Here is a 72,089-nt window from a genome sequence, read left to right as displayed (position 1 = left end):
ACTAGTAAAAGAAACATAAAATAAGAAGGGCTAAAGCTAGTAAAATAAACATAAAATAAGAAGGGCTAAAACTAGTAAAAGAGTAAAATAAACATAAAATAAGAAGGGCTAAAACTAGTAAAAGAAACATAAAATAAGAAGGGCTAAAACTAGTAAAAGAGTAAAAGAAACATAAAATAAGAAGGGCTAAAACTAGTGAAAGAGTTAAAGAAACATAAAATAAGAAGGGCTAAAACTAGTAAAAGAGTTAAAGAAACATAAAATAAGAAGGGCTACAACTAGTAAAAGAGTTAAAGAAACATAAAATAAGAAGGGCTACAACTAGTAAAAGAGTTAAAGAAACAAAAAATAAGAAGGGCTACGGCGGCTACGTGGCGTAGTGGGCAAGGCGCTCGCCACGAATGCAGAGACGCTGGGATCGCCTGTTCGATCCCAGCGCTCCACATTGCTTTCAGTTTAGCTGGTCGTCCGTACTAATACACATTGGCCGAATTAGGGGGTGGGAAACTGATGGGTGGGGATCAGGCGTTGTGGACAGCGACTCCTACAGGTCGGTTGGTGCGCCTGCGCAGTAGAATCAGGAAGTGTCGGGGTCAGCGTGAGCCTCCCACGCGTTACTCCTCGCCACTGAGAGATCGAGCTGCGCAGGTGAAAAGATGCGACTGCTGTTACCTCAAGTACCGGAGGGGACTTGTGCTATGGATGACTTAGTCCACATTGCAGCCGGCTTATGGGAGGCAAGAAACAGCGTCCGTGAGGGGAGGGTTGAATTGGATGATACGAAATTGGGATGGGAGAAAATATAGAAAATGGGAGAAAAAGTGGATAAAAAAATAAAAAAATAAGAAGAGCTACAACTAGTAAAAGAGTAAAAGAAACATAAAATAAGAAGGGCTAGAACTAGTAAAAGAGTAAAGAACATAAAATAAGAAGGGCTACAACTAGTAAAAGAGTAAAGAAACATAAAATAAGAAGGGCTACAACTAGTAAAAGAGTAAAGAAACATAAAATAAGAAGGGCTACAACTAGTAGAAGAGTAAAGAAACATAAAATAAGAAGGGCTAAAACTAGTGAAAGAGTTAAAGAAACATAAAATAAGAAGGGCTAAAACTAGTTAAAGAAACATAAAATAAGAAGGGCTAAAACTAGTTAAAGACACATAAAATAAGAAGGGCTACAACTAGTAAAAGAAACATAAAATATGAAGGGCTAAAACTAGTAAAAGAAACATAAAATATGAAGGGCTAAAACTATGTATTTTTTACTTTCACTGTCTGCGTGTGTTTGTCTGTCACGTACAATGTTCTGAAAAAGGTCAAATAAAATATATATAAAAATAATAATAATAATAATAATAATGTCCACCCTGTACGCCGCGGTGCCCAGCTGGATGCCCGGCATGGAGGAGGACAAGCAGAAGACGGACGTCCACTACAGGTCGCTGGACGGAGACGGAAACTTCAACTGGAGGTTCATCTTTGGGTTCGACTACCTGCCTGCTGAGCAGCTCTGTCTCGTCTCCCGCAAGGTGATGTGATTTGATTTGATTTGATTTGATTTGATTTGATTTGATTTGATTTGATTTGATTTGATTTGATTTGATTACGGATCCCCATTAGCTGGTGCCATAGCAACCAGCTATATTGTCTTCCTTGGGTCCACACAAAAAGAAAAATACAAAAACAATTATTATTGCAAAACTAAATGATTAAAAGTCAGTACTCAACACACAATGCATAATGAAACTAACAATTAAGATGGCTAAAATTACATGCAATTAAAAAAAACATTATTTTTAAAAGTGAATCTACTGTAAATGCAGCAGAGGTTTTGAGGCAGGTTATTCCAAAGAGTTAATGCTCTAAAAATAAAAGATCTCCTTAAAGTGAGTGTGACGCAGACCAGATGCAGAGCTCCAGTCGAGTCTCGAGTCCCCAGTGTTCGAGTCCAAGTCCGAGTCACCAAAGAAGAGCCAGAGTCGAGTCCCCGTTACCCGAGTCCGAGTCCAAGTCATCGAGGTTGAGTCCACTCCACTCTGGCATCAAAGGTCCACGTTAAACATAAATGACACAGCGGTCACCGTTTCAAAGGGAGTTTATTTACTTTGTGACACACGAGCCAAACAAAATGCACTAGCCATCAATATCTTATGTAGCCTAATGATTAGGGCCTATTACAAAAAAAAAGATATAAAATAAATAACTGTATATTTATCAATTAAACAAGTCCGAGTCCTCGTCTGCACCTTCCGAGTCCGAATGCAGTCAGTTCTCGTGTCCAAGTCTGGGTCATCAGTGCTCAAGTCCAAGTCGAGTCACGAGTCCTGAAGAAAATCAGTCCTGGACTCGAGTCCTCCAACATGTAAAGTCAAACTCCAGTCATAGTTCCAAGTTTCAAGTTTTGTTTTATTTGCCACATATAAGGTACATACAGTGGTAGGTCTGCCCAGTCACTTGCCACTTTTTATTTTTGAAAGATTTTTTTTTTAGCATTTTATTGCTTTATTGGACCGACCCGGCAGAGAGGAAGGATGGGAGACAGGGGAGGAGACATTCGGCAAAGGTCACCGGGTCCGGGAGGCGTATAGTTTTTTACCAACCCAGTTCCGCGTTCGCGTTCTGCGATCTGATTGGCCACTGACGTTTCTGGTCGTGTGACATGTGCGGCCAATCGTGTGACGCCTGTTTCTTTCGCCGGTTATGCTTAGGCGACTCTTTCGAAGTTGGTTAAGGTTAGAGTTTGTCTTTAGAGCAGGGCGATAGAACGCCAGTCCTGATTCCAAACTCTAACCTTAACCAACTTCGAAAGAGTCGCCTATAAGCTTAACCGGTGATAAACTAGGCGTTAGGTCGTTTGCAGGCTGTGCGACGCGGAAATGGGCAAAGACACAGCTCGTCACGCGATTGGGCGCACATGTCACATGACCAGAAACGTCAGTGGCCAATCAGATTCGCAAAACGCAACAACACGGTTGGTATTCCAATAGTCGAACCCGGGACGGACGCGTTGCACTGCAGTGCGTTGCGTGGTGCGCCACCCTGGCACCCCTACTTGCCACTTTTAAATCGCTGCTTAAAACCCATGTATTCAGCCTGGCCTTCTAAACCCCTCGTGTAGAGCATCCGCTTAGTTTCAATGTGATTTTAATGTATATTATGTTTTAATTGTTTGATATGGTTTGAGTATTGAGTATCTTGAATTTTGTGTAAATTGTTCAGCACGTTTGTCAACTGCTGTTGTTTAAAATGTGCCGTAAAAATAAAATGGACTTGACTTGACAGTGAAATGCTTGGTTCTGTATGAGCCCCCTGGGAATGTGCTTCATGCAGTAACAAATAAAGTCCAAACACTATACAAAATATACAATATAAAACAACCTAAAGTACAATGAAGTACAAAATGTAAACAATGAGTTAATTTTTTTATACAAAATGTTAGGTATGGATGTAGTGCAAATATTTTTGTAATAAATAGATCAAATATGGTGTAGTGTCAAAAGTGTCTAAAGTGTCTAAAGTGAATGTTAACGGTGAGGGTGTGGTGTAGCCTAATAATAATAATAGAATGTATAATGGTGTTTCTTATTTTTATTTATTTTTTTACAGGAACACTTTTGGAATCTGGACAGGACGGAGTTCAGGACACCCCCGAAGTTTATCGTCCAGATTTGGGACAATGACAAATTCTCGCTGGACGACTATTTAGGTGAGAAGGCCGTATTTAAGCTTTAGTTAATCCCAACGTATACCATAGAGCAAAGAGGGCGTTCCTGAAGGAGCGACATATAACCAACCCATAGGCAGTGGTGGAAAGTAACTAAGTATTTTTACTCAAGTACTGTACTCAAGTAACTTTTCGAGCTACTTGTACTTTATGTGAGTATTTTAAATTTTAGGGAACTTTACACTTTTATACTCCACTACGTTTCAAGGAAAATATTGTACTTTTTACTCCACTACATTCATCTGAACCCATCAGTTACTAGTTACTTTGAATACATGGATTTTGCATAGCAAACATAATATACGAGATATGAAGAATATATACTTTCACATTTGAAGCCTGTCAACTTCAAGAGGATGTAATCAGAGCAGCATAACTGGACCACGTACCACTTTAACACAACCTTTAATCAGAGCAGCATAACTGGACCACATACCACTTTAACATTACCTTTAATCAGAGCAGCATAACTGGACCACATACCACTTTAACACAACCTTTAATCAGAGCAGCATAACTGGACCACATACCACTTTAACACAACCTTTAATCAGAGCAGCATAACTGGACCACATACCACTTTAACACAACCTTTAATCAGAGCAGCATAACTGGACCACATACCACTTTAACATAACCTTTAATCAGAGCAGCATAACTGGACCGCATACCACTTTAACATAACCTGTAATCAGAGCAGCATAACTGCACCACATACCACTTTAATATAACCTTTAACCAGAGCAGCATAACTGGACCACATACCACTTTAACACAACCTTTAATCAGAGCAGCATAACTGCACCACATACCACTTTAACACAACCTTTAATCAGAGCAGCATAACTGGACCACATACCACTTTAACACAACCTTTAATCAGAGCAGCATAACTGGACCACATACCACTTTAACACAACCTTTAATCAGAGCAGCATAACTGGACCACATACCACTTTAACACAACCTTTAATCAGAGCATCATAACTGGACCACATACCACTTTAACACAACCTATAATCAGAGCAGTATAACTGGACCACATACCACTTTAACACAACCTTTAATCAGAGCAGCATAACTGGACCACATACCACTTTAACATAACCTTTAATCAGAGCAGCATAACTGGACCACGTACCACTTTAACACAACCTTTAATGAGAGCAGCATAACTGGACCACATACCACTTTAACATAACCTTTAATCAGAGCAGCATAACTGGACCACATACCACTTTAACACAACCTTTAATCAGAGCAGCATAACTGGACCACGTACCACTTTAACATGGCCTTTAATCAGAGCAGCATAACTGGACCACGTACCACTTTAACACAACCTATAGTGGTCAATGGATACACAAACGTTGTGTAGAATGTGTACTTTTACTTTAGATACTTAAGTACATTCAATAGAAATTCTTCTCTACTAATGGAGGACTTTTACTTTGACCAGATTACTAATTTATCTGAGTATTTCTACTTTTACTTAAGTAAAGGAACTGTGTACTTCTTCCACCACTGCCGATAGGACAAACCGACCCTCATCTCCACTCTTGTTTACACTGTTTAGTTTTGCTCATATTTTAATATTCAAATCAAATGTTATTGCCTATATTTATGTATTTCTACTATTACGCTGCCAATACCCCCTCCCCCCTCCCCCATGCTGCTATGATACCCGGATTTTCTCCAAGGGGATCAATAAGGGAATCTCTTATCGTATCTTATGTAATATAAACATTGTATCTATATGCATTTGAAATATAAATGATTATTAGCAATATATAATTTATAATTGATAAATATGGTTGATCTGACTCAGGATCAGTGGAGTTGGACCTAGCGCTCCATCTGATTCCCCCCCCCGTTAATAAATATGGTTGATCTGACTCAGGATCAGTGGAGTTGGACCTAGCGCTCCATCTGATTCCCCCCCCCGTTAATAAATATGGTTGATCTGACTCAGGATCAGTGGAGTTGGACCTAGCGCTCCATCTGATCCCCCCCCCGTTAATAAATATGGTTGATCTGACTCAGGATCAGTGGAGTTGGACCTAGCGCTCCATCTGATTCCCCCTCGTTAATAAATATGGTTGATCTGACTCAGGATCAGTGGAGTTGGACCTAGCGCTCCATCTGATTCCCCCCGTTAATAAATATGGTTGATCTGACTCAGGATCAGTGGAGTTGGACCTAGCGCTCCATCTGATTCCCCCCCGTTAATAAATATGGTTGATCTGACTCAGGATCAGTGGAGTTGGACCTGCTCCATCTGATTCCGCCTGCTAAGACCCCAGAGAAGTGCGGGCTGAAGATGCTGCCGGGACTGGGGGGCTCGTCGTCGTCTAAAAGACCACCTTCTACGTCCCTCTTCTCCCAGAAGTCTGTGCGAGGCTGGTGGCCATGCGTCATCGAACAGGATGGAAAACATGTGATTGGTGTAAGTTTAAAGTGTAAAGAACTACGTACTAACCTTTAGTACTAATATTCTTTTACTATTATGCACTTTGCTGCTAAGGAATCTACCTTGCCTATATTACTATACCTACTAGGGCTGTCCCCGACTAAGGATTTGGATGGTCGACTAGGATTGGCCAAAATTTTCCGTTAGTCGACTATTGGTCGACAAAAAAGAAATTAAAATGTTTTTAAAATATATTATTTTTACATTTTTTTTATAAAAATTTTGTATCATTCCATTTGGGCTGTGGGGGTGCTTAATGTCTGAAGGAGTCGACTGAAGGCTTCTTGTTCTCTGCAAAAGCATGCAATTGGTCCACTGATGGATACATCTTGATATTTGTCTAGTCTAGTGTGTTCATTAGACGGGTGAAATCCTCTTTCAGTGCCTCTGTGCCTGTTTTCTTAGGCAGTTAGCCTCTGGTATGCGTGCCATTAGCGTTAGCCACGCTTCTATGCCTCTTTTCTTTTGGAAAGAACGATAAAAAAAATTAAAATAAAAAATTATTATATTCGACTAAGAGGTTGGCCAGTCGACTACGGCTCCTTTCGACCGATTAGTCGACTAATCGATTAATAGGGGTCAGCCCTACTACCTACTATGCTAATATGTCTGCCCTGCAGAAGCTAACCGCAGTAAAAAAACTAAAGTTTTTTCCTGAATGTTATAAATTTAACTTAATATCTGTTTTATCTTGTGACAAGGTTTCAGAGTTCAATCTTGCTCTGCTTTAGAGATTAAGGGTATAAAGAATTGCAGTAGCTACACAATCACTGGATAGTCAAATAACTTTAAAGCACATTTTTCTCAGTTTTACTGTTTACTGCGGTTAGCTCCTGCAGGGCAGTGTATACCGCTGTGCACTCAAGACTGTGGCGCTCAAGTTCAACACTGTTTGACGAACAATCTTACTGACCCTTAGCTGCCAGAGTCGTACCCTTCCTGCTGACTTGTAAGTCGCTTTGGATAAGTTCTCGATGCAGCCATAAAGTGAAGTTATTGTCCGTTTCCGGTGTTTGTTTTTGTGACTGTGTTTCAATGCTTTCGAAAAGGGGAAAGTGGAGATGACTCTGGAAATAGTGGAGGAAAAAGAGAACGAGGAAAGGCCGTCCGGGAAGGGCAGAGACGAGCCCAACATGAACCCCAGACTGGACCCACCAAAGTAAGAGACTGGCTCTGTAGTGGCCGCTTGTCACTCCCCAAATGTATTGACAAGCGTCACGATGCACACACTTAGATATGTCCTAACTCAGTAACAAAGTTGTGGATGTTGAAGAAGGTTGAATGTCCAAGCTGCGACTGTTGTAGTTTGCAAGGTTTATTGTCCAAAAGAATAGTAATGAATGAATGGTTAACAGAACAGTTTGTTTAGGTAAGCAGTTCCAACAGTGTTAACAGGTTTGAAAGCGTTACTCCAGCAGGTGCATAAATTACACTGATTAGCAAGGACCTTTATAATGGAGGTGCTATAATGGAGGTGGTGTGCCCCCTAGTGTTCAAACATAAATATGGCCTCTAGTCTAAACAATATAAATTCTAATTTAAACAATACAAATCCACCAAGTCGGTTTCTGCTTCTACAGGCTCCTTGTTACAACCATTGAATAGGAGTGAGAAATCATTTTCAAAAAGGCAATACAGTAAGCCTATAGATTTAAAGGTGCTGTAAGTGGTATTTTGTTGTTAAAGTAAGTGGTTTACATGTTAAAATAATAGCTCTACACTCCCAACAGCCATCACGATATATAGATTGTCTTCCAGTGCCCAGTTCCAGATATTTTCATACTTATTTCAAGAAACCTTGCCAAGCCAAATTAGCTGGCAGGTTATTGTACTTGTTTTAAGAACATATTTGCTTAAAACTAGTTTGTATTTCTTATTTTAGTCAGACTGCAGTGTGGAGTTCTCTCTCCTAAAGTGGGAACAGGATACCAGGAAATGTATTTTGTGTTTACTGCAGAGCAGAAGGGAATGGGAGACCCATGTTACTGACCAGACACTCCATATCAGTGATGGCTGTTGGAATGTAGAGATATTTAACACTAATTTTAACGGAAAAATACCACTTACAGCACCTTTAACACTTTCAGCGCCAGCCGTTTTAGCTATGCTTGTACTCATTGCGCCACCGCTGTAAGAGATAGGGATTTTCACTGTGCGTCGCGGTGTTTGCAGGGCTATATCTATATTCTATAGTATAGCTATGGAGACAATACTATGGCTCATTTGACATTAACTATCCCTCGTTCAACATGTGAAAAACAATAAATGTTTTCATGTATACGTTCGCGTTGTTATACCGTGGTGAATATTGTATAGTTTCAGAGTGATCCTGGCTAATTCCTGGTAACTGTGTTATGGAGCGATATGTGAATTTTGCTAAAAGCTCGCCTGGACGCGTGAATATTAAAGGCAACCAACTTGTGTTCGGCTTTTCTCTGATTGGCCGCGCCCCCCCGCCCCCACGCGCAGGCAAGCGCAGCCGTCCCACGTCCCAAATGAAATCCAAAGAGCAAGCGCGGCAGCGCGGCAGCGCGGGAAACCAACTTGTGTAGTGTTGGGCTGCTGTTCCAACGCACTTGTGTTGGGCTGCGGTAGCAGTGGAGCGCTGCTGACTGATTATTATGTTTCGCGTTTTTAACAACCAAAGTTAGATTCACTCGTCACTGTACATGTATAAACAAAGCCCATACAGTTATGAAATAATAAACACTGACTATCTGACTCTTACTAATAAACACTGTGTTAGGACTATAAACACTATTAGGACTATCTGACTCTTAATAATAAACACTGTTACAGACTAGTGTTAGGACTATCTCGATTCACGCGTCACTACTGTAACTAGAAACTCTGGGTGTCACTGTACATCAGTAACGTTATTTCGCGTTTTTAACGTCAGCGGGGCGATGCGGTGGTTAGTCCCCGGCTTCCGTGCACCGCCGCCGGCTCTACTCGGTCCAGCTCCAGCAGCAGCGACCGTGCTCCATTGTAGAACGAAGCCCTTCAATGACAGAGCTCTCATATTTTGCGAATGCATAAACTATATCTTAAATTGTGGCTATGTGTCTAATATGGCTGTCGCTTATCAATGACTTCGCGACAGCCATATTAGACACATAGCCATAATTTAAGATATAGTTTATGCATTCGCAAATATGAGAGCTCTGTCATTGAAGTGGGTGGTGGCAGTGTAACAGCGTTCACCCTGATGTAAAGTAGCGATTTTTATTGTTTTGTCATGACAACCCAATTACATAATCCAACATATGTGTAAAGAAACAACATATTCCAGTTAACGGTATATTTTTTAATGATTCATTACGGTATAAATTAGGTTAACTGGAGCTGTGGAGGCTGCTTGTTGAAGAGCCAGCGGGGCGACGCGGTTGTTTTTTCCCCGGCTTGCGTGCGCCGCCCGCGGCTTGACTCGGTTCAGCGTTCACCCTGATGTAAAGTAGCGATTTTTATTGTTTTGTCATGAAAACCCAATTACATAATCCAACATATGTGTAAAGAAACAACATATTCCAGTTAACGGTATATTTTTTAATGATTCATTACGGTATAAATTAGGTTAACTGGAGCTGTGGAGGCTGCTTGTTGAAGAGCCAGCGGGGCGACGCGGTTGTTTTTCCCCGGCTTCCGTGTGCCGCCCGCGGCTTGACTCGGTTCAGCTCCAGCAGCAGCAGCGGCCGTTCCTCCGTTGTAGGAAGCCCTTCAATGACAAGCGCTCTCATATTTTGCGAATGCATAAACTATATCTTAAATTATGGCTATGTGTCTAATATGGCTGTCGCTTATCAATGACTTCGCGACAGCCATATTAGACACATCGCCATAATTTAAGATATAGTTTATGCATTCGCAAATATGAGAGCTCTGTCATTGAAGTGGGTGGTGGCAGCTTACTAACAGTAGCGATTTTTATTGTTTTGTCATGACCAAACATAATCCCAACATAGATAGGAGGTGTACTGTATGTCAAATGTCGGTCATGTGGTGGAAGTGTTTAGTACAGTCACACAACAGAACACCGCTGGTTCGACCAGCGCTTTTGCCGCGTCTCTCTTTGCGCGAGGGCGTGTGCTAGTGGATTGATTGATTGGCCGTGTGGCCAATCAGAGAAACGCTGAACGAAAAGCTGAACACAAGTTGGTTGCCTTTAATATTCACGCCGCCTGGACACGCTACTATTTCCAAATCAAAGGTATATAATAGGTATTATGTTTCATCATGAATGCATGAAAGGGAAGGGGGTAATTTTTTATGCTTTGATCGTCAGCAATGGCATAGGTTTTTGAGTATGTTACATATGATCGTTGTGATCTATGTGAAATCATTGTTGGATCAAAGTAGGATTGATGTCATAATAGTCCCTACCTTTACTACGAGGTATCCCAAAAAGAATATTCCAATTGTCTGATCGCGATTTCCAGTATTGATGTCGATCGGGTCCCTTACATGAAGTGGCACAAGATATGCCTCAAGTGTGCTGAACGCGTTTCGAAGTGGTCGGATGAAGCGAGTCACTCGGCTTGGTCTAAATTCTCCGCCCGGACGAAATTAGCCGAGCGTACCACGGGTATTGCACTACCAACCCTGCAGGTCCTATACAACAAGAGGTGCAAATCCAGAGCCTGCAGGATAATGAAAGACCCTCATCACCCCAACAACAGCCTGTTCATGCTGCTGAGGTCAGGCAGACGCCTGCGAACACCAGCTACTAGGACAGAGAGACTTTGGCTCAGCTTCTTACCCCAGGCCATCAGAGCCTTGAACACTGAACTCTCCACGCACAAGCACACATGAGCACACACACAACACACACACACTGTACACGCTCACACACTAGCAGCCACTTTAACATGAGCACACACACACTCATGCTGCACACGCTCACACTTATGGACACTTTACAGAAGGAAAGGTCACTTTAAGAATAGTATAGTAGAGCTTGAGATTGTATAATATAGCATTGTATAGCAGTGTACATAAAGACCCAGTGCCTCATCCGTAGCTAACAGTGTACTGCACTACCACAGGACCTAGCATGTCCTACCATGCTCTGTAAATAACTCATGTACAGATACCGATATGCCCTACTTTGTTTACGTGTTTATTGCACAATGTCGCTCTTGGTTGGATTCTTATTATATATTATTACTATTGTATTATGCACAATCGTTGCGGGCAAGACCCCCCGCATTTCACTGTATACCTGTATGCCGTGACAAATAAAACTCTTGTATCTTGTATCTTGTAATTAGATGTGACACACAGTGTGAAATAAGGTTTTCAAAGGGTGTGGGCGATACTGCCACCTAGCAGGATGCGGCCGGTATTGCACTCTCGGGATCTCAGAATGATTTCCTATGGTAACACTGAGGTCCGTGAACCTGTAATAAATGTAAAAAAATATTGAATAAAAGAAAAAATTGCCAAAACCCGACTATACTCGGGTATGCCGCTCAACCGCTGGCGAGATAACCCGACTTTACTCGGGTCTGTCGCCCAATGAGCTAACACAGGTTTGTGCACTGTAACTATATGAGATAGAAGTGGTGTCTGGTAACGTTCGCCCTCGTCCTGTCTGTCGTCTCCCCCCACAGCCGCCCCGACACCTCCTTCTTCTGGTTCACCAGCCCCTGCAAGACCATGAGGTTCATCGTGTGGCGCAGGTTCAAGTGGATCTTCATCATCTCTCTGATCCTGCTGATGGTCATCTTGTTCCTGGGGATCATGTTCTACTCGCTTCCCGTAAGATCCTCCATCATCACGCTGCCATTTTCTGCTCCATATTATTTCTCTCTCTCCACTAAGCATGCAATAATGGTCTAAAATATAGGGTGTCGGTATCAGAACATCTTCAATAACGATAACGTCCAGCGCCGACTAACATGTAACATGTATCACGCGTCCAACCGGTCCTGTACATTATACAATATATTAGGGGTGGGAATCACCAGAGGCCTCACGATACGATACTATCACGATACTTAAGTCACGATACGATAGTATTGCGATACTAAATATATTGCGATATGCTGAGTATTATTGCGATATTAATATTGCCATATATTGCGATTTATTACCTTTTTTCAACTGCAAAGTAAAACTTTGTCAACATGTTTTATCTAGTAAAATAAAGTTTTCAGTCCGTTCATCTCACTTCAATCATTTTTATTGCAGAACATGGGATTTTCTCAAGCTGATGGATGTCAACAGTGTAATCTGTGTTGCATGTACCTGACAAACTGAACTGTTTGTATTACAGTCATATTCCAACTTAACTGAATGCACACGTGTGTGTGTGTGTGTGTGGACTACTGTACTATTACAGGTATTGAAATGAACAATGCAACTTCCTTATACAAAAAAAACCTTTTTTTTTAATAAATAATTAAATATCGATACTTGGCGTCCCTGTATCGATACAGTATCACCACGCAAAGTATCGCGATACTACTACGTATCGATTCCCCCCCCACCCCTACAATATATGTTTAGTCGCTCTACAAAGGGTTAACACTTTTACTACCACACTACAGACGGTTAACCCTTTCACTACCACACTACAGACGGTTAACCCTTTCACTACCACACTACAGACGGTTAACTCTTTCACTACCACACTACAGACGGTTAACCATTTCACTACCACACTACAGACGGTTAACCCTTTCACTACCACACTACAGACGGTTAACCCTTTCACTACCACACTACAGACGGTTAACCCTTTCACTACCACACTACAGAAGGTTAACCCTTTCACTACCACACTACATACGGTTAACCATTTCACTACCACACTACAGACGGTTAACCCTTTCACTACCACACTACAGAAGGACCACACTACAGAAGGTTAACCCTTTCACTACCACACTACAGAAGGTTAACCCTTTCACTACCACACTACAGACGGTTAACCCTTTCACTACCACACTACATACGGTTAACCCTTTCACTACCACACTACAGAAGGTTAACCCTTTCACTAACACACTACAGACGGTTAACCCTTTCACTACCACACTACAGACGGTTAACCCTTTCACTACCACCCTACAGACGGTTAACCCTTTCACTACCACACTACAGACGGTTAACCCTTTCACTACCACACTACAGAAGGTTAACCCTTTCACTACCACACTATTATTCATTTATTTATTTCGCACCATTTCAGTAAAACATCTAAACATTGACCATGACAGGAAGTGTATATAAAGGTTCTGAGTAGAGGCCAGAGACCCAGATGGGCCAATACGGGGCCTCAACTCATTAAATCATCGGATAAAAAAAAACACAAAAACACAAAAACAAAAGTAAAGTGAAATAAGTTCATAAAACAATTTTCATAATATTAATATAATAATAAGATAATAATTCTATTCTCTGATCCATCAGGTTCTGTTCTCTGATCCATCAGGTTCTATGGGGTTCTTGTATAGTATAGTTTAGAAATAGCAAGTATAGCATAAGGATATAGAGTAAAAACTGTATATTGTATAGTAGTGTACATAAGACCCAGTGCCTTAATTCGTAGCTAACATTGTATTGCATTATCTCAGGACTTTAACATGTCTATTTTACCATGTCTATTTTATGTCTATTTTATTACCTGTTTATTATGTCTATTTTATTATTTTGTGTTATTGCACAATCAAAGCGGGCATGGCCACCCACATTCCACTGTATGCCCCCTGGCATGTATGTGACAAATAAACCTCTTGAATCTTGAATCTGATCGAGAATTTGACTAGAACGTCGGGGGGGAACCCCCTACTCATGCGTTCTTTATCGACCGAATTCAGTCAGGACCTCGGTTTAGCGTCTCATCTGAACGACGGGCAAGATATTCCTTTATTGATCCCCTCGGGCAAATCCGGGCTTCATAACAGCATGGGGGAGGGGGGAGGGGAGGTACCGGTAATGGGCAGGGTAATAGGAGGCAATTTATAGGCAATCAAATAAAATATGAATATAAAAATACGAGGGCAAAAATAAACAGTGTAAACAATATAATTAACTCTGAATATAGAAATATGAGAAATATAAACAGTATACACAAGGTGCAGGGGAGGGTCTGCACTCTAACTGGCATCATATATTATACGTCATACCGAGCAGGTTTTGATGACCTGTATAACTTGTTTGACTTATTTGTAGTTGGGAGAAGTTTAAATTGAAATAATACTGTATAAAATAATGTTTGTAATTTTCAAATGTATATTCTTTCCCCCCCAGAACTACATCTCCATGAAGATCGTGAAGCCGTTCTCGTGAGGAGCCGTGTGGCCCAGCTGTCCGTCATCTCTCTACTGTACACGCGCTCTCTTTGACGTCACACTATAGGGAGGTGTAGGTGTTCAGTTTCCCGCGCGGTCCACCCGTATAGGGATTTATCATTGGGGGAAATGTATTATCGGCTATTGTAACAATTCTGCCTCGTGAACATTGAAAAGCGTTCCATTTTTGCACAAAATGAGTTCCCTTCCATCACTAACATTATTGTTTAAGCAGCGGGGCTGGTGACGAACGCAATCTCCGCTCGACCACCTAACCGCCCAGTTATACGGTTTTTAATTTATCGTAAAAAAAAAGAAAAAGAACTACCAGTATAACGCCTGAAGTTCAGTGCTGTGGCCTAATACACGTCACGGCCATTGTGTAGTTCCTCAGTGAACGAAAACATAAACGTTGTTATTTTGCTATACCTTTACGATTAATTGTGAATTGTTTCATGTTGAGCTATAGATTGTGGATGAATACACACAGAAAGGTACACCGTGATTTGATTTGATTTGATTTTTATTTAGTACATACAATTTATACAATGGTATAAAAACAAGGGGTACAAGGATAACATGTGAAAGTCTGTCGACTTGTTTCCAACATGGTCCCAAGAAGAATACAATAAATCACAAAGAAAGAGTTAAGAAGATAAAATAGATACAACAAGTAGATCAAATAGACAACACAATTTTCTGAAAGAGCCTCATTACAGCATGTCATGTTCCTGTTCTTCAAGAGTGGTGGCCAAGCACCCTCTGCCACCTATTGTTGCAGATGTGGCTCCACACCCCTCTTGAAGAACAGGAATAGTGGGGGAGTTTTGGATGGCCCTGGGCAGAGAGTTCCACAGCCGGCAGGCTGTAGACAGAAAGCCATTCTGTGAATAGGAACCCTTTCTAGGCTCATAAACTGAGAGCTGTCCAGACCGTAACTGTCGTCCGTGGACCTGGCCATGCAGGACAATACGAGAGCATAAATATCTGGGGGGCAGATCCATTTAACATTTTATACATATGTCCCAGTTTCAGAAAGGAGACCCTCTGCTCCACAGGGAGCCATCCCACCTCATTGAAGTGACATGGCTCAATATGGGTTCGAGGTGGCAGATTTAGGACCAATCTTATTTTGGCTGGTTTGTAGCCTGTGTTTACTTTCCACTGTAACACCACTATACCAGTACGTACATGCATAGTCATATTGGCTGAGGATCATGCAGTTGGCAAGCAATTTCATAGTTTCCAGTGATAAGAACCTCTTTTTTCTGTGCAGAAATTTCACCCTTGTGTTAACTTTTTTGATCACCTTCAGGGCCATTGTTTTCCCTGAGAGTGTTTGGTCGAGGTCTGCACCTATAGGTATTTAACACAGTCTCCAGACTCGACACTGAAGCCATTACAGCTGATCTCAAGTCGGGAACATTCCTTTAATTTATGTTTTGAGCTGAATAGAATTGACTCCGTTGTTCCAAGGTGAATCGATAATCGTGCCAATGTTAATGCTTTATTTGTTTTAAACGAGACTATTTAGAAATGGGTCCGTTGGAAATACATTGCGATTTCAAGAGGGGTGGAGTGTGCGGGAAACAGCAATGACGTAACCACTACACCTCCCTATTACCCTGCAATTATTCTGCTGCTTTTTACCTTCCAGCGTAAACTGGCTCTCCTGGGCTGAGGCCTTGTTTTTTTATTTTATCTTTATTTTTTTATAATAATAATCACTGCTGTCGTTTTCTTTTAATTATTATCATTTTGCACTCTCTGTATCACTTGCACTAGCAGTACAGTATCGCACAGCCTCTGTTATATGCAAAGAAATATTCTGATGTCAAGAAACATAAAAATTTTATTAATAAAGCTTGTAATACTATAATTGTCCTAATTTCTCATTATTGGCAGCACGTTTATTTTCTTTTACTAAATTATATTGAACATTTACATCATACTACAGATATTTACAGATATCAGGCAAGCTTCCGTGACTAAAATCACACAGTATAACTGTTGAAAGCTACAGGTCGCCTCTATACATCTCAATCACCTACTCGAGATATAAACCTGCGGCCGCTCGATATCCCCCGGCGAGGTGCTAAACTCGCCAAGTTCTCGAGTCAATTTACTATTTCTGTCTAGATTACTTCAAGTCACTGGTCTTGTGATATCCAGTTGATATGAAATGTAATCATGAAGAGTTGTTAATCTCTTCTTGTTTGAAATAAACCGAATATTTTGTTTAGGAGAACTATTATATCATGTAATAAAAATAATATTATTATTATCATTATCATCATTATCATCATTTTACGAAAGGGCTTGTAATACTGCTCATTTGAAAGCTTGGTTGTATTACTACTTTTTTAATAAGTATTACCACTGTACTAACACGTAATCATTGTTTGCACTCCCCGGCCCCTCCTGTCCTCCTCCTCCTCCTCCGTCAACGGAACCGACCGTCTGACCCTGCAGTGATTCGGACGGTCGAGGTCCCACATAAGACAGAGTCAGTCTGGACACAGAGACACCGGAACCCGCAAACAACACCCAGCTACATGCATAGTATTTCTTATCAGTACATAGCATATACATATATATATATATATATATATATATTTTTTAGCTGAAAAGCATTAACCAGTCAATTGATTCAATCTGTATTTCAGGACATAGTCACCTCAGAGGAAATCAGGGCGCGGCTGGTATTTGCTGGCATTGCTGGCAGGAATCAGTCCACGAACTCAATGGATTATAAAAAGTCATTTTTATTTCAATGAAGTTACAGAAAAAGACTCGAGCTAAAATATCCATTACAGCTTAAAAGAAGTATAAAACAAAAAACATCTCATCTGGCACGTCTTGTGCCCGCAAGCAACATCTTGTCTTCCAAGTCACACAATGGTAAAAACTTCAAAATCTCTCAAAAAAGTCTCTAAGCACCATTCTTCTTCTCTCTCCAGCTCAGTGTAAAAATCCCCTGTGCTCTCGCCAGTTGGCCCTTTTTATAAGGTCCGTCACGTCACGCCATCATCAGTACATAGCTCCAATCACTGTACAGTACGTGTCATATCCGTCAAAAAACGTAGAAGGTTCTACTCAAAGAAAGAATCACACTTAAAGTATATTTCTGTGATAGCAGTAAAAGTTTACTCACGACTAAAAAGTTACGTAATGTTTTCTTACAGTCAAAAAACGTAGAAGGTTCTACTCAAAGAAAGAATCACACTTAAAGTATATTTCTGTGATAGCAGTAAAAGTTTACTCACGACTAAAAAGTTACGTAATGTTTTCTTACAGTCAAAAGACGTAGAAGGTTCTACTCAAAGAAAGAATCACACTTAAAGTATATTTCTGTGATAGCAGTAAAAGTTTACTCACGACTAAAAAGTAACGTAATTACAGTCGAAACCTAAGTAGAAAAAATAGGTACCAGGTCACCTCAACCAGAAGTAACCTAATGTTTACTTAAAATCAGAATAAGTCCTGCTACTGGGACGGAAATGGAACCGGCGTAATAATACAGGCTGGTGTTATCAGCAGGAGCTGAGTCTATAAGAGGCTACATAGCCTGAATCTACAAGCTGGCTAACTAGCCGGAACTAATACCAGACATAAACAGTAACTAACTACCCAGTCTGGACCGAGACAAGCACAACACAGGGTAGACCCCCTGTGCAAGAAGGAAGTGGACGGAAACAACAGTCCGAAGGATCTGTGAACAATGTGCGCTGGTAAAGGTGCGCTGGTAAAGGGACAAAACCTGAATCAGTGCCACAATATCCCTCCTTCAGTTATTTGTTACTTTGCAGTTACATATCAAATCAAGTAATTCATAAGAATACAATGCCCCTCTGACTAGAGCTCCCTCTTCTTGGCCTTGCATTCCAGCCGGTCACTTCCCTACTGCATGGGGCCTCTTTCGTTCTGAGACGAGGACGAGGCAGACTGCCGTAATATATCTTACATAGCCCAACACATACATATACAGATATATACAGGTACAATAGGTTACAGGTACAATACAGTACTCGGTGTACTATATTACATTAGTTTACATTACATTATAGTCATTATAGTCTGCTCTCCTCTCCTTCCTCTTCTGATTCAAGACTTCAACCAGCAACCCTTCCCGTCTGAAAGGGTTAACATCTTACAGCTCTCTATCTCCTTCACTGGGGCCCACATTCCGCAGGTTTCCTCCCTTTTGCCTGTGAAGAACTGTGGAGAACAGACCTCTCTTTATGGAGATATTAAAGGTTCAGTTCTATTTTTTTATAAGTAGAGCCATCATAGAGCTATTTTTCCAGAGTTCAGTTTAAAGATTTATACTGGTCACACAGGAACGACTCAGGATGTCATTGTCCAAAAGTGTCGCTTGTTTTGTGACACTTCACAATAACACTACAGAGTGTGTACTGTATATAACACTACATAGTGTGTACTGTATATAACACTACAGAGTGTGTACTGTATATAACACTACAGAGTGTGTATTGTATATAACACTACAGAGTGTGTACTGTATATAACACTACAGAGTGTATACTGTATACTGTATATAACACTACAGAGTGTGTACTGTATATAACACTACAGAGTGTATACTGTATATAACACTACAGAGTGTGTACTGTATATAACACTACACTCTGTTCTATGGAGACATTTAAAGGCTCAGTTCCATTTTTTATAAGTAGAGCCATCATAGAGCTATTTTTCCAGAGTTCAGTTTAAAGATTTATACTGGTCACACAGGAACGACTCAGGATGTCATTGTCCAAAAGTGTCGCTTGTTTTGTGACACTTCACAATAACACTACAGAGTGTGTACTGTATATAACACTACATAGTGTGTACTGTATATAACACTACAGAGTGTGTACTGTATATAACACTACAGAGTGTGTACTGTATATAACACTACAGAGTGTGTACTGTATATAACACTACAGAGTGTATACTGTATACTGTATATAACACTACAGAGTGTGTACTGTATATAACACTTCAGAGTGTATACTGTATATAACACTACAGAGTGTATACTGTATATAACACTACAGAGTGTATACTGTATATAACACTACAGAGTGTGTACTGTATATAACACTACACTCTGTTCTATGGAGACATTTAAAGGCTCAGTTCCATTTTTTATAAGTAGAGCCATCATAGAGCTATCTTTCCAGAGTTTAGTTTAAAGATTTATACTGGTCATATAGGAACGACTCAGGATGTCATTGTCCAAAAGTGTCACTTGTTCTGTGGCACTTCACAATAACATAAAAGAACAAAATTAACACCACACTAAAAAGATCAGTACATAATAGTGCACTAGGCTACTTCACACAGCACACTGTACGTTACGGACACAAACTCCTTTTGTACAATTTGACAAAGTCCAGCATACATTTAATCTTTTACATTTCACATACTATGGATATAACCTGGTCCCATTATAGTACATTTACAAGATAATCCAGTTGTCATCAATATCAAAGTTAAAAAGTACAATGTTGAAACTGCAAACTGCAAAGTTTACATTTAGTCATTTAGCTGAACGCTTTTATCCAAAGCGACTTACAAGTTCTGTACGACAAGTCAGTAGGAAGGGCACAACTCTATCAGCTGAGTAACAATGTTCATCAAAGTGTTGAGGGCTACAGTGTAGGTTAGTTTATTAGGACAAGTGCATGACAAGGGAATGCACTTGTCAAACAAGGGACTAAACACGTTTCGCAATTAATGTGGAACGCCCTACCCAAAGCTGTAAAGGAATGTGAATCACTACCCACTTTCAAAACCACTCTCAAAAAACACCTACAGGAGACTGCAATTCGAAACTGGCCCCTGTAAATGTCCTAACACAACCCCCTCCAATGTACAGTAAATTACCAAGTATGGTCTTGTCAATATTCCAATGTACAGTTTTGCTTGTACAGTTGTACAGTGTCCCCCACCCACCCACCCCTCCTACCCAACCCCTCCCCCCCACCCCACCCACCCAACCACCTCCAATGTACAGTCCCAGCCCCACCCACCCAACCCCACCGCACCCACCCAACCCCACCCCACCTACCCAACCTCCTCCAATGTACAGTTTCTACGTCAAATGTATACACTCTTTTTTCTGGACTCTTTTCGTATCACAAACAGTACTGAATTTGCAAATCTGGTATGTCATAAATGTATAGATGTAGCAGTACTGTATATCTGTATGTCATATATGTTACGATGAATTGAAAATGGGGGACCCTGATGTAAACAAGACGAAAGTCTTTCTCTGGTCTGCATCCCCTTAACAACTGTATGTATTGAGCTGTACTGTACTGTACCCATTCTGCAATCTGTTAATAAAGTTTTCAATCAATCAATCAATGACAGTAAGGTTAGTTATGGTTAGCTATATATATATATATATATATATATATTGTTTAAGTTATTGATTGAAAACTTTATTAACAGATTGCAGAATGGGATGGGAACTCCTTGGGAAGTAGTATAATATAATGAATTGTACTTTCACAATAGCTGCTAAAAAACGTTTGCCCAATCATTTGAGCTTCTGGAATATTTGCACGACAGCAGTCGACTCCTTTGTGATACCGTTGCTAAGATACAGAGTCATCATAATCCCGCCCCCCTCTGGTGTGATTGGTCTAAACGCCCGTCCGTCAAGGTGTCTCGGTTGACAACGACGAATCGAAAATAAAACAATAAACCCAACAACTATGATCTGATGACATGATCTGGACCTATGATCTGGACGGCGTCTCTACAATTCGTAGCCGCATTTCTGCAGACCCCTCTCTGATTGGTTGAACTCCATTTTTGCAGACCCCTCCCATTTCTGCAGACCCCTCTCTGATTGGTTGAGCGAAGCCCCTCTCTGATTGGCCCCCCGCATGAGCCGAGACAGGCTCCTCTAGCCAGGAGTCGAAACTCCGTTAACTCCAGAGAGAGAGGCTGAACGCAATTTATACGCATGGAAGTATTGATTACGCCATAACGAATCATTAAAAAAATATACCGTTAACTGGAATATGTTGTGTGTGCCTTTACACATGTTGGATAGGATTATGTAATTGGTTTGTATAGCGTCGCGTATAACGTTATTTCGCGTGACTTCACGGTTTATTCACATTTCACAACACAGCCAGCGTTCAACTTGTTTACACTCCCCACTTACTGTACAATGTAACATTTAGATTAACCCAGTTGTCTATCTGTATGTCATATGTTACGATGAATTGAAAATGGGGGACCCTGATGTAAACAAGACGAAAGTCTTTCTCTGGGGTCTGCATTCCCTTAACAATTGTATGTATTGAGCTGTACTGTGTACTGTACCCATTCTGCAATCTGTTAATAAAGTTTTCAATCAATCAATAACTAGACAGTTACAATATAACATTTAGATTAATTAACCCAGTTAATGCCTTAAGAGAGAGATGCTGGTGGTCAAGTCAAGAGTTATTTGTCACAAGTTGTTTATTAGCCTAGACATTTTCAATTCATCATCTTGTTTACATCAGGGTCCCCCATGTTCAATTCATGATAACATATATGACATACAGGTAGACAGATGGACAGTACTGCTACATTTAGACATTTATGACATACCAGATTTTGAACTTGTGGTAGGCCTAGACATTTTCAATTCATCGTCTTGTTTACATCAGGGTCCCCCATGTTCAATTCATGATAACATATATGACATACAGGTAGACAGATGGACAGTACTGCTACATCTAGACATTTATGACATACCAGATTTTGAACTTGTGGTAGGCCTAGACATTTTCAATGCATCGTCTTGTTTACATCAGGGTCCCCCATGTTCAATTCATGATAACATATATGACATACAGGTAGACAGATGGACAGTACTGCTACATCTAGACATTTATGACATACCAGATTTTGAACTTGTGGTAGGCCTAGACATTTTCAATTCATCGTCTTGTTTACATCAGGGTCCCCCATGTTCAATTCATGATAACATATATGACATATATGTATGGGCCACTCTCCAGGTGACCTGCATCGACCTTGCCCACACCAGGATCTCCTCCTCAGACTGGTGAGTCATTCGCACAGTGGCCTCAAAAGAGGTATGGTCAACGCAGGTCGCAGGATGGGTTCACCGCACGTCTGTACGTGCAGACATGATATGTGTAACCCTTCGGTAAAAGTCCTTCAACACACAAGCAACAAGATGTTATTTTTTTGAAAGCCAGTAAATACTGACAAAAAAAAGCATAGACACTTAGAAGAAGCAATGTACAGTCCCCCCCACCCACCCAACCTCCTCCAATGTACAGTTTCTACGTCAAATGTATAGCCTTTCTTTTCTGGACTCTTTTTGTATCACAAACAGTACTGTATTTGTAAATCTGGTATGTCATAAATGTCTAGATGTAGCAGTACTGTCTATCTGTCTACCTGTATGTCATATATGTTATCATGAATTGAACATGGGGGACCCTGATGTAAACAAGACGATGAATTGAAAATGTCTAGGCCTACCACAAGTTCAAAATCTGGTATGTCATAAATGTCTAGATGTAGCAGTACTGTCCATCTGTCTACCTGTATGTCATATATGTTATCATGAATTGAACATGGGGGACCCTGATGTAAACAAGATGATGAATTGAAAATGTCTAGGCTAATAAACAACTTGTGACAAATAACTCTTGACTTGACTTGACCACCAGCCTCTCTCTCTTAAGGCATTAACTGGGTTAATTAATCTAAATGTTATATTGTAACTGTCTAGTTATTGATTGATTGAAAACTTTATTAACAGATTGCAGAATGGGTACAGTACACAGTACAGCTCAATACATACAATTGTTAAGGGAATGCAGACCCCAGAGAAAGACTTTCGTCTTGTTTACATCAGGGTCCCCCATTTTCAATTCATCGTAACATATGACATACAGATAGACAACTGGGTTAATCTAAATGTTACATTGTACAGTAAGTGGGGAGTGTAAACAAGTTGAACGCTGGCTATGTTGTGAAATGTGAATAAACCGTGAAGTCACGCGAAATAACGTTATACGCGACGCTATACAAACCAATTACATAATCCTATCCAACATGTGTAAAGGCACACACAACATATTCCAGTTAACGGTATATTTTTTTAATGATTCGTTATGGCGTAATCAATACTTCCATGCGTATAAATTGCGTTCAGCCTCTCTCTCTGGAGTTAACGGAGTTTCGACTCCTGGCTAGAGGAGCTTGTCTCGGCTCATGCGGGGGGCCAATCAGAGAGGGGCTTCGCTCAACCAATCAGAGAGGGGTCTGCAGAAATGGGAGGGGTCTGCAAAAATGGAGTTCAACCAATCAGAGAGGGGTCTGCAGAAATGCGGCTACGAATTGTAGAGACGCATCTGGACGTGTCTCTCGTCTCTCAAGATGAATTCATTGTTTATATAAAAAGTATTTCGTAGATGACTCGACACAAAGAGGCGTGTAGTAAGTTGAAGTTCTATAAGCGGCTCATTCACTGTGTTGATCAGATGTCAGTTAGTTAGTAGTGGTGTTGTTGTTGTTGTCTCAAGCTAACTGTTAGCATCGAGGCTCAAAGCAAACGCTTCCTGGTTAACTTCCTGGTTAATAACGTTCATAATAATGTTGCTCTGGATGATCAGTTAGTTTAGCAACTAACGTTTCTGGGTCAAATAGCCACTGGGCCACAAGCCGAAGAGATAACGGTAGCTAGTGGAACTCTATAATGAGCTGGCTAACGTTAGCTAGATGGTCCACGTTAGCTGTATGTTATGCATCATTCTAGTGTCTGTTTATGTATATACTCTCTGTCAGGATCTATGGGTAACAGTACTGTATATTTGCATATCGTATATATGTCACAAAGGTAACGGTACTATATACCTGTATGTCATGTATGTCCCTATGCCATAAATGTCATGATGTCATATAATGTTGTGTATGTCATAAATGTTGATTGATTGAATTGATTGAAAAGTTTATTAACAGATTGCAGAATGGGTACAGTACAGTACGGCTCAATACACACAATTGTTAAGGGGATGCAGACCAGAGAAAGACTTTCGTCTTGTTTACATCAGGGTCCCCCATTTTCAATTCATCATAACATATATGACACACGCGACATACAGATAGACAGTACTGCTACATCTATACATTTATGACATATCAGATTTGCAAATACAGTACTGTTTGTGATACAAAAAGTGTCCAGAAAAAGAGTGTAGGCCTATATACATTTGACGTAGAAACTGTACATTGGAGGAGGTTGGGTGGGTGGGGTGGGGTTGGGTGGGTGGGGGGGGGGCTGTACATTGGAGGTGTGGGGGGGGGGGGGGGGTTGGGTTGGGTAGGGGGGGGACACTGTACACTGTACATTGGAATACTGACAAAGCCATACTTGGTCATTTACTGTACAACTGGGTTAGGGCATTTGTAGGGTCCAGTTTTGAATTGCAGTCTCCCGTAGGTGTTCTTTCAGAGTGTTTTTGAAAGTGGGTAGTGATTCACATTCCTTTACAGCTTTGGGTAGGGCGTTCCACATTCCACATGTCACATGTCACTATGATGAATTGAAAATGGGGGACCCTGATGTAAACAAGACGAAAGTCTTTCTCTGGTCTGCAGCCCCTTATTAACAATTGTGTGTATTGAGCCGCACTGTATTATTGTACCCATTCTGCAATCTTGTTGAATAAAGTTTTCATTCATTCCATTCAGCCTTTTGCGTTTGTCCAAAATGAGCGCAGCAACGACGTCAGACGACACCGAATCATCATCATCAGTGACGTTACTCGATGAGAATCTGATGAGAATCTCCAAGAATCTGGAGGCTGAGTTCAGTTTGTCTGACCGCTCCACCACCACCGCCACCGTGGTCAGTAGGAGTCAGAGTCAGAGTCACTCCCCCTCCTCTGGTGACATGTCCCACTCCCAGCCACCATCATCGTGCGGAGGATGTGGACCGGCGAGGAGGACACTTCAAGAGGAGCAGCCGTCGTCCCCCAGCTGCTGCTGTCAAGAAGGTCTGTTTGTTTGGAGCCACACTAGCTGCTGTAAATCGGCCACTCTTGGGGAGTAGTAGCCAGTGATGCCACAGATTACTTTTTTTTTTTTTTTTTTTTTTTTATAATATATCTTTTCCCCCTCCATTTTCCTCCAATTTTCTCCCATCCCAATGTTAGTCGTTATGCCAATTCCCAATCCCCTTCCTGGTCGCTGCGCACTCTACCCCCCACAGTCGGTCTGGGAGAGTGGAGGCTATCACGTGCTTCCTCCGACACACGTCCAGCCAATCAACCGCTTCTTTTCACCTGGCAGCGCGGATATTCTCAGAGAGGGCGTAGCGTGTGGAAGGATCACACTACCCCCCTTAGATCCTAAGTATCCGCGCTTAGCATTTACATTTACATTTACATTTAGTCATTTAGCTGACGCTTTTATCCAAAGCGACTTACAAGTTCTGTACGACAAGACAGCAAGAAGGGTACAACTCTATCAGCTGAGTAACAATGTTCATCAAGTGTTGCGTGTTACAGTGTAGGTTAGTTTATTAGGACAAGTGCATGACAGTAAGGTTAGTCAGGGTTAGATTTTTTTTATTTTTTTTTAATCATTTCAGATAATGGTTGAAGAAGTGAGTCTTTAGTCGACGGCGAAAGATTGGACGGGATTCGGCTGTCCTAACTGGGATGGGTAGTTCATTCCACCATTGTGGGGCAAGGACTGAGAATAGGTGGCTTCTCTTTGATGACCCTCCCGGAGCTTGGATAGGAGTAGGTCTGAGGCGGCCAGAAGATGCAGAGCGTAGGGGTCTTGAGGGTGTGTAGTTAGAGACCATTGACCGGAGGTAGGCGGGAGCGGTTCCCTTTGCTGCACGGTATGCTAGGTCGAGGGCCTAGCAGGCGCCCCGACTGAACTGTAGGAGTCGCTGTTTACAACGACCCGGACCCACCCCGCCAGCTTCTCCCACCCTCTAATACAGCCAATTGTATTCGTGTGAACGGCCAGCCAAGCTGGTGACAACGCCGGGAGCTGTGAGCTGGATTCAAACAGGCGAATCCAGCCGCTCCGGGGTTGGTGACGAACGCAATCTCCGCTACGCCACCTAACCGCCCTCCACAGATTACTTGTAAAAAATAATCTGATTACTGATTACTGATTACTCCTTTAAAAAGTAATTTAGTTACTTTACTGATTACTTGATTATCAAAGTAACTTAGTTACTTTGAAAGTAACTAGGTTACGAAGTCCCCCCCCCCCCTGCTGCTGCCACAAGAATGACAACAGTTTTTATTTTATTTTTTTTAAATAATGCTTTATTGAAAGTGCATAATGTCATAAATCATGATTGGCTGCTCAGACAGGTCATCACCATGAGACGTCATCAGCCATCAGGCCACATACTCCGGTCTATAGCTGACTGTACCCCTGGCTCTCTTATCATCAGCATCATTATGAGATAGTAACTAAACAGCAACTCACAGCCACTTGGAAAAGTAACTGTAATCAGATTACTGTGGCTTGTAAAAAGTAACAAGTTAGATGACTATTTACTGAAAAAAGTAATCCGATTACAGTAACTAGTTACTTAGTAACTAGTTACTGGCATCACTGGTAGTAGCAGCACACAGCTAAATAGTTCTAGTGGGAAATAAGTATCTGTGCTGCCTGCCTGCCGGTCTCGTGTCATTTTTTTTGTGTGCACAAATAATGATGAATGAGTAAACCCCCTGCTGTGTTGATAATATTGCACCTGTCGCAGACAGACTGAGGCTTCGTTACTGTGTTTTCATGACGTCGTGCACAACTTCCTCCTCCCCGCCGTTATTAAACAGGCTTTTTGGAGCCGGCGCCCACCTGCTGCCCGACCACTCACCTGCTGTCGGAGAAGGATGCAGCGATGGATTCTCAAAGTCAGAGAAGGTACAGTATATAGAGACCTAATGAGCGTTGGGATGTGTGTGTGTGTGTCTGTGTCTGTGTCTGTGTGTGTGTGTGTGTGTGTGTGTGTGTGTGTGTGTGTGTGTGTGTGTGTGTGTGTGTGTCTGTGTCTGTGTGTGTGTGTGTGTGTGTGTGTGTGTGTGTGTGTGTGTGTGTGTGTGTGTCAGCAGAACACACAGTTAATATTTCACAAGGGGGATGGTGGGAATGTTGACAAACCTGAATCATGAGTTTATTATTTACTCTGCCGCCTAGTTTTGTAGCCTGCTGCTACGCTGCTCCGCTGCTACGACTACCTATCATGCTAATTGTAGTGGCCGCTTGTCGCTCCCCAGTGAATTGACAAGCGTCCACGGTGCACCCGCTATTACTGGCTCCTACTCGGTCCCAAAGTTGTGATGTTGAATGAATTGAATGTCCAAAGTTGCCGCCGGTTCGGTTTACAGGTTTATTGTTGTCCAAAGGTGAATGATGGTGAATGAAGGGTTAAATCAGAACAGTTGTCAAGTGCTCCGATGAAACAGTGAAACAGCAGTGAAACAGCAGTGAAACAGCAGTGAAACAGTTAGAAAATTGTATCCTAACACAGGTGCACACGATTCCATTGATCACCTTGGCTATTTATAGGGCTGTAATGGGTGGTGAGCCCCCTAGTGTCCAAACATAAATACAGGGTGTCCGCGGGACCTTAAAAAGTCTTAAAAAGTCTTAAATTCAACTATCAACTATTAAGGCCTTAATTTGTCTTAAAATGTCTTAAATCCGACTTTCGGAGGTCTTAAAAACATGCCATGTCATCTTATGTTTCATTGTGAAATCTGGGGGGAAACTATTATTAACGGGAGATAAAGTCAGACTTTTTATTTTTTTTTTTTACGCAAACGGTACGCTGCGCAGTGGGGCGGAACCAATTTATGGTCCTTAATGTGTGTCGCCGTCGGGAGCTATTTCAGAACACCGGAGCATAGGTAACACGTTATTCAAGCCGTAGCGATAACGCTGACGTTTAGTTTAGTTTAATTGATTTGTATTTATTTGCACTCGTTAATTTAACATGGGAAAGTGCAAATTTAATGAGAACTGGCTCGAAAACCCTCTGTTTGCACCGTGTGGTTGGTCCCAGTGAAAGTACGAGGCCCGCTGCAAACTCTGCAAAAAGGATTTTAAACTGGGAACGATGGGAATAAAAGCAGTCGAGTCACGCATGCACAGCGCTAAGCATGTTACCTCTACAAAAACCCGCCTGCAGACAACTTCAATATCAAATTTCTTTTCGACGCCGTCCACATCAACTGCTCAGGGACAGGTAGGTCTACCACCAATTACATCTGCACCTGTCCGGGTAACGTTCGGCTCCACGCCAACCCTTGAAGCTGAGGTACTGTGGGTTCTAAATACGGTCGCAAAGCATCAGTCCTACAATGGAAATGAGGGACTAGGAGAGGTGTTTCAAGCGATGTTCCCTGACTCTGTTAGGATCTATGCGTAACAGTACTGTATATTTGCATATCATGTATGTCACAAATGTAACGGTAATATATACCTGTATGTCATGTATATCCCTATGCCATAAATGTCATGTATGTTGTGCATGTCATAAATGTCACTATGAATTGAAAATGGGGGACCCTGATGTAAACTAGACAAACGTCTTTCTCTGGTCTGCATCCCCTTATTATTGTGTGTATTGAGCTGTACTGTATTGTACCCATTCTGAAATCTGTTAAATAAAGTATTCATTCAACCAAACCACAAAAACAAAACAACTGGATGAATGAAAACTTTATTTAACAGATTGCAGAATGGGTACAATACAGTACAGCTCAATACACACAATAATAAGGGGATGCATTGCAGACCAGAGAAAGACGTTTGTCTTGTTTACATCAGGGTCCCCCATTTTCAATTCATATTGACATACACAACATAGAATAGATAGAATAGAAATACTTTTATTATCCCGTGGGAAATTTGACACTGCAAATCGCTCAACATTTAAACAGGACAGGTCACGAATTAGAATAATAACACAAATCAATAAAGTTGCCTAGGATAAGAGTAGAGTAAAATAGAATAAAAATGAAATAAAATATACAGAAATAAATACAGTAAAAACATACATGACATCATGACATACAGGTATATACTGTAGTACTGTTACATTTGTGACATACGATATGCAAATAATATACAGTACTGTTACCCAGAGATCATAACAGAAAATAGTATATATATATGATGGGGATGAGACTGTACATTAGGAGGAGGGGGGGGGTTGGACATTTACCGTGGCCAGTTTCGAATTGCAGCCTCCCGTAGGTGCTCTTTAAGAGCGGTTTTGAATGTGGGCAGGGGTAAAGTGGGTTTTAGGAGTGAGGTTAAGCAGTAGTCTGACCAGTTTGTTTTGTGATGTTTGTAATCTTGTTTTTAGTGCCTTTGAGGTGCTTTGGTACCATGAGGTGCAGGCATAGTCGTAGTACCCTTGAATGAGTGTACTGAGAGTACCCATGATTTTTGCCATTTTGTTATCGTGAAATTGGTATTAAATTTAATTCTGAGTGGCATTAAAAAGTCTTAAAAAGCCTTAAATCTGACTGGGCTAAACCTGCAGATACCCTGTAAATAAGACAGTTTAAAACAGTGCATTGATCTAATATATAATATATAGATAATAATACTACTAATAATAATCTATAACAAGAACACTCATTGGCCTTTACACTAATAATGTCTCTACTATACTTCTATGCACTCCGGCGGGTGCAACACTCGAGCTCTATACTATGTGACGAATGCCACTGAGCGTATTTAATGAATGCCTGGCACTGACCCCCCCCCTTAGCTGCCAGAGTTGTACTGTACCCCCCTCCTGCTATAGAAATAGAGAACGAGCACACGTGAGATGCAGTCGGGGTTCGCACAACAAGGTCCCGGAAGTGCTTAAAGAAGTGCTTGATTTTTGACACACGTAAAAAAAAGTCAAGGCCTGGAATTCCTTGAAAACAGCCAATTTTTTTTAACAAGGTGCTTAAAAAGTCATTGAAATTCAAATCAACCGTTCGCATTGAACGTTTTTGTTCATCCATGATCAAATTGTTCTGAATCAAGATTTTCTTTTTTTTGATCTAACGTGTAACTAATTGTCGGAAATTGTTTTTTTTAAGCCATAAATATTGGATCAAAATTAAGAAACCGCGTTTAAAAGTGAATTGTATCCCCTTTTAAATGCCCTTTTGACATGAAAAACAGTGCTTGTAAAAGTACTTGAAAGTCATTGAGTTTCATTTTGCACCGTCTGTGGGAACCCTGCAGTGCTGCAGCTCCCACTGGGAGAGAGAGAGAACAAAAGAGCTAACGAGACCCAGCACACCTCCACCAGACCTAACTCTGACTCCCCTCGCTCCCTAACCCTAACCCAGGGGTTCCCAAACTTTTCAGGCCGGGACCCAGAAAATAAGGCGTCAGAGAGCCGCGGCCCAATGCACATCGTCAGGCTTTTTTTTTCTTCTTTTTTTTCCCAGGTGACCGATTTTTTAAGCCAAATATCACTTCAATCCTATTAAGTTAGTTCAAGTTAGTTATTAATTTATATGTGCTATTTATGAGAGGGCTAACTTGTTGCAAAATAATAATGATAATAATAATAGCCTCATTAAAATACTATTGTTGCTTCGGTTGTTTTCAGCGTTTTATGTGCATAATCTGTTATTTAGTTTGAAATGTTCGTTGAAATAAGTAGATTTTCTTTTCGTTTTTGTTTATTTATTAAGTTAATATAAAACCATATAGTCACATTTTAGAATACAATAGAATAGAATTTTAGAATACAACTAGAAACACTGTCCTGGCCTGCTTCTAAGTTCAGTGGCCTGACAAAAAATAAATAAAGAAAATTAAAAATAAAAGTCCCGTGGCTGCTCGCGGCCCACCTTTGGGTCGCGACCCCGACTTTGGGAACCCCTGCCCTAACCCACCTCCACCAGACCTAACGCTGACCCCCCTCGCTCTCTGACCCCAGCCCACCTCCACCAGACCTAACTCTGACCCCCCTCGCTCTCTGACCCTGACCCACCTCCATGAGACCTAACTCTGACCCCCCTCGCTCTCTGACCCTGACCCACCTCCATGAGACCTAACTCTGACCCCCCTCGCTCTCTGACCCTGACCCACCTCCACCAGACCTAACTCTGACCCCCCTCGCTCTCTGACCCTGACCCACCTCCACCAGACCTAACTCTGACCCCCCTCGCTCTCTGACCCTGACCCACCTCCACCAGACCTAACTCTGACCCCCCTCGCTCTCTGACCCCTGACCCACCTCCACCAGACCTAACTCTGACCCCCCTCGCTCTCTGACCCCAGACCCACCTCCACCAGACCTAACTCTGACCCCCCTCGCTCTCTGACCCCTGACCCACCTCCACCAGACCTAACTCTGACCCCCCTCGCTCTCTGACCCTGACCCACCTCCACCAGACCTAACTCTGACCCCCCTCGCTCTCTGACCCTGACCCACCTCCACCAGACCTAACTCTGACCCCCCTCGCTCTCTGACCCTGACCCACCTCCACCAGACCTAACTCTGACCCCCCTCGCTCTCTGACCCTGACCCACCTCCACCAGACCTAACTCTGACCCCCCTCGCTCTCTGACCCCAGCCCACCTCCACCAGACCTAACTCTGACCCCCCTCGCTCTCTGACCCCTGACCCACCTCCACCAGACCTAACTCTGACCCCCCCTTGCTCTCTGACCCCTGACCCACCTCCACGAGACCTAACTCTGACCCCCCTCGCTCTCTGACCCCTGACCCACCTCCACCAGACCTAACTCTGACCCCCCCTCGCTCTCTGACCCTGACCCACCTCCACCAGACCTAACTCTGACCCCCCTCGCTCTCTGACCCTGACCCACCTCCACCAGACCTAACGCTGACCCCCCTCGCTCTCTGACCCTGACCCACCTCCACCAGACCTAACTCTGACCCCCCTCGCTCTCTGACCCCGACCCACCTCCACCAGACCTAACGTCACGGTGACCAATCGCAGCCACTCTTATTGTCTGGGACCAAATACGGCCACGCCCCACTCCCAGCAAAAAGTGGGAATCTCTAGAATGGGTTTGGGGCAGCGCTGTATACGGAAGTGACGATAGACAACACTCTCTGTTGTCAGTAGATGGCAGCATTGGTTTAAAATTAAAGGCTGAAAATGTTGAGAACTACAACACTGCATTTCCCAAGAGCGTTAGCACAGGTCGCAGGTCACTGGGATGGGTCTATATTCTCCGACGTGATCTGAACAGCGGTAAACTATTACTGCGACCTCGGTATAGCGACCGAGAATGGCCAACTAATTATCTTAACAAAAGTGCGCTGGTAGCGTTACATATGTTGTCTAAAGGGGGACATATGGTACAATTTAAGATTCTAATGATAATCGGCATATAAAGGACAAGATAAAGCATTGTTAATTTGTAAGAAACCTCAATGAAAACGGCGCAGGGTGCTATTGTTATGAAAATGTGATAGAATCCTATAAAAATGTGGACGCATTTGGCCTACGTTCCGTTAACTCTGACCCCCTTCGCTCTCTCCACGTTTCCCCAGCGGCGTGGCTTCCGAGGTCGAGCCGGAAGGAGTGAAGCCGGACGACGTTCGGAGAAGCGACGTCGTCGTTTCGGACGGGAAGGATGACCTCTTTGCGGGGGGGCCCAACGACGAGAAGACCGACGCGCGGGGCTCCATGGAGCGCGGACCGGCTGAGGCTGGACGTGGATCTCAGACGCGGCACTGTTCGAACGGGCAGAACTGGCCCGACTCACCGGCTCCCCAGCAAGCCGAGCTAGCCGGCGACGACACCACACGCTTCCCTAACCCCTCTCTCACCCTTTGTCTCGGCAGTAGCCCCAGTAAGGCTGGAGGAGGAAGCCCCAATAAGGCTGGAGGAAGCCCCAGTAAGGCTGGAGGTAGCCCCAGTAAGGCTGGAGGTAGCCCCAGTAAGGCTGGAGGTAGCCCCAGTAAGAGCCCCAGAGATAGCCACAGTATGGCTGGAGGTAGCCCCTGTAAGGCTGGAGGAGATAGCCCCTGTATGGCTGGAGGAGATAGCCACATTATGGCTGGAGGAGATAGCCCCTGTATGGCTGGAGGAGATAGCCACAGTATGGCTGGAGGAGATAGCCAGATTATGGCTGGAGGAGATAGCCACACTATGGCTGGAGGTGGTAGCCCCAGTAAGGCTGGAGGTGGTAGCCCCAGTAAGGCTGGAGGAGGAAGCCCCAGTAAGGCTGGAGGTGGTAGCCCCAGTAAGGCTGGAGGTAGCCCCAGTAAGGCTGGAGGAGGAAGCCCTGACGATGTGGAGATGCTGAGTCCAGACAGTCCCGTCTGTAAACCCCCGCCGTTGTTTAGTAACGACTCGGCTGATTGGGACGACCACTCCGCCCCAGAGACCGCCGCGGCGGCTACGGTAACGGAGGAGCCCGGGCGCTCGGGGGGGGAAGACTCTCTGGATTCTGGATGCTGGGCCAAACGAGACGAACTCCGCCCCCCGCCCGTTGCCATGGAAACGGAGGCTGCGGAGGAGGAGCAGGAGAAACCGGGGGGGTGCAGTGGGCCGTCTGATGTCGGCGACGACGACCACGACGACTCTGCCGGAGTCCACGGAGGAGGAGGGGCCGCGTTTGGAAGGTAACGGTTACACTCGCACCACGAGCCACCGCTCGCACCACGCTACGTTAACCCTTTCACTGCCACAGTATATATATATATAGAGCAATCTGTACAGTCAAGTGCAATGGCTAGCACCATGTGCAATGGTAAGAAAAATCTACGCAAGCTATGGGCTATAATACAGGATATACAGTGAGGTGCAGTGGGCTATGTAAACAGAATATGAAGAGTAGTGCAATGGGAAGCTCAGTGCAATGTACTACAGCTCAAAGCTATAGGGATATGTACAGTGCTCATTTGTTACCACTAAATTCTATCAAACAGGTAATTCAAGCTCTGGTTTTGTCAAATCTTGACTATGGTCCTGCAGTATGGTCGAATGTAACGACGAATAAACTGAAAAAATTATAAATGGTACAAAACAAAGCAGCACGTATAGCGCTTCGCTGTGAGTACAGAACTAATGTTGCAGCGATGCACAGTTGTTTAACTTGGTTACTTGTCAAACATAAATTACTCTGCTCACTCCTTGTATTCACTAGGAATATTCTTGTTACAGAGATCCCCTCAATTTTATATAACAATTTATCTATAAGTCTTGACAGACACAACCATTCCACCAGACATGCTTCTGCACGAGGTTTTACACTTCCAAAAGTGAGGTCGAATGCAATGAAGCGAACTGTCATGTTCCGTGGTATGCAGGAATGGAACTCTCTTCCCAGACATGTTAAGCAGGAGAATAGTAAATGTCGTTTCAAAATCGTGGTAAAACAACATTTTCAACCAAAGAAATTGACATTCCCCAATAGATAGTGTGTACATAAATGAAAATGTATGTGTCTGATAAAGAGATGGGTATATATGGATGAAAAGGCATGTGTCTGATATGGATATATTATTAAAATATTGTATAATTGGCTGATATGAACATAGATAATGTATGTAAAAGCTAAATAGTATATTATGCTGTATTGTATTATGAATTAATTATGAGTAGGTATTATTGTATTGTATTATGAATTCATAAGGCGTATATATTGTTGTATTGTATTATGAATTTGATTAGGGTTTTTATTGTTGTTTTAATTGTCTGTATGACATGTAAATGTTGTGCGTATATAAGTCTGTAACTGTATTTTATGTGTTATGGACCCCAGGAAGAATAGCCCCAGCACTGCTGTGGCTAATGGGGATCCAAATAAACTTAAACTTAAACAGTAAATACAATAGATACAGTAAATATATGTACAGTAAATAAAGGCAGTAAAACAGCATGATCTATGCCCAAACATAGTTGCAACTTTAACACATTGGGCGCCATGGGTTATATCCATCAATATAGCCAGTCTGCCACCGTTGAAAGCCTATGGAGATGTTTACCTTCTTTGCAGGGCTATAACTTTTTAAATGTTATTGCTATATTGACATTACTATGGCCCATTCAACATCGATTATCTATCGTTCAGGATGTGGGAACGTAATATTTTTTTCATTCATACATTGTTGTGTTACTACTAGCGTCGAGAATATAAGTATGTTTTTAATCTTTTCTGCTGTAATTCCAAAAACAGTAGTTATAGGCCCTGAACAGGGAACAAAATTTACTTTTTGGCTTTCCAGCCAAGGTAGATTTAAAGAACTACCAGCCAGGCAGATTTTTTACCAGCCAAAAATGATAAATATCTTTTTAGTATATCGCCATGTGTTATTATTACTATATAATACTCTCATATGCAATTTTCAATTAATATAATAAACAACATAAGGAATATTAGCATCATTTTTAGTGGACTGAAGGAATGAGTCAGTGTTAATAGTTTAAAATACAGATAATTTATTAAAACATATATATATATATTTAGTGTAGGGCTGTCCCGAATACCATTTTACAGGCTTCGAATACTCCTTGGTGTTTCCGAACTCGTATTCGAATACTCTCTCAAAAACACTATTAAAAACAATAAGATTAACATTTCATAATTAACCAATCACAAATCAAGTGTTGGCTACCATTCTGTTCTATCCAGTAGCAACCCGAGACCGTCACGTCAAATTGCGTTGGCAACATGCATTCTGATCACAGTTGTACTACCAGTATGCTTCTGCGTGTATAGACAATTGTGTGTACGTACATCCACACGGGGAACCGATCTTTTTCGCTTTCATTTAAAAAAGTTTCTGTCATTTTAGACTTCACTCTTTTATTTTTAAACACCCCGACTGGAAGTATTATTGTTGTTATCGCTAGCGGAACAGTCGTCCGGTTCTTTGCTTTTGAGCTAACGCTAGTTAAGCTAGCTAATATTTGTCTTCCTTTGACTTGTTGAACATGTCTAGGATACAAATGTTGAGATTGTTGGTGAACAAGCGACTAACTGCAGCTATGTTGCAGTGTGCACTAGGGCTGGGCGATATGGCCTAAATATGATATCACGATATTTTCTGACCTTTCGGCGATACACGATACGCATCACGATGTTTTTCTTTTTTTCCCCAAAATTCATTATGAGGCTTACCAAGACAGTATTTGAGTTTGCAAGCTAACATTAAAGACAAAATAAAATACCCATGCATTTAGCATTTTTATATTATATATTAGATTTAGATTATTGGATTATTAGATTATATATTGCATATATTTAGCAATGAGATATTATATGATTTAGATATGAAATATGATGAATTGAAAATGGGGGACCCTGATGTAAACAAGACGAAAGTCTTTCTCTGGTCTGCATCCTCCAGTCCGCTGTTGACTTGTTGTATTGAGCTGTACTGTATTATTTGTACCCATGCTGCAATCTTTTAATAACGTTCTCATTCATTCAGTCGGCAAACAGAATCATTTTGATTGACAGTCGCGTCTGCCAATTACGTCACATCGCTTGCACCCGCCCTGCTGTTCTTAGCACCAATCGGAAAGCGCGTATTTATTTTTTACTTCCGCCATTGGAGAGCTCAATGACAATAACAATGGCAGCTCGCCGCGGCCGACGTTTAGCTTTTAGCTCCGCAGAAGGACTAAACGACTGGAGGCATAATGATTTTACTTCAACGGATGTTATAATAAAAGCCTTTCCATACATCTGTCTGATTGAAAACGTTATTAACAGACCGCAGAATGGGCACAACTGAGTCAGCACGGGCTGAGATATGAACGAGCTTGCTATATCTAGGTCGACCTCGGTCGGCACTATGTAAATACGCTGATGTTATTGAAAGTGTAACTATATAGAGACCTCTGAACAGGTCCTGCATTATTATTATTATAACGTTAATGCCACAAAACGAATGCCTTTGTTATCATAAGTAGTCACTTTTGATGCAGTAGTGTGTGTGTGGGGCGGCGCTGTTCAAAAGTGTCAACGTGTGGACCAGATTGACGCGACACAAGCCTCTTGGGCAAAACATCACGATATCCACGATACGTTTAAAAAGTGTATCGTTAATGAACTGTACCCGATATTTATATAATATCGTCATATCGCCCAGCCCTAGTGTGCACACACACTGTTGAGTCTTGACTTTAGGCACAAAGCGGACATGTACGCATATAACGTAGAGCATTTGCGCATATTGCTCCGGTAAAAAAATAGTTAATAAAGGTTGAGATGTATGTAGTACCTACTTACTGGTCACAGGAGTCTTCAATAACGTTAGGATGGTAATCAATTTTGTGAATCCATTTGTTGAGACAACATATTTGTTGGCAGACGACTCCTTATAAACACTGCTATCTAACCTTAGCAAGCTAAGCGCGCATAGCTCGACCTGGCTGTGTAACGTTAAGTAACTTGTGTTCCGCTGGGAAAGACCGTTCATCACTGCATACAATTTGAAGTAAGCGGTGCACTCCTCCTCTCATGCTACGAACGGACACACAGACGCGTCACGTATAGAAGCGACTGCTGACACAGACGCTATTTCTTTTATGAAAATTCAGAAAGTTGGCTCCCAAATTTTGTACACGCCAGGGTGGCGAGTAGCCTCCGTAATTTACCAGCCAAAGAGTAAATCTACATGCCATTGGCGCTTGGCGGGTGCTTATTTTGTTCCCTGGCCCTGAAGCATATAGATTATCGATTGGCGTTTCTTTCCTATACACGCTATATAAAAGAATTCAAGTGTATATGATCGGTATACATTATGCTTCATCATGCTTGAAGGAAAGGGGGGGGGGGGGTGGTCGTTTATAATTCCTTGATCGTCAGTAACCGCTTTATTTACTATGGGTTGATACGCTGATCAGATGGTTTGCAGTGAAATTAATAAACAATCGGGCTGAAAATAACGTTACTGTCCTCTTACCGTGCGCCGATGAGACTGGAGGAGAAAGATCCCAATTATTTGACGCCGATCTCCTACATCCATTTCCGGTTTGTATGGCGCAATAAACGCCGAAATCATATTGATTATTGCGTTATGGAAGCGATCCAAATGCACTATATTTGTCTGGAGTCCCGTAACAAGATGTGACTGCCGGAGGGATTTCCTCGACGCACCGATCGGCACTTCCGGTTTCGGAGAGAGTGTAAGTCGCCCGACCATCCACCAGGCGGCGGTATTGAGGCGTTGCAATCTCATACAGGGTCCCGCTGGAGTCCGGAGGTTGGCTGGATGAATTATGAAAGCCATGGTGAGAAAAATTTAATATTGATCCCAAAAACGGCCTACGCCGTTGTTGGCGTTCAACGCATGGCGGGCATATTTGCGAACGCATAAACTATATCTTAAATGATGGCTATGTGTCTAATACGCCCGTCGCTTATCAATGACTTGTTTGCAGTCAACATTGTCGAAACGGATTGTTTTTTAATCGGTTAATTTCCGTTTTATACCATTTTGAAAAACGCTAGTTTTTTTGAAACTTTCAGAAAGAAAAAAAAAGATTCTGCAGGAATCGCGCTTTACTGTAATACACAAAACACGTTGTAATTTTTAGGCCTATTTATGAATCGTTTTCAAATAAACGCTAGATTATCGATAGTATATGTGTACTTATGCACGCTATAGAAGCGGGCTGAAAAATCGATTATCTTACTTCCTGATCAGCGAGCACACACTCACAGCCACATACACACATATGGGACACGCTGATATATAGGTGAAAAGAGCTCTGATTATCCCAAGACTGGTAAAATAGATTCCTTACCTCAGATCAGATGTTCTCCAAAAAGATTATTCCAATTCCTGATCGCCATTCCAAATATCGATCGCGTTTATTGATCCAACGCTGGGTGGTCGAAACACATATTCCACTCTGTTCTGCGGCTCGGCAATGACTGGGATCGTCTCCGGTTACATGCCTGACAAGTAAAATGTGGAATCCGGAAAAAATGTTCCCCATCCATTTCATTCAGTCCAATCCAATGGGGTGCAATACCGTCCGGAGAGACGATAGGGGGCGGTATTTTCCCTGTTTGAGCTCAGACAGATCCCCACTGGTAACGTGCGGCTAGATTGATGAAAAATTTATGGAAATCGATAATACAAAATATAACGATTAAAAACAAGATTTCTCGTCGGTTGGCACTCAACGCATGGCATGAAATAACGAGATTTCTCGTCGTTGACACTCAAAGTGTTAATTTAACGCGTAATTTCTTTTTTTTTAACTAAAATACTTACAATGTATCGTGTAATTTTAACGTGGAATTAAGGAATATCAAAATAAAAGCACACGTTGTTGAACTTTATCTGCATATTTATTCGAAGATTTTATTACAGCACTATGTTATCAATACACATTGATAAAACGAGGCATATTTAGACAGAATATGTTGCCTTTTTTATTATTCTTTTTGTTTTACTTGCCAATGCGACCCCAATTTGGGTTGCGACCCGTAGTTTGGTCACCACTGAGCTAGAGGCACCATAGTTAAATGCAGATTTACCCTGTTCCATTATTATGCTAGTATCGCCCCTTGGGTTCACCCTTAACACTTTGAGTGCCACGGACGAGATATCTCGTTATTTCAATCCAACCGTTGAGTGCCAGGAACGAGATATGCCGTTTTTTAATTGTTATTTCTTTTATTAGCGATTTCCATTCATATTTCATCAATCTAGCCTCACGTTACCACTGCAAACTCTCTGAGCTCCATTGGGAAAATACCGCCCCCTATCGTCTCCCGGATGGTACTGCACCCCTTTGGAATGGATTGAATGAACCGCATGAGAAAAAAACAAGTCCGGAATCCACATTTTACGTCTTTGTGGTCCGGTCCACTCATTGCCGAGCCGCAGAACAGCGTGGAATAATGTGTTCGAGCACCCAGCGTTGGATCAATAAACGCGATCGATATTTGGAATGGCGATCAGGAATTGGAATAATCCTTTTGGAGAACATCTGATCTGAGGTAAGGAATCTATTTGACCAGTATTGGGATAATCAGAGCTGTTTTCACCTATATATCAACGTGTCCCATATGTGTGTGTGTGGCTGTGTGTGTGTGCGATCAGGAAATAAGAGAATCGATTTTTCAGCCCGCTTCTATAGCGTGCATAAGTACACATATACTATAGATAATCTAGCGTTTATTTGAAAACGATTCATAAATAGGCCGCAAAATGACAATGTGTTTTGTGTATTACAGTAAAGGGCGTTTATCACAGAATCTTCTGAAATATTCTGGACGTTTCAAGAAACGAGTGTTTTTCAAAATGTTATAAAACGGAAATTAACCGATTAAAAAAAAAAATTAAAAAAAATTAAAAACAATCCGTTTCGACAATGTTGACTGCAAACAAGTCATTGATAAGCGACTGCCACATTAGACACATAGCCATAATTTAACACCATGCTCATTCTGCCAAAGACGCCGTACCACGTCTTTGATATCAATATTTCAAAAATCTGTGATCAAAATCATATTTCTCCCCCGGAGACTTGAGATCTACTGTTGATCCCCTCTCAACTCTCCAACGGTTCAAGAGCGCCATCTGGTGGCCGATCGGCGGATCGCCCAGAGCGGAAACAGGAAATGGAAGCTGGTGCTCATTTCAATTCGGTCCGATCACTCGGTAATAGTCCCAGGACTCGAGCTAGACACAACGGATAGCAATCCGTTACCAATAACTCGATAAACAACATGATTTGGACGTATATACTATTATACAACCTGGAATAGGATCGCATATTTCTACATCCCATAATAGGAATATTTCTGTTCCACGCTCGTTATTTTTTAACGTGTTCGATCCTAACTGCTCTAATGATCATATCACCCACACTAGATGAATCATCTAACGTTGGCCACGGAATTATAAACGACCCCCCCCCCATCCGGTCAACATCAGATGATCAGTAGTAACTTCTAGAAGCACGTCCATTTGAATTTTTTTATCTCGCGCAGATTCCTATCAAACTGTATTTGATCATCAATATAATGCATTTGGGGCTTTAAATCACGTTCTGGAGAAAGCTGCAGAAAACGATAAAACCATACTTATACTTTAGACCGTATTTTAGTATGAATATGTGAATGAAAAAGTATAACGTTGCTACATCCTGAACAATAGATACTTGATGTTGAATGGGCCATAGTAATGTCAATTTAGCAATACAATTTAAAAAGTTATAGCCCTGCAAAGAAGGGGAACTTCTCCATAGACAAATAGAGCTGGCGGAGGATGGTATATTAAGAATATAAGCCTGGCGACCAAAGTGTTAAGATGTACTTTATGCGTTTGCAAATATGAGAGCTCTTATCATTGAAGTGGGTGGCGGCATTCAAGGGGGTAAATAGGAAAATACGTCCGGCACGGAAAGTGTTAATGTATGGTGCTAAAGCAATATCCAAATATTAGACAATTCAAACTGAATTATAAGGAAATGATTTTCACGAGGTACAGGGATGAGGAAGGGATTTGACATTCACAGGTGTTTACATTTTGATTTAGATTTCTTTCATGTTTTACATATATAGTTTTGTTTTTTGTTTTGCATATATATTTGTTTTGTAAGTTTTTAAATTAGTACACTCATTGAGTAGTGGAAAAGGGGTAGGATTAAATAAGTGTATACTTCTTCCTACTCCTTTTCGACCATGTAAATTTAGTTATATTTTGCTTTTTTTTTTTTTTTTTTTTTTTGATCAATGATTTGTTTTGATTTGATATTGTTTGTATTTATTTACATGTTCGAAATAAAGATTTCAATCAATCAAATGGTTTTTTAGTTTACCATAGATTAGCTACAGTGAGCTAAGCAGGTGAGGTGGTTACGTTGAAGCTTTAGCCGCGCGCTCTGTCTGCTGTCGTCCCGCGCAGCGCCCCCCTCTCAGGGGACCACACGGACAGCGCCCCCCTCTCAGGGGACCACACGGACGCCCCCCTCTCAGGGGACCACACGGACCCCCTCTCAGGGGACCCCCACACGGACAGGCGGTGGCTGGGGACCCCCATCGACGAGCTCAACAGGATGCCCCAGTGCGCGCCCCCTTTTTCTCACCTGAAGGTGGCGCCTAACCACACCGTCACCATCAGGGTAAGAGAGAGAGAGAGAGCCGGGCACTCACTCACTCACTCACTCACTCACTCTTTCACTCACTCACTCACTCACTCACTCACTCACTCACTCACTCACTCACTCACTCACTCACTCTTTCACTCACTCACTCACTCACTCACTCACTCACTCACTCACTCACTCACTCACTCACTCACTCACTCACTCACTCACTCACTCACTCACTCACTCACTCACTCACTCGCTCACTCACTCACTCACTCGCTCGCTCACTCACTCACTCACTCACTCACTCACTCACTCACTCACTCACTCACTCACACTCGCACACTCCCTCGCTCACTCACTCACTCACTCACTCACTCACTCACTCACTCACTCACTCACTCACTCACTCACTCACTCGCTCGCTCACTCACTCGCTCACTCGCTCACTCACTCACTCACTCACTCACTCACACACACTCGCACTCACTCACTCACTCACTCACACTCACACACACTCGCACACTCCCTCGCTCACTCACTCACTCACTCACTCACTCACTCACTCACTCACTCACTCACTCACTCACTCACTCACTCACTCACTCACTCACTCACTCACTCATACTCACTCACTAACTGGCCGATGGACGTTGTGTTGGGTGTTTTCCGCCACGGGTTCAAAAGGTTATTTGAGTATTTGTACGAGGGTTGAAGGTACACAGTCACGTTGTGGAATGAAGAGGGGTGTGCCACCTTTTACTGTGCTGTGTTCTCCGTCAGGAGTGTCTGTTTGAGGCAGGAATGTCTGTAGTAATCACTTCTGCTATCTTGTTTTATTAGCTGTATGTGCCGCGGAGAAGCCAGTGAGTGGGGAGCGTCGAGTTAGTGTGTGTTATTTAAAAGTGCTGAATACGCTCTGCCATGGTGCTCTGCTGAATCAAATCTAATCTACTGTATCTGTAAGGCCCGACAACTAGGGATGGGTACCGAATTCGGTACTTTTGAGGTACCGAACCGAAACACGTCGGTACTACCGAGTATCGAATCAAGTCAGAAACCGAAAAAAAAAAAAAAAAAAAGAAAATATATATATACATTTTTTTTTTTTTTTTTTTTAACTTTTTTCTTTTCATGTCAACGTTCACACGCACAATATATGCTTACCTAGGATTTGACTTGATTCAACAACAAAGCAGTCGGAGCAATGACAAGCCGAAAACTGTCGAAATTGTAGTTATTTGAAGTTTGGATTTTTTTTTACGACTGAATTAAATTTCTTGAGACTAAAGTACCGAAAAAAGGTACCGTTGGGTACCGGTATCGATTCACAGGTACCGGTATCGGTTCAAATGTGAAAGGTACCCATCCCTGCCGACAACACACGTTAATGTCCCCATGGGCCGGACACGTCTTCTTTAAACAAGTCAAGAAGAAACATCACGATAAATCAAGAACAAAACAAAAACACCATAAAGTCCAAAACATTTTAAATAAATAAAATAAAATAAAATAACGCAAAGGTAAGGCAAAACTCGCTAAAACCTAGCAATAGGAAAAAATGCACCACAGGCAATGTGGAGGAGAGAAACCTTAGAAGGGCTGTTCAAGGGGGGATCTCCCTTCTTAGATGTCGGTGATAGTAGTGTTGCAATAAAACAGGCAAACAGGCGAACAGTTGGTAATCATGCACTCATAAGTGTAATGAAACACAGATAAGTGCATGCAATAGCAACTGAACATTTTGAAAGATTAAAAATACGCTCTGCCTTGGGGGTCTGCTGAATAGGGAGGTGTAGTGGTTACTTCCTGGTCTATAGGGAGGTGTAGTGGTTACTTCCTGGTCTATAGGGAGGTGTAGTGGTTATTTCCTGGTCTATAGGGAGGTGTAGTGGTTACGTCCTGGTCTATAGGGAGGTGTAGTGGTTACGTCCTGCTCTATAGGGAGGTGTAGTGGTTACTTCCTGGTCTATAGGGAGGTGTAGTGGTTACTTCCTGGTCCATAGGGAGGTGTAGTGGTTACTTCCTGGTCTATAGGGAGGTGTAGTGGTTACTTCCTGGTCTATAGGGAGGTGTAGTGGTTACTTCCTGGTCTATAGGGAGGTGTAGTGGTTACTTCCTGGTCCATAGGGAGGTGTAGTGGTTACTTCCTGGTCTATAGAGAGGTGTAGTGGTTACTTCCTGGTCTATAGGGAGGTGTAGTGGTTACTTCCTGGTCTATAGGGAGGTGTAGTGGTTACTTCCTGGTCTATAGGGAAGTGTAGTGGTTACTTCCTGCTCTATAGGGAGGTGTAGTGGTTACTTCCTGGTCTATAGGGAGGTGTAGTGGTTACGTCCTGGTCTATAGGGAGGTGTAGTGGTTACTTCCTGGTCTATAGGGAGGTGTAGTGTTTACTTCCTGGTCTATAGGGAGGTGTAGTGTTTACTTCCTGGTCTATAGGGAGGTGTAGTGGTTACTTCCTGGTCTATAGGGAGGTGTAGTGGTTACGTCCTGCTCTATAGGGAGGTGTAGTGGTTACTTCCTGGTCTATAGGGAGGTGTAGTGGTTACTTCCTGGTCTATAGGGAGGTGTAGTGGTTACTTCCTGGTCTATAGGGAGGTGTAGTGGTTACTTCCTGGTCTATAGGGAGGTGTAGTTGTTACTTCCTGGTCTATAGGGAGGTGTAGTGGTTACTTCCTGGTCTATAGGGAGGTGTAGTGGTTACGTCCTGGTCTATACGGAGGTGTAGTGGTTACTTCCTGGTCTATAGGGAGGTGTAGTGGTTACGTCCTGGTCTATAGGGAGGTGTAGTGGTTACTTCCTGGTCTATAGGGAGGTGTAGTGGTTACTTCCTGGTCTATAGGGAGGTGTAGTGGTTACTTCCTGGTCTATAGGGAGCGTCTCTACTTTTCGTAGCTCCATTTCTGCAGACCCCTCTCTGATTGGTTGAGCCCATTTCTGCAGACCCCTCTCTGATTGGTTGAGCCCATTTCTGCAGACCCCTCTCTGATTGGCCGAGCGCGCGCATGCGCATGAGCCGCGACAAGCTCCTCTAGCTTCGAAACTCCGTTAAGCTCCAGAGAGAGAGGCTGAAAACCCACAGTTCTTGGCCGACGGATGGGAGCCGAATCCCGGATCCGAGTTTTCTGATGAATAGCCCCAAAACATGGAGGTCGCGAACGCAATTTATACGCATGGAAGTATTGATTACGCCATAACGAATCATTAAAAAAATATACCGTTAACTGGAATATGTTGTGTGTGCCTTTACACATATGTTGGATTATGTAATTGGTTTGTCATTAAAAACCAATAATAATCGCTCGCATCGCCGGCTTCGCTGACCAGAGCTCTCTCAGATTCAAAGTTTTAATTGCAGCCTGGAACATACATGTTTCTGAACCAATGTGTAACTAGACAGTTACAATATAACATTTATATTAATTAACCCAGTTAATGCCTTAAGAGTAAGAGTCTGGTGGTCAATGTCACCTCGGATTGCTACGGAAATGTTGTGTCTTACTAATAATAACTAATTCCTTGGTCAATAGAAGTCTCTGTGATACTTTCTGAATATGATTTGGGAACATCAAATGGGCAGGGTTATAATAGAAGAAAGACAGTGTAAACAATATAATTAACTCTGAATATAATGATGAGGGAAAATAAACAGGATACACAACAAGGTGCATGAGATGAGGTTATATGTAGAACATGGTACAGTTACAGTAAGTGGGGAGTGCGTCATGGTACAGTTACAGTAAGTGGGGAGTGTAAACACTAAACAGTGATCTAAACAGTTTCTGACAGCTGGGCTGTGTTGAACTTGTCACGTGAAATAACGTTATGTGAATAAACCGCGAAATAACATAACGTGTTATAATAATATAATGTTATATAACGTTACAATGTACAGTTTCTGACAGCTGGCTGTGTTGTGAAATGTGCATAACGTTATGAATAAACCGCGAAATAACGTTATGCGCGAATCTGGTAGTACATTTCTTTTTATCTTCTTGATATATATGATAACATTACATCCGCCTTTTACCGCGTGACGAGCTAAACCAATCAGAGAGGGGCTTCGCTCAACCAATCAGAGAGGGGCTTCGCTCAAATGGGCTCAACCAATCAGAGAGGGGTCTGCAGAAATGGAGCTATGAAAAGTAGAGACGCCTATAGGGAGGTGTAGTGGTTACTTCCTGGTCTATAGGGAGGTGTAGTGGTTACTTCCTGGTCTATAGGGAGGTGTAGTGGTTACTTCCTGGTCTATAGGGAGGTGTAGTGGTTACTTCCTGGTCTATAGGGAGGTGTAGTGGTTACTTCCTGGTCTATAGGGAGGTGTAGTGGTTACTTCCTGGTCTATATGGAGGTGTAGTGGTTACTTCCTGGTCTATAGGGAGGTGTAGTGGTTACTTCCTGGTCTATAGGGAGGTGTAGTGGTTACTTCCTGGTTTATAGGGAGGTGTAGTGGTTACTTCCTGGTCTATAGGGAGGTGTAGTGGTTACTTCCTGGTCTATAGGGAGGTGTAGTGGTTACGTCCTGGTCTATAGGGAGGTGTAGTGGTTACTTCCTGGTCTATAGGGAGGTGTAGTGGTTACTTCCTGGTCTATAGGGAGGTGTAGTGGTTACGTCCTGGTCTATAGGGAGGTGTAGTGGTTACTTCCTGGTCTATAGGGAGGTGTAGTGGTTACTTCCTGGTCTATAGGGAGGTGTAGTGGTTACTTCCTGGTCTATAGGGAGGTGTAGTGGTTACATCCTGGTCTATAGGGAGGTGTAGTGGTTACGTCCTGGTCTATAGGGAGGTGTAGTGGTTACATCCTGGTCTATATGGAGGTGTAGTGGTTACTTCCTGGTCTATAGGGAGGTGTAGTGGTTACTTCCTGGTCTATAGGGAGGTGTGGTGGTTACTTCCTGGTCTATAGGGAGGTGTAGTGGTTACGTCCTGGTCTATAGGGAGGTGTAGTGGTTACTTCCTGGTCTATAGGGAGGTGTAGTGGTTACTTCCTGGTCTATAGGGAGGTGTAGTGGTTACTTCCTGGTCTATAGGGAGGTGTAGTGGTTACATCCTGGTCTATAGGGAGGTGTAGAGGTTACTTCCTGGTAGTGGTTACGTCATTGCCGTTTTTCGTGTTCCACCCTCTGTCCAACGCAATGTATTTCCCCATTGCCCATTTCTAAATCGTCTCGTTTAAAACAAATAAAGCATCAACATTTGCACGGTGTACCTTTCTGTGCTTATTCATCCACAATCTATAGCTCAACATGAAAATATTCGCAATTAATCATAAAAAAAAGAAATCGCCAACTTTTCTTTCAACCAAAATTTTTCTCAATTTCCATGCGGCAGAATTGTTACAATAGCCGATAATTCATTTTCCCAATGATACATCCCTGTACGGGTGGAACAACCAGTGACGTCGGACTACACCTCCCTATAGAGCCCCCGCCGGGTGAATATGGTCAATATAGCCTCTTCTTTCCTCAGGTTGGGATTTCATTCCACCCAACGGTTGTAATGTAGCCAAACACGGTCACCTGTGTACATCATGCCATAACACACACACACACACACACACACACACACACACACACACACACACACACACACACACACACACACACACCCCCCTCTCCCTCCCTCCCTCCCTCCCTCCCTCCCTCCCTCCCTCCCTCCCTCCCTCCCTCCCTCCCCGGGCCCTTTGTATGTTGCACCACGGTACTTCCTGTCTTACAGAGTACAGACTAGTAAACAAACACTCCGTCTCTTATTATATGTGAACTAAAGAGTACAAGGTTTACACAACAGCCCCCACCCGCTGTTTTATTGTATTTGTACCTGTACTATCTGTAAAGTCAACTCTTGCTTTCCACTCCAAAGGACATAAGGAAACAACTCCAAGTTCCAACTCCAAGTCAATTCTTATTTTCAACAGTTTTAGTTGCAGTTGATTCTTGACTGGTTGGTTCTTCATATAGGTTGAAAACCTTCGAAAACAAAGAAAAAGGTTTTAACAATGCAATAAACAAACAATAAACAACAATAACCATCTTTTCAAACCAATAAGTTCTTTTTAAACATGGTTGATTTTAAACATTAAATATATATTTTAAATAATCAAACGTCTTTTAACGATAGTGTTTACACAATGAATGCCAAAATGTAAAGTATTAAATTACCTTATAAAGTCGACATTTTAACAGTCTTAAATTAACTCGACATTTTAACCCAATTATTAAAGTAATTTTCAATGAATCATTTCTGAATTGTAACCTTTAATAAATGATTCAAGTTAGTAAACATTTGATTCAAGTCAAGTAAACATTTGGTATTTTAAATTGAATAAGTGAAGAAATATAGCTAAACTTTAAGCTTGTAGATCAGCTCTGATTGAACAAGGCATTTTAAACCTTTAAACATGAGTTGTCGACCTTTTTAGTAGTCTTTCAAATTCTTAAATCATTTTAACATTTCTAACTTGGTCTTAACTTGTAAAGATACTTTTAAACATAAATGAAAACCAACTCTCAAGCAAGTGAATGTGTAGACTGAAACAGTTGGAGCTACTAAACACACAATTGAATTAGCCTGATTTTAACCACATTTAAGCAGAAGTATAAATAAACAGTAGAATAAGTAGAACATAACCGACCATTGGCGTCTTTGGGGGTAGAGCTCCTTGGGTCGACCTTCAGCTTGCTTTGTTTGTTTGTTCTGTGAGTGTCTCCACCACCTTCAGCTTGCTTTGTTTGCTTGTTCTGTGAGTGTCTCCACCACCAGCCTTTAACAGCTGTTCAATCAGCCAACGGCAGCCATCTTGCAGCTGATGCACTCTGGGAGATGTAGTTGGTAGTTGTCTGAGGTGTCTTGACATGCTCCACTCATGAGTTTTAACTCAACACCTCCCACTTGAGCTCCTGGGTTCTTAACCACAGAGGTCACTCAAGTCCTTCACGCCTCTGTTGTTCTTCAGTAGGAAGTAGAATGACCAGCCGTCTGACATCTCGATGCAGAATTGTGGCTGGGATTTTGGTTTTTTCACTATTTGATTTTGTGGGCTTTCCTTTGTCATTTGCTTTCGTGATGGGGACAGGATAGCTGGGAAAGGTCCTCACCAGCACATCTCTTACGATGCCTTTGCGGTCAGCGTTGACACTGACTACTCTAGCCAGCTTGTACTGTCCTCTCAGGGCATTTTGGTCAGCCAACCAGACCACATCTCCAACAGCAACATTTCGCTCTTTGGTGTGCCATTTGTTCCTTATGAACAAATTAGGACCGGCCAATTGGCTCCATTTCTTCCAGAACTTGCTGACTTCTGCCTGAATATTCTGAAGTCTTTTGTATGGGTAGCCATCAAACTGAAAGTCTCCAGGGTCACCTTTAGGATGGGCACGTCCTAAAAGCAGAGAGTTTGGAGTGATGTACTCTATGCAGTCTTCCCTGCTTTGAGTTCTTGCATCGATGGGTCTCTCATTAGCAAGGTTGGCTGCCATGAAGAGAAACGTTTGGAATTCTCCCCATGTGAAAACACCTTCTCCACCAAGGTTGCTTAAGGCCCGCTTCACTATTCTGACAGCTGCCTCTGCTGCACCGTTCCTGTGGGGAGAGTCTGCGGGGTGGATCTTCCACGACCATTCTGTGCCATGTTTGGCAGCTCTTCCTTCAAGTTCAGGCCTGTTCAGTTGGTCAAGGAATTTGTAAAGCTTTTCCAGAGCAGGCTTGGCTCCCACAAAGTTAGAGCCAGGGTCTGACCAGAGTTTCCTGGGGTGTCCTCTCAGCGAAGTGAACCTTTGATAGGCGAGCAGGAATCCTTCGGATGACTGGTCACTCACCACTTCAGTGTGCATGGCTCGGGAAGCCATGCAGCAGAAGACGATTCCCCATACCTTGAGTCTGGTCCTCTTTTTGACCTCATCCTTCACTTCATAGGGGCCGAACAGGTCCATGGTGGTGAATTCAAAGGGTGCAGCTGGGCCTGTTCGCTCTGGAGGCAGGTCAGCCATGATTTGTTGACACTGTTTTACATTGTTCTTTCTGCAAACGACACAGCTGTCAACCACCCTCTTGGCAAGTCTCCGGCCTTTTATCACCCAAGCCTTTTTCCTCATGCGAAGAAGGGTTCCTGCTACTCCCTCATGGTTTGCTTTGTGGGATTCTTGTGCCAGCAATGTAGACACCCACGATTCAAAAGGTAAGACTGGCACTGCAGTCTTCACTTCGTTGAACATCTGGATTCTGCCTCCACAAAGTAGGAGTCCAGAGTTCACGTCTTTGTACACTGCCAATCTGCTTAGAGTCGTCTCTGGGAAGGCTATAGCTTCTTGAGCAGCGAGGAAAAGGTCTTCAGATGCGTTGTCAATTTCTTTTACAGTCAACCCAGCTTGTTTGGGTGATGCCTCCCACTTTGACTGCCCTGGCACCTGGCACTTCCTCTCTAGCCACTGCTTGACAGCTCGATAGACCCAGGCGATGACTCTCACCAGTTTGGACAGGTTGCTGAATCTTCTTATTTCCACAAGATCTTTGACCCAGCCAGTGGGCTTCCTTCTTAGAGGAGTTGGCATTTCCTTTTGACTTTCCTGTGTGGTCAGAGGGTCGTCTTCCTGCGGACTGATTTTAGCTTGAGCTCGTGTGATTGCAGCTGAAAATGCCTTCCTTTGGAGTCTGTTTACGCTCTCCCTGGCCTGGGCAGCTACCTCTCCAGCTGATTTAATGGGCCACTCCTCCACTGGCCACTTCAGGAAATCTGGTCCATTTTGCCAGGTGGAATCCTCTTTTAAATCTTCAGGAGTGCCTCCTCTTGTAATGATGTCAGCTATGTTCAGACCTCCACGGATCCACCACCAGTCCTGCACTGGTGCAGTCTTTTGGATTTCACCCACTCTGTTGGCAAAGAAGCTTTGGTACCCATAACTGTCTCTCTGGATTGCCCCAAGGACCGTCTGACTGTCCAGCAGATGGAACCATTTCTCGATCTTCATTCGAGCATGCTTTTCCACATACTTCCTGATTCTGGCTGCGAAGACTGCTCCACAGATCTCAGCTTTTACAGCTTCTCCCTTTTGATCCAGAGGTGTCAGTTTGGCTTTTGATTCCACGAACCGATCTTCAATGCCATGACATGTTTCCCACCTTAAGTACATCACAGCTCCAAAGGTTTTGTCACTTCCATCAGAGAATGTGATGCCCCAAGGGTTTCCTTTCCAGTCAGCTGGTGTGAGGCTTCTGTAGAATTTCACCTGACCAAGCTGTACATATTCTTCAAAAAGCTGTATGGCTTCTTCTCTGATGCTTTCCGAGAGTGGTTTGTCCCAGGTTTCTTGGGTCAGCTTGCCACCTCCTCCCTCTTGGAATGCCTTTCTGACAAGAATTGCTCCCTTCTGCTTGACCGGTGCTACTAGGCCAATTGGGTCGTACAGCCCGGCTACTTGGCTTAAGAGAGCCCTTCTAGTCAGTGGGTTTGGTGTTTCGGTTCTCACCTCTTCTTTGAGGAGATCTTTGCCAACTCTCATTTTCTTCTTTCTTTTGGAAAAGTTAACAGAGGTCAACATGTAGAGTTTGTCTTTGTCCACTTGGTAGCCGATGCCTAGAGCTTTGTTGTCTTCTTCCCTCATTTGATTTGGGAGAATGAAGGTTTTCCCTTGTTCCTCTTTTAGGACTTCCTTCTCTGTTCCTTTCCTCCCACTTTGCCCTGACCGGACCCATGGTTTGAGGAAGAAGCCTCCAGCTCCCAAAATCTCTTCAACTTTTGCAGTGATTTTGTCGAGTTGATCCAGGTTATTGTGGGAGGTCAAGAGGTCGTCCACATAACTGTCCTCTTCAATGACTCTGCATTCATCTTCCAAGTGAACAAAGCTGGGCAGGCTCGCCGTTTCTCTCATAGCCAACTGAGCGATGCAACCAGCAGGTTTGTCCCCGATGTTGACTCTGGTGATTGCATATTCACTGATCTCCTCTTCTGGGCTGTCTCTCCAGAGGAATCTGTGTAGATGCATCTCACGCTGCTCCAGCCACACAGAGTTGTACATCTTCTTTATGTCTCCTAGAGCTGCATGCACACCTTCTCTGAACCGTAGCAGTACAGCTCTAATAGGGTTGAGTACATCTGGTCCCTTAAGAAGGATGTCATTCATGCTCACGCCTTTGTACTTCTGGCTGCTGTTCCAGACAATACGAACTGGTGTTGTCACTGAATGGGGGTTTGGCGCCACCAGGTGGCTCACATACCACACTGGTCCAGTCCACTTGTCAATGATGTCATCGGTGAGTTTTATGGCTGCTCCTCGTTCGACCATTTCCTGGATTTGGGTTGTGTATGCGACTTTCCAGTCTGGTTCTTTGCTCAGTTGTTTTTCCATCCTTAAGAAGCAGGCCTGGACTGCACTTTTGTTGTAGGGGAGAGAGACAGGATCTACGGTCCAAGGATATTTTGCATCCCAGTGTGGAGATGGGGTGTGAGCATCCTCCTCTTTGTAGGTGAGGCCTCCTTTAATGATTTCATACTCCCTCTCCTCTGCCAGGGTCATTTCTTTTCCTCCTGGTGGACAGTTTCCACAGCGACATCCTCCACATTTTGGTTCACATGCAGCTCCGATGCTGTCCCAGTGCCACCACTCAAGGAACTCACGGTTACTGGCAACTGTGAATGTCTCTTGATATTTGACTGCTGCTGTTCTCATGGAGCGAGCAAAGTGAGTTCTTGATTCATATGCTTCCACGTCCACCTCTTCATGCAGATCAGGATGTGCTCCGCCCACCGTCTTCCCCAGTGGACTCTCCCATAAGACAAGGTCTCCAACTACTTTTACTCTTTGGGGAGCAAGTCTTCCCTCTCGGTGGCTTATGAGTAGTTCAACCTCTTCTGGCCTTTCCAGCTCTTCAAGCTTGACCTCCGGGAAAAACCTTTGCAACCTCTCTGGTTGAATCACTTGATGGACCTTGGCGATTTCATCTAGGCCGTAGCAGACTAGTTTGTGGGCTCTTTCAGTGCCTGTAGGAGTCTTCACTCTAACTTTGAGGAGGTATCTCTGAGTGTCCACCTTCATGGCCATTCCTCCAACCCCATGCACAATCAATGTTATCTTCTCTCTTCTCAACCCAAGTCTTTCAGCAGCCTTATGGGTGATGTAGTTTGTATCTGACGCTAGGTCAATCAATGTCCCAATTTTCTGACCAGCGTTTGCAGTGACTTTCATCAGCATCATGATGACAGGAAGCTCGGCGAGACCATTTCTTCGCAGTAGTTCAGACTGGCCGGAGGTTTTGAGTGCCACTGTAGTTTTGTTAGTAAAAGCCCTTCTGCCTCGATCTGCCATTTCAGAGGAGAGTTCAGACAAGAACGACTCTTGTTCCTCTGTGAGTTTGCCTTTGTTGCCGTCTCTTCCACCTCTTCCTTCTTCCCATCGAGGCTTGAATTCTCCTTTTGGGCAGAGGATATAGTGGTGGTCTGCAGCATTTCCTCTGTTCTTACAGTCTGCATTTCTGCATAGGAATGTCTCTCTGCAGTATGCAGTTCCGTCATGGCATCCGAGACATTTCCTGCATGCTCCCAGCTTCTTCAAGGCAGCCGTCTTCTCCGAAAGCTTCAGTCCCTTGAACTTCCGGCAAAAGAACAGTTTGTGGTTATGTCCACTGTCGCCACAGACAACACATACGTCAAGCTCTAGTCTCTTTGTGTTCTTTGTCGAGGCAAACTTTCTTTCATTCTTTTTGTCCGGGCGATCTGGCTTGTCAGTCTTCTCCACAATTCTTAGTTGATCAAGCCTCTCCAGTACGTCTTCCTGGTTCTTCAAATATTTCAAGAGCATGTCAAAATGGTTCTCTGCTGTGACATTGCTGCTGGGATCTACCATGAACATCAACCAGTCTCTCTTGATAAAGTCAGGTAACTTGCTTTCAATTGATTTGATCACAAGTGCGTTGTTCATGGCCCCAGAGTTGCCCAATTCAGTGAGATCTGACAGAGCCTTCTCCACAGTTTGTATAAGGTCGATGACCTTTCTTGGCTGGTTTCCTTTTACATATGGTATCCTGTCGAGCTCTTCAAGGATTTCCACAGTGATGCTTGATTTATTTCCATGCCTGTTCTCTAAGACTCTGAAAATGTCTCTGGCTGTAGTGTAGGTAGAAAGTCTGAGTTCTTTGGAGATTTTCTCCTCCACGCTGTCCAAGAGCTGGATCTTTTTAACTTCAGGGGATCCGGATGGCTCTCCCTGCCTTTGCAGGCTTTCCCAATCTTTTCTCCATCTGTGATATTCTCTCTTATTTCCAGAGAAGGTAGGTAGGGTGGTTGGCTTTATCCTCACCAACGGTGTCGTCGGATGGTGTGGTGCAACTCCTGTGCCTTGCTCAGTATTCCTCAGGCTGCGTGCAGATGTAAACTGAGGTTTCCTCATCTTCAGCCTGAGAAGGGTGTCTTCTAGCTTCTTGAGCCTCGCATTCAGTTCATCTCTGGATTCGTCAGGTATCCATTTCTCCCACGTGGACATTATAGAGATGGCCTTGTCTCCCATCTCGTCTGAGAGCGTTAGGTGCTGTTCATAGCACTCTAAGGATTCAGTCCTCACTGGCACAGTTCCTGCTGCTTCACTTACTTTCTCAGCTCCATCAATAGCTGTTTCCAGCTCATGTTTTCCATATTTGGACCACAGGATCAGCTGCACAATGTCTTTGATCTCTCCCATCTTTGTTTCGGCTTCTTTTGAAGTATGTTTGAGGTCGTCCTCTTCCTTCTCGTCAAGCCCTTCATCCTCAGGTTTTACTTCAGCCTCCAGCCCAAACCTGAATTCATCATTTGCCTCAAGCACGGCTCTATAACAGAGTGAGAGTGTGCTGAACTCATCCATCAGCTCGGATCGCAGCATGGTGTCTGCTCCTCTGGCAATGTGGTTGGCTTGTTTGGTGAAGCGGCGTTTTGCTGTGGTCCTCTCCTTCTTTAGTTCTTTGACCTCCGCCATATCTTCAGCCATCTTTCCCTTCCGTGTCAGCAGTATTGGGTCGAAGCAGTTTTATCCTCGTCCTCCACTGCTAGCACCTGGTTTTCAACTGTAAAGTCAACTCTTGCTTTCCACTCCAAAGGACATAAGGAAACAACTCCAAGTTCCAACTCCAAGTCAATTTTTATTTTCAACTTTTCAACAGTTTTAGTTGCAGTTGATTCTTGACTGGTTGGTTCTTCATATAGGTTGAAAACCTTCGAAAACAAAGAAAAAGGGTTTAACAATGCAATAAACATAAACAATAAACAACAATAACCATCTTTTCAAACCAATAAGTTCTTTTTAAACATGGTTGATTTTAAACATTAAATATATATTTTAAATAATCAAACGTCTTTTAACGATAGTGTTTACACAATGAATGCCAAAATGTAAAGTATTAAATTACCTTATAAAGTCGACATTTTAACACAGTCTTAAATTAACTCGACATTTTAACCCAATTATTAAAGTAATTTTCAATGAATCATTTCTGAATTGTAACCTTTAATAAATGATTCAAGTTAGTAAACATTTGATTCAAGTCAAGTAAACATTTGGTATTTTAAATTGAATAAGTGAAGAAATATAGCTAAACTTTAAGCTTGTAGATCAGCTCTGATTGAACAAGGCATTTTAAACCTTTAAACATGAGTTGTCGACCTTTTTAGTAGTCTTTCAAATTCTTAAATCATTTTAACATTTCTAACTTGGTCTTAACTTGTAAAGATACTTTTAAACATAAATGAAAACCAACTCTCAAGCAAGTGAATGTGTAGACTGAAACAGTTGGAGCTACTAAACACACAATTGAATTAGCCTGATTTTAACCACATTTAAGCAGACGTATAAATAAACAGTAGAATAAGTAGAACATAACCGACCATTGGCGTCTTTGGGGGTAGAGCTCCTTGGGTCGACCTTCAGCTTGCTTTGTTTGTTTGTTCTGTGAGTGTCTCCACCACCTTCAGCTTGCTTTGTTTGCTTGTTCTGTGAGTGTCTCCACCACCAGCCTTTAACAGCTGTTCAATCAGCCAACGGCAGCCATCTTGCAGCTGATGCACTCTGGGAGATGTAGTTGGTAGTTGTCTGAGGTGTCTTGACATGCTCCACTCATGAGTTTTAACTCAACACTATCCGCTGTCAGCTGTTTATCTCTCTCTGAGGGCCTTTTCTCACTCACCCTATTCGTTTCTATTTCGTTCCGTTCTGCCCGTTCCGAGATCTGATTCGAACTCCCCCCCCCCCCCCCCCCTTCCCCCCCTCTAGTTTGTGTACACACTTCAGTCTGGGTGCGCTCTGGGTTTTGTTTACGGTTTGCGTTTTGAGCTTGTAAGCTTGCCGTAGTCGATGATGTCACGCTCGAAATGTAAACACAGGAAGTGTGTTAACACGGAGACTGGAGAATGGATGTTGATATAAAGAAACAAATAACTAATAAATATGAAGTTATATTTGAACCTCTGTTGTCAAGCCTTGTCAATATAACCCACCCCCCTTTTCTCACGAATGGAACTCTGTTGTAGAGTCCGCTTTTGATCGTTTTGCATGGTTTACAATAACGCTAAGCTAACGGCTAACGCTAACGTTACTACATGCAACATACTAGTAACATTGCTCGCATCGATTATATTGAATGTCATTGATCTACTGGTCGACCGAAAATGTAAACGGGAATGTCTTAACACGACTGCGGACTCTGGATGTTGATATAAAATGAACAAATTGCCAATAAATATGAAGTTATATTTTATCACGAATGGATGGTGTTGTAGAGTCCGCTTTTGAGCGTTTTGAGCGATCTACTGGTCGACCACGGCCGACTGGTTGGGCACCACTGGTCTAATAGAAATAAATGCATTCGAACAATGTATAGACATAGCAATGGCAAACAAAATGTATGACGTTATGTCAGCACCAGGCGCCACGCCCGTGAAAAGGTACAAGCTCGCAAAGCCACACCCCCCGTTCTCCCGGGACCGACCCCGAGACCACCTCTGCCAGCTGATCCCGTTCAGCGGGGGGTGAAACGATTCAGAGCCGTCTCGCACCCCAAAAGGGGTGAGTGAGAACACTGCCCCCGTGCTCTGGGACGGTACAAAAGGCTGAGTGTGAAAGCCCCCTAAGAGCTTGATTAACTAGCGTTAGCTCACGTTAGCTCCGCGGCTAATTTTAGCTCACCCTGAACTAAATCAATGACTAGGTTCTAAAGCATTCAAGTAGTTTTCACTGCACATAGAAGTAGCCAAACAGCGGGAGCATTTCGGGAGCATATTACCAAAACCCAGGCAATTTCGAGCCCTTAATGAATCAAATAGTCTGCCATGGCTACATGCTAACGCTAACGTTATTGCGCAACTGTAGGAAAAACCTGGCAGCGATAAGGGAATCGAAAGTCACGGGAGCCACACGGTTCCAGGCATCGGCCAATTAGGAACCGGTTCCCGTTCGATTCCCATCCCTACCCGAGATAGAGATCAAAGAGCTTCATTTTGACATCGACAGTTCTAACATTTTGGGTGATAGTTCTAACATTTTTACATCAACGCACCTTCTGTTATCAACCCGAGCGCGACACGCGGAGCTACATTGTGGAAAGGAATCCCAACCTGAGCATGACATGATATCAAAATGTCAGATGGAAAGGAATCCCAACCTGAGCAGCCTGACATAAGAGCAAACATTTCTGGTGAAAAGGAATCCCAACCTGAGCATGACACGGGATCAAAATTGTGGAAAGGAATCCCAACCTGAGCCTGACATAAGAGCAAACATGTCTGGTGAAAAGGAATCCCAACCTGAGCATGACATGAGATCAATATTGTGGAAAGGAATCCCAACCTGAGCATGACATGAGATCAAAATTGTGGAAAGGAATCCCAACCTGAGCATGACATGAGATCAATATTGTGGAAAGGAATCCCAACCTGAGCATGACATGATATCAAAATGTCAGATGGAAAGGAATCCCAACCTGAGCAGCCTGACATAAGAGCAAACATTTCTGGTGAAAAGGAATCCCAACCTGAGCATGACATGGGATCAAAATTGTGGAAAGGAATCCCAACCTGAGTCTGACATAAGAGCAAACATGTCTGGTGAAAAGGAATCCCAACCTGAGCATGACATGAGATCAATATTGTGGAAAGGAATCCCAACCTGAGCATGACATGAGATCAAAATTGTGGAAAGGAATCCCAACCTGAGCATGACATGAGATCAATATTGTGGAAAGGAATCCCAACCTGAGCATGACATGAGATCAAAATTGTGGAAAGGAATCCCAACCTGAGCATGACATGAGAGAGAGAGAAAAAGGCCCCCCCCCCCCTCCCGCCATGAGAATACGGTCAGCGCGGTCGTGGACAGTCGACGTCTTCGTCCACCTCAGACGGAGACGGAGGAAGAGGGCAGCGTGGTGTCCGTTAGAGAGCTCCTATCAACACTACTGTCAGGGGCCACCATGCAGCTCTCTGTAGCTCCTCTCTGTAGCTCCTCCTCTCTGTAGCTCCTCTCTGTAGCTCCTCCTCTCTGTAGCTCCTCCTCTCTGTAGCTCCTCTCTGTAGCTCCTCCTCTCTGTAGCTCCTCCTCTCTGTAGCTCCTCTCTGTAGCTCCTCTCTGTAGCTCCTCCTCTCTGTAGCTCCTCCTCTCTGTAGCTCCTCTCTGTAGCTCCTCCTCTCTGTAGCTCCTCTCTGTAGCTCCTCCTCTCTGTAGCTCCTCCTCCTCTCTGTAGCTCCTCCTCCTCTCTGTAGCTCCTCCTCCTCTCTGTAGCTCCTCCTCCTCTCTGTAGCTCCTCCTCTCTGTAGCTCCTCTCTGTAGCTCCTCCTCTCTGTAGCTCCTCTCTGTAGCTCCTCTCTGTAGCTCCTCCCTCTCTGTAGCTCCTCTCTGTAGCTCCTCTCTGTAGCTCCTCCTCTCTGTAGCTCCTCTCTGTAGCTCCTCCTCTCTGTAGCTCCTCTCTGTAGCTCCTCCTCTCTGTAGCTCCTCCTCTCTGTAGCTCCCTGTAGCTCCTCCCTCCCTGTAGCTCCTCCCTCCCTGTAGCTCCTCCCTCCCTGTAACCCTCCCTCCCTGTAGCTCCTCCCTCCCTGTAACCCTCCCTCCCTGTAGCTCCTCCCTCCCTGTAACCCTCCCTCCTTGTAGCTCCTCCCTCCCCGTAACCCTCCCTCCCTGTAGCTCCTCCCTCCCTGTAGCTCCTCCCTCCTTGTAGCTCCTCCCTCCTTGTAGCTCTGCAGCCGCCTGTAAATTTGAATATTGAGGAGATATATTGGTTGCCTCCACGCCATGCCGCATTGATTTGTGCAAAAAAAATTAAAATAATATTGAGTGCATGTACTCTTCAGTAGGCCGACATTTCTGTAATAGATATCATATTTTTCTATTGGTCTTATGTAATATTAAAATGTTTGGGTTTTCATTAGCTGTAAGCCATAATAATCGTCAACGTTGAAAGAAATAAAGGGTTGAATATATTATTTTCACTTTTGTAATTGAATTACTGAAATAAAGGAACTTTTCCTCTATTCTAATGAATTGAGATGCACCTGTATTATATATTCATTCAGTTTATATTCAGTTTATATTGTGTATATATTCAGGATTATTCTCTAATAGGCTAATGGGCGAAGTGTATTTTTACCGAGCTGACTTTCAGAGCGAAAGACGAAGCAGCCTCTATGCAAATGAGTTGCTTGACATTCTCAGTATAAGTTGTCTCCGGTCTCTTAATAACGGTACATTTATAGAGACCCCCCTTGTTACGTGTCGACCGGGAGACGGATCGTTACGATGTCGCCGCCCGCAGCAGCAGCCGGCACGTCATCCCCGAGCCGAGGGCTCTTAAAGATTTAAAGTGTCCCCCCCGACGCCCCCCCCGACGCCAGGCTGTAAAGCGTGATTAAAGGCCCCACCGACCGTTGCCACAGACGACTTTTACTACTATTATTTTCTTTTATAATATAATTTCTTTTATATGGCTTATGAGGTGAAAAGAAGAAGTGATCTAGAGATATGACGGCAACCTGCAGAATCATTCTCTTACCTCCCTCCCTCCCTCCCTCCCTCCCTCCCTCCCTCCCTCCCTCCCTCCCTCCCCCCCTCCTTGCCTTCTCACCTTCCTTCCAGACGGACCTCTTGAGGGAGGGCGAGGTCCCCCAGCCGTACCCCACCAAGTTCAAGGACGCCTGGGACGACGTGTCCGTGAAGATGCCCTGCTCCGACAAGAACCTCTTCCCCATGGACAGTGAGGTACAGTAGATACAGTAGATACAGATCATCTGCTCCCCATGGACAGTGAGGTACAGTAGATACAGTAGATACAGTAGATATAGAGAATCTGCTCCCCATGGACAGTGATGTACAGTAGATACAGTAGATACAGATGATCTGCTCCCCATGGACAGTGAGGTACAGTAGATACAGATGATCTGCTCCCCATGGACAGTGAGGTACAGTAGATACAGTAGATACAGTAGATATAGAGAATCTGCTCCCCATGGACAGTGAGGTACAGTAGATACAGTCGATACAGATCATCTGCTCCCCATGGACAGTGAGGTACAGTAGATACAGTAGATACAGTAGATATAGAGAATCTGCTCCCCATGGACAGTGAGGTACAGTAGATACAGTAGATACAGATCATCTGCTCCCCATGGACAGTGAGGTACAGTAGATACAGTAGATACAGTAGATACAGATCATCTGCTCCCCATGGACAGTGAGGTACAGTAGATACAGATGATCTGCTCCCCATGGACAGTGAGGTACAGTAGATACAGATCATCTGCTCCCCATGGACAGTGAGGTACAGTAGATACAGTAGATACAGTAGATATAGAGAATCTGCTCCCCATGGACAGTGAGGTACAGTAGATACAGTCGATACAGATCATCTGCTCCCCATGGACAGTGAGGTACAGTAGATACAGTAGATACAGTAGATATAGAGAATCTGCTCCCCATGGACAGTGAGGTACAGTAGATACAGATCATCTGCTCCCCATGGACAGTGAGGTACAGTAGATACAGAGAATCTGCTCCCCATGGACAGTGAGGTACAGTAGATACAGATCATCTGCTCCCCATGGACAGTGAGGTACAGTAGATACAGATCATCTTCTCCCACATTGAATATTGCCTCCTAAACTGGTCATTTACCGGGGCCACACAGCCATGAAACCCATAGAACAGCTTTACAACAGAGCATGGAAGGTATAGGACGGCAAACGGTACTCATACCACCACTGTAAAATCCTGGATAAGCATCAAATTTTACATTTTGAAAACCTCACACGTTATAAAAGTTCCCGCTTTGTATATAAATGCCTGCGCAGATTAGCCCCCCCCCCTCTCAAGGAGTTTATCCACGGGAAAAAGGAACACTGGATTAGCCACTATAGGTCAAACACCAGAGGGGATTGTGAGGTCCATTTTTAGAAAGACCGCCTTCAGCAAAAATGTTCTAATCGATGAAGGGAAGTGGAACATGGAACAGCCTTCCGGTCCCCTTAAGGCTTAAGGGAATGTACCACCCTGTCCACCTTTAGGGGCCCACTCAGGACATGGCTGTTAGACAGGGATGTTAGTGATGTTGTACCGACTGAATGTCATGATAGTGTGGTCATGTCGGTGATGTCAGTTTTTATGAATGAACGTTGTAAGTAGGGGTGCACGATATTGATTTTTTGACCCCGATATCGATAACTTTCTGCTCCTCACGGTCGATACCGATACCGATAAATATATATATTTATTGTATTATACATTTTTCTTTTTTTATGTATTAATTTTAATTTTAATTTTACCTTTATTTTACCAGGTAGTCACTTGAGATCAAAGATTTATCATGACATCAGCGTTACTACTATGAACAAAACAAAGCCAAGAGAACAGTTTTGACTCTTCAAATAAAGTGACTATATTTATTTTCCCAAATAAATATAATTTGAGTCAATCACAAAATTCACAATCCGTCAATGTCATTAACAATGTGTTTACCTGAACAATGAGTGAACTAAAAACCAACAGGTATTGTGCTTTGTCAGTAGGGATGGGTACCTGTTCACATTTGAACCGATACGGTACCGGTACCTGTGAATCGATACCGGTACCCAACGGTACCTTTTTTGGCACTTTAGTCTCTAAAAATGTAATCTACCTACCTCAGTTGTGAAAAAAAGAAATCCAAACTTCAACATTTTCGACCGTTTTTGGCTTGCTTTCCGACTGCTTTGTTGTTGAATCAAGTCAAATCCTAAGTAAGCATATATTGTGCGTGTGAACGTTGACATGAAAAGAAAAACGTTTTTAAAAGTGTCAAAACGTTTTTTTTTTTTTATCGGAGCTATCAATAATTTTATCGGGATGACGTCATAATTGCTGATATCGGCCCGATAATTATCGTGCATCCCTAGTTGTAAGGTCCGTTTTGTGTTTGTTCTATGTTAGGACTACGGGTGGAAATGAGCCCTGTGCTATTCCCTGCATATTTACTCTCCCACTATCATGCTGTGATGTTATGCATACACTCATGTAAATTATGTTCATTAATTTGCATTGTCCTTAATAAACAAATCTTAAATCTTAATCTTAAAGAGATCACAGGGGATCTGCTGGACAGTGAGGTACAGTAGACGCCAAGTATCGATATTTTTTAATATTTTTTGTATAGGGGGGAGAGAGAGGGGGGGAGAGGGAGAGGGAGGGAGAGAGGGAGGGAGAGAGAGGGAGGGAGAGAGGGAGAGAGAGAGGGAGAGAGAGAGAGAGAGAGGGAGAGAGAGGGAGAGAGAGGGAGAGAGAGAGAGAGAGAGAGTTGATGCATTGTTCTTAGTGATGCACCGATGTGAAAATTGTGGCAAGATACCGATAACCGATATTTAATATTGCTGTTCTGGCCGATACCGATATTTACTGATGTCGATATTGCTGTATAGAAAACACTTTTATATGATAATCAAATAAAGAGCTATTTTCCAAAACGCTTTTTTGTAATTTTTTTAATAAATTTTCAGAAATGACTGATATTTTGAAACAATTTAAGACAAACATGTTAGATAAAAATAAATAGTAAAACAAAACAAAAAGGTTTTAAAATGTATTTTTTTTTTTAAAGCGGTCCTATTTTGATATCGGACCGATATACCGATGTGTAATAAAAAATGACCTCGGCGGCCGATGTATCGTGCACCACTAATTTGTCATCCCACCCTGTGTCTGCAGGACGGAGGCGGTGGCGTCCAGAGTCGCTGGGAGCTGATCCACACGGCGCTGGACGGAGAGTTCAAGAGCTCCCTGGACGTGCGGGTGAGTGAGGCCTCTTCCTCCAGCCAGCGGATCACCGAAGACGGTGGCCTGTGACCAGATCCACACGGTCGGACGTTCACCGCACATTTTGCTCTCGCGTCACGCTCCGGTTGGGATTGCTTTTTTCCACCCCTGTGGAAATTCACGCCCCCTCTCCTTCCTCCTTTCTATAAATGTTTTGGACAAGTTGTGTTTTTGTAGATTTTTTTTATCAATGTTTGCTACCGGGCAGTCCGGTAGAGAGAGAGAGAGAGAGAGGAGGAATGGGAGACAGAGCGGGGGAAGACATTCGGCAAAGATCACCGGGGTCCGGGAGTCGAACCCGGGTCGGCCGTGTTGCACCGCAGTGCGCCACTTGGGGGCGCCCCATCCTTTCTCCTTTCTACTCGGGTCGGGTGGGAACAGGGTTGAGAGGAACCCAACCTGAGCATGACATGAGAGCAAAATGGCCACCGTGTGATTATGGTCCAGGATGATGACTCTGCAGGAGAATAAGATGGCGCTGCCACGTCCGGCTGCCTATCTGTTCGCTCCGACGAGACTGTGCTTACTTTTGTTAATATTTATAGTTTTAAGAGTTTTGTTTGTACCAGCTGTGGGTGCATTTAACACTTTGATTACCTGGTAAAACCCCGTTAAATGCCAGCACCCACTTCAATGATAGCGTTGTGAACGCATAATCTCCGTCTTAAATTATGGCTATGTGTCTAATCTGCCCTGTCGCTTATCAATGACTTGTTTGCAGTCAACATTGTCGAGACGGATTGTTTTTTAATCGCTTCATTTCCGTTTTATAGCATTTTGAAAAGCCCTCGTTTTTCAGGAAAATATAAAGATTCCGTGATAAACGGCATTTACTGGAATATTCTAGAATACACAAAAACGTTGTCATTTTTCGGCCTATTTATGAATCTGTTTCAAATAAACGCTAGATTATGTGTACTTATGCACGCTATAGAAGCGGGCTGAAATATCTATTCTCTCATTTCCTGATCAGCGGCACACACACACACACACACACACACACACACACACACACACACACATACACATACACATACACATACACATACACATACACATATACACACACACACACACACACTAAGGCTGAGCCCGAACGTTCGTTCGTTACGCTGACATTCGGACTTTAATTAATAGGTTCGAACGTTCGGTGAAAAAAAAATAAAGGATGCCGTAGTTAGCTCCCCGCCGAGGAAGTAATCGGTAACAAGGTTTCCGTAGGTGAACCTGCAGAAGGATCATTAATGAATACCATCCTTTTTCGGCCACGGAGCGCGAGCTTCATGGCGGGAGGTGGTTGCGTTGGAAACAACAGCAGGCGCACGGTGGACAGACCCGTCCACCGTCTACCTCGGAACGGTGGTAGGGCAGACGGGCGGCAGGCGTGTTGGGAGCCCGGCCGTTCCGAGGTAGACGGTGGACGGGTCTGTTGAGGAGCCGAGGCGTGCGCCTCTCCTCCCGGCTCCCCTCCCCGTCGACCAAGAGTGAATACCTGTTATTGAACGTGTAACACTAACTATATAACGTTAATGCCACAAAACTAATGCATTTGTTTATCTACGTGACTGCAAGGGCTATTGTTTATCATACTTTGATTCAGTAGCTTGTTTATTTTCTTCTGAGTGCTTTGTTTAATTACATGTTTACATGAACAGCCACCACTGTAAACAACATGTTTTTCACCAATAGACTATGCAATGCCGCCCTCCGTAGGATCTATAATAATACAATAAAAAAAAAAAGTATTATTAAAAAAATGAAAAAAAAAAATTATTAAAAAAAAATTGTTATTAAAAAATTAAAAAAAACGAACGTTCGAACGTTCGTTCGATAAACCCTGGCGAACGTTCGAACCCTAAAAACAGGGTTCGGGCTCAGCCTTAACACACACACACACACACACACATATGGGACACGTTGATATATCTGTGAAAAAAGCTCTGATTATCCCAAGACTGGTAAAATAGATTCCTTGCCTCAGATCAGATGTTATCCAAAAAGATTATTCCAATTCCTGATCGCCATTCCAAATATCGATCGATTGATTCAGCGTTGGGTGCTGGAAATACATAAGCCATGCTGTTCTGGGGTCGGCGATCAACTTGGGTCTCTTCAGTTGGCTTGACGGAAAAGTAAAATGAGGAAACTGGCCCGCCCCCCCCCCCCCCCATCAGTCTAAACTAATGGGGTGCAGTTACACAGGGAGAGACGATAGGGGGGCGGTATCTTCCCAATTGAGCTCAGAGAGACTCTGCAGCACTAACCTGAGGCTCGATTGATGAAATATGAATTGAAAAATCGCCAATAAAAAAAAATACGACAAAAACAAACGCTATATAGCGTTGGTGGCACTCAACTGGCGGCATGAACTAACGACAAAACGCGTGGCTGGCATCCAAAGTGTTAAACAAGTCAAGAAGAAACATCACAATAAGTCAAGAACAAAACAAAAACACCATAAAGTCCAAAACATTTAAAATAAATGCAAAATGAATGCAAGCACTCCCAGACATCACATACCCCACGTGAAGGTAAGGAAAAACTCACTAAAACCTAGCAATAGGAAGAAAATGCACCACAGGCAATGTGGAGGAGAGAAACCTTAGAAGGGCCATTCAAGGGGGGATCTCCCTTCTTAGATGTCGGTGATGATAGTCATGTTGCAGTAAAACAGGCGAACAGTTGGTAAGCATGCACTCGTATGCGTAGTGAAACACAGATAAGTGCATGCGATAGCGATTGAACATTTTGAAAGATTAAAGATGAAGCTGAAGTAATGATCTCTAGTAATGGAGAAGGTCAAATGAGACTGGTACAGTATGGTGTTTTGTTAAGACAGCCGTGCTGCACTGGACGATGGTAACGTTAGGTCCACACTCGAGAACCTGTTAGGAACCGTCTGACCACTAAGTGTGTCTGACTCTTAACCACTGAAACCTGCACAGACTACAGCGTATATATATAATAATAATGCAGAACCTGTTCAGAGGTCCTGCGTATGTGACGTATATCATGCCAGTTAGGGTACAGACCCTCTCCTGCACCTTGTGTATACTGTTTATTTTGTATCATATTTTTTATAATATCAAGATAAATATGAGACAAAATAAACGGTGTAAACAATATAATTAACTCTGAATATTATTCAGTTAATTATATTGTTTACACTGTTTATTTGGTCTCATATTTTCATATTCAGATCAAATTGTATTGCCTATAATTATGTATGTGTTTTTTCTATTACCCTGCCCATACCTGTACCTCCCCTTCCCCCCTCTCCCAATGCTCCTCTGACGCCCGCATTTCCCCCTAGGGGATCAATAAGGGAATATCTTATCTTATCTTGTCTTATCTTACACTGACACCAGGTCAGATCATGTGAGAGCAGCTCTGAGGGGAGTCCCCCTGTTTTATTTTTTTTACTGCATTCCTTCTATCAGGCAGACCCAAGGAAAACAAATTGCTTCCATAAACAACCACAAGGTGGCAGAATTCTCTACAATCATGGCTTGTGAAAGTAAACCTAACAACCACAGGGCAGTAGGGGCCATAAAGAATGGGGATGCATTGACGGTCATAAAGAATGGGGATGCATATGTTTAGCTCATAACTATCAGACACCAACATGTAACATGTAAATGTTCTCAGAAATCATTTCACTATGACTAAGTCAATTCGAAACTGGCCACCGTAAATGTCCAATTCCCCCCTCCCACCCACCCCCTCCTAATGTACAGTTTCCTCTCCATCGTATGTATATAATTTCTCCCCATCGTATGTATATATTTTCTGTTAGGATCTCTGTTTAACAGTACTGTATATTTGCATATCTTGTATGTCACAAATGTAACAGTACTGTATACCTGTATGTCATGTATGTCATAAATGTCATGATATATATCTGTATGTCGTGTATGTCATAAATGTCATGATGAATTGAAAATGGGGGACCCTGATGTAAACAAGACGAAAGTCTTTCTCTGGTCTGCATCCCCTTAACAATTGTGTGTATTGAGCCGTACTGTATTGTACCCATTCTGCAATCTGTTAATGAAGTTTTCAATCAATCAATCAATCAAGTCACTCTTAACTCTCCATGTGCAGGACGCCATACTGAGATACAACACGGCCCATGCAAAGAGATGGGACTTCACCGCCCTCAACCTTCTGTGCACAGAGGTAGGTGGTGGTACAGTAACATACAGACTGGAGTTTGTGTCTTTTTCTTCCGAAGACTGGATCAGGGCCCAAATGTGGTTTTCAGGAAAAGAATCGTTCTCAAATAGATTCTCAAATTATTCTAAAGAAAGATTGGCATCTGGATTGACCCTTTGGCCCCATCATCTCAAAATATCTTACAGGTTATAATCCCGAAAATGAGGGAGATTCTTTAGCTTGAATGGGTTATACTATAGGGCTGCTCGATTATGGGCAAAAGTCACCTTCACGATTATTTAGATTGATATTGAAATCACGATAATTTTTTTTTAGTCGATGTGTTTTTATTACAGTTTTTAGACGTTACAGTAGACATTACAGACGTAACAGACATACGCACAAACAAAACTAACGGTTCACAGAGCACTTCATAATTATTGTATTCATTCATAATACAAAATCATTACAATACAGTGTCATTATTTCAGGAGGTGAGAGACGTAGTCAACCATTCCACATGAGAAATAAAGGGCTGCTGCCGCACCACATCAAACTTTCCACTTGATCCCCGCAATGTGTATTTTTATCTTTTCCACTTTTAAACAATACATAACATCACAAATCCACCTGCCGAATGAGGGAGGATGATCGTTTTTTCCAGTTCAGATGAATGAGACGCCTTGCTAGAAGAGAGGAGTAAGCAATACAGTTGAACTGTGCTTTTGGTACAGTAGATACGAATCCCCAGAGAGAACACCAAAAAGTCCCAGAAAATGACACGGTTCAAGTACCCGACCAGCAAGCTCTGAGTAGAGCTCCTATATGGAGGACCAGAAAGATGCCAGGCTAGAGGACACGACCAACGTGTGTGATGCAGACCGGCCGGGGCTTGTTTGCATCTGTCACAAGTTGGACTAACCTCTAAATTCTTGACAGCTTGGAGCCTTGGACATATGTAGCCGATGTACAATCTTGAATTGAATAAGCCTGTATCTCGCACAGATGGATGAAGCGTGAACATTTTTAAGTATTCTTCAAGTATTCTTGTCCTTTTCCCAGTGCCCCTTTTATTGAACGATTATTAAACCGGGGTTACTCATTGTTTTGAGAACATCACATGACGACGACTGAATTAGTTTGACCTTTCTTCTCGACCAAAGTCTGCCATTCTGTCGTCTTCTACAAGTTACCAAAGTCGTTTCAAACGCACCGCACCGCTGTGTGAAGGAAGGGTTGTGCATTTACAACGCAAGACAAAATGAGAGCAACGCGGGCACAATAATCGTTTTATCTCGATTTTCTTTGTTTTTTCATGATCGCGGGAAGACTAAATCCAAACTGAAACTGGATTAATCGCCCAGCCTTGGGTTATATACAATTTCTCGCGATCATCAGTTTTGCCGAACAACGAAAAGGGGTCTTGAAAACATGCGTACAGAGGAAAAGAAAGCGAGCAAATGCAACCAACGGGACGAGAGACACCGGGCCCAGGTGGCAGACGGACACCAGCGCCCTTTTACTGTTGAGTTACGTAGCGTCTGGTGAAGACAGGACCGAGCTGCTCTAAAGGCTTCATCCAATAGCGACAAAGATTTATGGACGCCATCGCGACGGTCTATTTGTGGATCACCTTTCTCTTGTTCTGCAGACGGGGAACATAATGGGTTCAGATCCCACAGTTTGTCTCTGCGGGACTCTAATTACATTTCACTTTCCAACTTTTTTCAGATGGTTGCACCACTTTAGCAGAAGCTGACGTAACGGGTGAACTCCTCCAGAAAGACTTTAGCAGAAGCCGACGTAACGGGTGAACTCCTCCAGACAGACTTTAGCAGAAGCTGACGTAACGGGTGAACTCCTCCAGAAAGACTTTAGCAGAAGCTGACGTAACGTAACGGGTGAACTCCTCCAGAAAGACTTTAGCAGAAGCCGATGTAACGGGTGAACTCCTCCAGAAAGACTTTAGCAGAAGCTGACGTAACGGGTGAACTCCTCCAGAAAGACTTTAGCAGAAGCTGACGTAACGTAACGGGTGAACTCCTCCAGAAAGACTTTAGCAGAAGCTGACGTAACGGGTGAACTCCTCCAGAAAGACTTTAGCAGAAGCTGACGTAACGGGTGAACTCCTCCAGAAAGACTTTAGCAGAAGCTGACGTAACGGGTGAACTCCTCCAGAAAGACTTTAGCAGCGGCTGACGTAACGGGTGAACTCCTCCAGAAAGACTTTAGCAGAAGCTGACGTAACGGGTGAACTCCTCCAGAAAGACTTTAGCAGAAGCTGACGTAACGGGTGAACTCCTCCAGAAAGACTTTAGCAGCGGCTGACGTAACGGGTGAACTCCTCCAGAAAGACTTCAGCAGAAGCCGATGTAACGGGTGAACTCCTCCAGACAGACTTTAGCAGAAGCTGACGTAACGGGTGAACTCCTCCAGACAGACTTTAGCAGAAGCTGACGTAACGGGTGAACTCTTCCAGAAAGACTTTAGCAGAAGCTGATGTAACGGGTGAACTCCTCCAGAAAGTAAATCATGTCGACGAGGCCAGTGTCGTTTTTATCATTCGTATTGTCGAACTTTCATTTAATTTAATTTCCGAACCTTTATTTCAACTCGTGAGACACCGATGTTACCCTCATTTACAGCGACGGCGAGCTCACAAAATAAGATGCAGTTTATCAGCAATGTCATCCATGTAGACACAATAAATAAGAATAAACAATAAGAATCTAACTAAGGCGGTTACAAGTCGACACACAGTGGTTGGAAATCATCATTTTAAATGCAGCAAGAGAAGGAAGAACCTTTTTAAATAATTTTAAGTAGCATTTGGACGGCGCTGTCCAAGGTCGAGGTTGTCCAAGGTCGAGGTTCTGAACGCGCAGACGAGACGATAGATAGCGAGAAAAAAAACGTCGCCTGACCCGCGGCTCGAGTTGCAGATAAGGTGAGGTGAGGCGAGGACACGTCCGTGTGATCAGTGGGCTAGAAAACTATGGATATGTCACAGGAGAGAAATATTAAACTCTGCTACGCTGACTTCCAAAACGAGCCCGGATCATCTACTACCCCCTGGTGCCGTTCAAAGGGACGCTTCTTAGGGGACGAAAAGTTCTACGTTGCGACGGACGGAGGAGCGTTGTGCCGAGTGCAGCCGGGCGGACGTGGATCTGCACGGTAGAGAGAAGGCCGTATGTGTCACTGTATGCCGATGACACGCGCTTTTATATATCTTTTGAAAATCTCCCTAGCTGGGTGAGAGGGGGGAGGGGGGGGGGGGGGCACTGCTGCTGCTGCTGCTGCTGCTGCTGCTCGTGCATCATATCCCAACAGGTTTTGTGTTTGTGCCCGTCCACCGTGTGGCTTCAAAGCCTTTTCTCTCCGTTGACCCAGTAACGAGTCGCCTGCGATGGGACTGTTCACACGTCACCTCAGTCATGGATACTGTGTTTACCACTGCGGTATGCAGTCACTCTTTTACTCTTTTTTTTAATATGTCAAAATAAATATATACATTGTATATATATATATATATTAGGGCTGTCAGTTTATCGCGTTAATTAGATTAATTAATTACACAGCAAATTATCGCGTTATGAAAATTAACTCAAAATTAATTACAATTTTTTTTTTTTTTTTTTTTATATAATATTTTTTTTGTATCTCATTCATTCCATAAGAATGTAGAATACACATTTACAGACTTTTTTCTTTTTTAATATGGTCCATTTGCATGTTCTTGGTATCTGATTCTAGGGACATCTATGAATCTCAGGGAATGTATTCCCAGTGTCAGAAATACTGTGGGCTAGATCCACAAAGAATGGATTGCACGGTGCAAGTTGCACCCTTACTTACAATTAAAAAATGGGGGACCCTGATGTAAACAAGACGAAAGTCTTTCTCTGGTCTGCATCCCCTTAACAATTGTGTGCCGTACTGTATTGTACCCATTCTGCAATCTGTTAATAACATTTTCATTCAATCAATCAATCTGCGCGGTGATTGATTGAATGAAAATTTTATTTTGAGTAAATTGTAATGAACCAAATGAGAATATCAATACATTT

The 72,089-nt window shown here is 43.0% G+C and overlaps 2 protein-coding genes across 2 annotated transcripts in view; both read left to right on the top strand.

The window, feature by feature from the left end:
• LOC311234823 (myoferlin-like) overlaps positions 1 to 16,360 on the top strand; it is a gene marked incomplete at its 5' end in the record, with an annotated part of 127,801 nt that extends 111,441 nt beyond the window's left edge. Inside the window, 6 exon segments of the mRNA XM_084322067.1 lie at positions 1,387 to 1,528; positions 3,606 to 3,705; positions 5,976 to 6,169; positions 7,243 to 7,352; positions 11,803 to 11,950; positions 14,447 to 16,360. Coding sequence (XP_084178193.1) covers positions 1,387 to 1,528; positions 3,606 to 3,705; positions 5,976 to 6,169; positions 7,243 to 7,352; positions 11,803 to 11,950; positions 14,447 to 14,485 — 733 coding nt within the window. The 3' untranslated portion in view covers positions 14,486 to 16,360.
• Positions 16,361 to 23,880: 7,520 nt separating this feature from the next.
• Positions 23,881 to 69,039, top strand: LOC311234822 (uncharacterized protein; the record flags this gene model as incomplete). Its single annotated transcript, XM_084322066.1, has 9 exons — positions 23,881 to 23,979; positions 25,263 to 25,538; positions 27,351 to 27,438; positions 33,064 to 34,140; positions 42,397 to 42,613; positions 60,661 to 60,783; positions 63,757 to 63,840; positions 67,969 to 68,043; positions 69,025 to 69,039. The coding sequence occupies exons 1-9, from the start codon at positions 23,955 to 23,957 to the stop codon at positions 69,037 to 69,039; spliced, it is 1,980 nt and encodes a 659-aa protein (XP_084178192.1). The 5' UTR covers positions 23,881 to 23,954.
• Positions 69,040 to 72,089: the final 3,050 nt, after the last annotated feature.

The sequence above is a fragment of the Notolepis coatsorum genome, assembly GCF_963971535.1.
Source record: "Notolepis coatsorum genome assembly, chromosome: 9".
NCBI lineage: Eukaryota > Metazoa > Chordata > Actinopteri > Aulopiformes > Paralepididae > Notolepis > Notolepis coatsorum.
The sequence above is the reverse complement of the archived record's forward strand: the minus strand, read 5'-3'. Positions and strand labels throughout refer to the sequence as shown.